We start from the raw sequence: 72089 nt of genomic DNA, 5'->3' as shown, positions 1-72089 counted from the left end.
GTACAAGTACGCAGGTATTGTGAACTTGGGTTTCGTACCTGCAGGTAAGGCTAAGAGAAACTGCGTACCAGAGATAATTTGACTTTAAATGACTTTTCTCTCTTTTTTGAAGTTTGACATGAAGAGCAGAGGCATGAGACTTGCCAAGGAGGATAGTATGACAGTGGATGGAGCCATACTAACTGTAAATAGTCATGGTGACATTTTTTAGTGTAACAGATTGCCCCCTAAAGTGCGAAGCCTGTAATAGATTAGGGTTTTTATGATCTAGGAAGGGTGAAGTACTTTATCATTTCAAGGAGTATCTTGCGGAGGACCCGGTCAGAACCTGCAAATATTCAACAAAAAATACATATATAAGATGATATCATCGCTGAGGTAGGCATTCCCATACTCAGATTGAAAACTTTAACTAATAATCTAACTACTGCTCTGATACAAGAATGATTTTGCAGTACATCACAATCATAGACTTTTATAGACACAGTATGGACGCAGCCATCTGTTTATGATTAGTCTACTGTATAATGAATACAAAACTCCTTGCAGCCTGGATGGTGGAAACTAGATCCAGGCTCTTCATTTCTACTTCCCGAATTGGTACGATTCTATCCATGCGAATAAATGAGTTGACGTCGAGCATGGTAGAAACCACTTGATTACCAGTCAATGATGTAAACTGTTAACAAGTGCCAGAGAGACCACCAGTGATGTCAATGGTTCTCAAAGTACCCAGTACAATCCATGAAATGTGAATGAATGAGTTGATGTCGAACACGTCACAGAATCCTTCGATCGAAAGTCAATGATGTGAACTGTCGTCAAAGGCGAGAAACCTGCCATTGATACATGCAGACTTCAAGGTACTGTCGATTTCTAAGTCATCTTTCTAGATAATGTGCTGATGTCGATAGAAAGCGACTCGTTGCAGGCAAGCCCACAACACGAAACCATTGTTCAAGTTGAAGAAATTTTGCTGTAAGGGCTGACTCAGGGATGGTCAAATGGATGACAAGTATTTTGCATATGAATGGTTCATTTACAGAGACCTCTTGAACACATAACGACACAACAGATGGCTTGGTGACGATTGACCCAAAGTTAATACCCGGTAACGGTTGAAGACTTTCAAAGTGGTTTGGTCAACTTTTTAAGGCAAAGGATTTCCCAACCCAGGTGAATGAAAAGTGTCGTGTTCAAGAGTGGTGTTAAGGTTCTTCTGTAACAAAGGATAACAAATCGGTTCATTCTTCTCTCTTTTCCCCCACCATTTCTGGCAAGTACCTCTTTATTTTTTACAAGCTTGAGGAGGATAACATATGCTTGATTATAAGCTCATCCTTCGGATGAGTCCAACTTATTTTAGATTCGGACCCTAAGAAGGAGTGGTTCGTTCCTGTTTGTAATTGAACAGGTCCTGTACTGTGAAATTTTAACGAGTCCAGTATAGGAGAAACTCGGCGTTTTTCAATTTTAGAGAGTCTGAAAAAACTAAAGAGGACTCCACGGTGAACTTTTTCGTAAATTTGTGTCTCCCAAGCCCGAAAAAGTATAAAATAATACCTGAGAGAACCGCTTGATCTCGCGACCAAGGAGTACTTTCATGATTAGTGTCTCTGACCTGAAAAGTAAAAAGCGATCAAGGACACGTCGTTTTATTTCCGTATCAAGTTTGAAACGACAAAAACCCGACAATCTTTTCCTATTTTTACGGTCAGAAAAGAGCTATAAGGGGACCGTCTTTTAGTTCCATTTTAACGAGTGTAAAAGAAACACTTGGAAATCTTTTCATGTTTTAGGAGTCAGAAAAGAGCTTAAAAGATGACTCTGATGTTTTGGTTCGTGAAAAATGATCATTTTGCTCTAAAGTCCTTTTGTCCTGCACAAAAACGACACATTACTCATACCTGTTTAAGATGGGTAAAAATACATTGAAAAATGTCCTTTCATGGTGAAAAATAAACAAAATTAGCATTCATTCATCCAAAAAACCTATAAAAAGACTTCTTACCATGTCATTTTTACCATTTTACTGCTGAGGTTGAGAAAAGGACTTTTGACAAGAAAACTTCCCGTGGACTTTGCGGAGAATCCGACCATCAGAATCGAGTGCCGTCTCTTTCAGGTATTTCACAACATCCTCCTCTTCAATTTCATCCATTTAGAATTTCATTTCAAGTTTTAGTTTGATTTTTTGGAGGGTTTAGGGTTTTAAAAATGTGTTTCTCGAGGGATGCAGGTGCCCCATGGGCGACCTGCGTACCCCGACTTTTTCGTATATGGGAAAAAGGTTGGGGTACGCAGCCCGCCTTCAGACCAGTTGCATACCACCGCTCTGTCTTCTGAACGCGGGGTGCGTACCCCGTGAAACGCGGTTTTTGAAACCCCAAACCCCAATTTTAACCAATCAAAAATTGTTTAATGAATTCTAACTATTGTTTTTTGGTGTGTAGGTCACTCACCATGCTAGATTGGCATGAAAGAGAACACGAAGATGTTGATTTGGCCGCAATAGGTCATCAACCTTCTATTGATGCGTTAAAGGCATGCGGTCTCTACAAGTACTGGGCCATACCTGGCATGAGGGCCCAGGTGCCATTCTTAGAGTGGCTGGTTGAAAGGTGGAATATTCAGGATCAATGTTTTGACATCGGAGAACACCAGCTTGAGATAGAGTCCTCCGACATATACTTTCTCACTGGCTTGCCTAACAAGGGCGAGCAACTTTCTCTATTCGGGACTAGGCCGGGTGGCCAATCCCTTGCTAGTCTCCGGCTAGAGTGGTGCAACAATCAAAACCAGGAGAAGGGGATAGAAATCAAATATATATCCCGACCTGAACTCATGGTAATTGCCTTTATAGTTACCAGAATTTGCAGCACTGCCGCTTTGCACATGGCCATTGGATCCCAAATGCGGATGGTTATAGATTGCTTCCAAAGCACCATTTTCAACTGGTGCGATGCTGTGTTGGCCAATATGAAGGGCCAACTAACCAGGGCAAAGAGAGGACAACTGAAGACCTTTGGATACGGACCTTTAGTTGTGAGCTTTGCCCTAGAGAGAGTTCCAATGCTGATCCCCCAACATCTTACAGTTCCAGTTGGGGCTCCTCGGGAGCCTAAGTTGACGAGATGGGTTGTGGTAATGGCCCGACATCCTGACGAGGGAGCAGCAGTTGTTCGATTTCCTGATGGTTACTTTCACTGGCTGGAGGGCCAGGTCTTTGCGATTCAGGATTTTCTGTATGCCGGAATGGATTTTCGCAATGATCCGGACATGGTTCTTCCACAGGGAGAACAATGGGACGACATAGGTACTTCATTCTTCACAAGTTTTTAAATTATGTATTTTTTTTTTGTTTTTTATTATATATCGTCTCAAAACTGACAGCACAAATTTTCAAAATGCAGATGTAGGTCCACGGCGTCCGGCCAACCTCCGGGCTTTTGAGAGAAGAGTACCAGCTGTACCAGCACCAGCCCCACAGGATGCAGTCGCAGAGACCTTAGCCGAGCTGGAACAGGATCTAGAGCGTCTGACGGCGGATATACCAGAGACCACTATAGATGACATTCCTATCCGACTTCAGCGCTACGTGGTCGCAGTCCCAGGACCTTTCAGGAGGTTCCTGTGTAGGGTAGCGCGGGCAGTGGTCTCGTATAGAGAGCACCACCAATGATTGGCTAGTCACTTTTGTAGACACATATGACATTTTTGGTTTTTTGTACTTATCATTTTTGCCGATCATAAGGTGTTTTTCAACCTATGATCGAAGACGATGTATATTTTTGACACACTCCTATCTATATATATCATTATTACCGGCTTATTTTGTTAAACATGTGTGATGAAACGTTTATAAATTTACATTTATGATTGTTACAAATGTCTATTTAACATTCGAGATGCCATTGCATTTGCTAATGTATTTAAAGATCTTGGAATATGCTGATATTCAATGTAATCAAATTCACGTTCCAAGAGACGCACCCTCAAAAACAATCTTAATAACACTGGATTTCTAATGGCATAGACTCTATTAAGCTGTAATACAACGAGTTCAGAATCTAACCTCACTATCAAACTCCGAATCCCAAATGAAATAGATTCAGATAATAATTCAATCACTGCACTGTATTCTGCAATGTTGTTTGTTGTTTGACCGAGGCTCACCCCATGCATAGAAACTAACTCGTCAGAGGGCGAATAGATAACCCAAGCTGCGGAAGAGATATTCCGTGTACTACGACAAGCACCATCAGCAAATCCAATGTACGTTTGGAGAGGCGTCGACATCTGCAATATCAAGAGTAAAACCAAGATAAGCCAGAATAATGACAAAAGCACACTCTTTAAACTAAGCACACAGCCTAAACTAAGCAAACATACCAGCTAAAAAGAAAATTAACCTAACTAGAACTAACTAAATCTCCATACCCACCATTTAAGCATAATACCTCTTCAGGTAAAGTCCATTTCTGGGCTTACCCAAAGAGTCCCCATCAAAATCTACCAGCTCATAGGCCCCTTTTGCGAGCTTTCGCTTGACAATGTAGGGCCCATGCCACATGGGAACGAATTTTCCAGCACCTAATTTATCGTTAGCTTGATCATATAATAGCACTAGGTCTCCTTCCGAAAAATTACGAGGGGTCACGTTACGATCATACTGAGCTTTCATCCTTTTTGCGTGAGTCTCGATTGCCAAAGTTGCATCACGTCGTGACTCATCTAATTTAGCTAAGTATAACAGACGCTTCTCTTCTTCAGAAGTAGCTGGGAGTAATTCGATAGCCATTTGAAGTGATGGGATTTCGCATTCAATGGGCAACACTGCTTCCAAACCATAAACGAGCTGGAAAGGAGTGAACACTGTTGATGTTTTTACTGAGGTTCGATACGCCCAAAGTGCTGAGAATAACATGTTATGCCAATTCGACCGATGAATGCCAATGATCCGTCGGATCATGATAACCAGAACTTTGTTGATAGATTCAACCAAACCATTTGCTTGAGGATAATAAGGAGTAGAACTATCATGGCATAAACCAAGCTGGATTGTAAGTTCTGTCATCATAATGTTTCGAAAATGGTGCCCATGGTCAGTGATTATCACTTGTGGGACACCAAACCTAGCAATAATATGATTGAATACAAAAATCGCTGCTATTTTTCCGCTTGCCTCGAATGTAGACATCGCCTCGGCCCATTTAGTAAAATAATCAACCGCAAGGATGATATACGCATGCCCCCCGGCCGAGTGAGGGTTACAAGTAATAAAATCGATACCCCATTTAGCAAAAGGACCAACGACAATTATAGGGTGGAGAGGCGCAGGTGGTGCGCGCATCTTGCGATCAAACACTTGGCAGTTGTGGCATTTTCGGACCGCAATGATACAATCTTTAAACATGGACGGCCAGAAATAGCCAGCATGTAACACCTTCTGAGTTGTGGCATACCCAGACATAGGACCGCCACATGCTCTAGAATGACAGTGATTCAAAACCCTTTCTGCCTCTTCATGAGTTAAGCAACGACGAAAAACCAAGTCCACCCCACGACGATAAAGAGTATCTCCAATAATTCTATATTGTTGGGACTGGAATCGAGTTTTCCGGCGTTCCGAATTTGAAGCTTCGGGCCGAAAGGTTTGGGTTTGGAGATAGACGATTATATCCCCATACCAAGGATCTAAAGTGCTGATAAGAAACAGAGACTCATCCGAAATGGGTTCCTCTGCCACAATTTCCATGTCAGCACGCGGGAAGTCACACATCAAATCCGCAAAAACTAAGGATTTCTTAGACTTGGACTTCTCGAACTCCAAATCGAACTCCTGCAGGATAACAATCCATTTGGAGTACTTGCCCCCTAGCAATTGTTTTGTTAAAATGTAGATCATAGGGTTGTAATCCGAAATCACTGTAGTTTTACGGAGAAGAATGTAATGACGAAAACGCTGGACAGCCTGAACAGCTGCCAGGGCCAATTTCTCCACATGCGAATATTTTAGCTCAGTGGGATTTAACGTCCTACTAAGATAATATATCACATGTTCCGTTCCGAATTCGTCTTCCTAAACTAAGACCATTCCAATTGTGGAGCGGGAGGCGGCGAGATACAAAAAGTAGTCCTGGTTGTAGTTGGGAGGATGCAGCAACGGTGCATGGGTCAACGCGTGCTTAAGTGCATCAAAAGATTTCTGAGCTATCTCATCCCAAGAAAAATGAGCGTTTTGTTTCAACAACCGGGTGAAACCCTTTGTAACCTTGTCGTAGTTAGGAATAAATCAACATAAAAAGTTTGCTTTCCCCTGCAAACTTTGGAGTTGGCGCAAACTCGAAGGAGGAGGCAATTTTATGATAGCTTCGACCTTCGAGGGATCGACGCGGATACCAGCTTTTGAAACGACAAATCCTAGCAATCGTCCCACTTCTATGCAGAAGACACATTTGTGTGGGTTCAACCGAATTCGATAATGTCGACACCTCATAAAAATAGCGCGTAAATGGACAAGGTGATCAGCTCGATGTAAAGAATGAGCAGGCAAATCATCGAGACACGGTTGCAAAATGTGCTTGATGTCGTGAAACGCGTAAGACATTGCCCGTTGGAAAGTGGCTCCGGCATTCTTAAGTCCAAAAGGTAATTTGCAGTAAGCAAATGTCCCCCAAGGACAAATGAAAGCCGTCTTTGGTTGATCGGTAGGTAGAATATTGATTTGGTTGTAACCGGAAAAACCGTCCATAAAGGAAAATATTTCACTGCCGGTACAATCATCAATTATTTGATCGATATAGGGTGTAGGATAGTTGTCTTTTTGACAAGCACGATTTATATCCCTATATTCGATACATATTCTTATTGTTCCTTGTTTCTTGTTAACCAGAACAATATTCGATACCCAATCCGTTAACGGGATCGAATAAATGAAACCTGCTTTCAATAGCTTCTCGACTTCTGCTTTAATCGCAACCGCTTTCCTAGGGTGTATCTGACGCAGACGTTGCCGAACGGGTTTAGCGTCCGGGTAGGTCTTGATTTCATGAACAACAATGAAGGGATCAATTCCTGGCATTTCCTCATAGGACCAGGCAAACACGTCGCAGAATTCTTGAAATAGGACCTTGTATGTTTGAATTTCGTTATCTGTACACGAGGCACCTATATGAATGTTTTCAATAACTCCGGTTTTGACTGAAATGTCGATGGCAATAGTTTGGGAAATATTTCCCAAATTCAACTCTGAATCAGGATGTTTCATGGGATTCTGAGCGTCCTTGACATATTCAGCTGTAAAAATTGATGAAAAATCATTTTCAAAGTCATCACCCTCAGGTAAAAACGAAGATCTATGATGAAGATCTTCCCATGGTAGATCGTCTACACTTAGGATTTCGCGAAGTTGTTCGTCAGATGACACAACTTCGGGAAACGTTATCCGTTCTGAGGTTGATGTGAAAAACGATTCCTCACCGACCACATTCATTTGGTCGAAATGGGTTGAACTGGAGTCGGAAAAAGACTTCACGGCTTCATAAGCAATTTCATATGGACTCAAAGGCATTGCATTACCGAAGGAGTCTATTTCAGATTCAGATGGGACAATCCAAGGATCATCATAAATAATAGCGTCTGAAGTAATCATATGAATGGATGCGAATGAAGGATCTGTGTTGATCGAAGGAAAGGGAAAAGTTCCTAGTAAACCAGAATCTTTAACCAATCCTACACCAACATCCTTGTAAGGGATAGTCGTTTTACCGACATGCTGGATACTCTCTGAAGAGGCTGGGTCGGATGAAAAGTAAGCCAGCTGGTCTATCGTCACGATCTTACCATTATGTGGAAATTTTATAACTCTGAAGACCGATGACACGACTGTTGTCATAGCGTAAGACCAACTGCGACCCAAAAGAAGGTTGTAGTCTAGAGGGGCATCAACCACCTCCACATCCAGACTAACGGTTTTTCCTTCAACCCCTATAGGCAAATCCTGTAGAATGCCAAATGGATGGAACCCAAGGCCATAAAAGGCCTTAAGAATCATCGGGGATTGGTTCAGTGAAGGAGAACCAAGCGATCTCCAACACTGAATCGACATAATACACGTAGAATCTCCTTCATCAATTACAGTCCAATGAATAGGCCTGTTTTTGACTAACACTGGAATCTGGAAAGCCATTTGATGAGGGAGACGCGGTGTACTATTTTCTAGATCAAAGATTATCAGGTTCGGGTCCTGAATATCAACAACTCCTATAGCCGACAAGAGTAATTTTCGTTGTGCTGGGCATGATTGCAGCACTTCCAAAGCCGACATTGCTGAGTGTGAAACAGCTAAATCCTCAACAATGTTATAATTCTGAGCTGCTCTCACATGTGGATTGAAAGCAGACTTTCGAAGTATACCCTTGGCAGGTGGTTCAATTACCAAGTCCGGGTTAGGTTTCTCGATCTGTAGTGGATCGGAACCGGGAGCTGAGGTTGATGGATTAGAATGAGAAGATTCTGCTTCTTTGCCATCAACAGGATTCTTACTACCATAATCTTGTGATCGAGTCGCAATCCGTACATGAGACATCATCAATATGGGTTCTTCACTGGCACTCGAGGAAGAACCTATAATTTTACTCTCCCGCTTCGGAAATGGATCTTTCAAAACAGCAGGAGTTGGGGAACCTTTAACGATTTTCACAACCTTTGCCCGATGAGGGCAATCTCTGGTGAAATGATCTTCTTCACATATTAAACAAGGATAGCGAGGTTTGCGCTTTTCGTCGTTAGATTCCAACTTCTCTTTTTTCTCCTTTGGAGCCTTGTCTGCTTTATCCTTCTTCTTGCCTGTCTTCTTACCACCGTTTTTTGATTTAGCCGTAGATGACCCTACAACATGAATATCAGCAGTAATTTCAGGAGAAGACTCTCCTGTCGGGGAGTCTGGTAAGGTTATTATTGGAGAAGAATTCTTTGAGGATTTCTTCTTATTTTTAGTATTCACCGTACCAATCATGCCATCAGCAGCATGAGACCCCGAAGGAGTAGCAGCGATTTGATTCGACTTAGGAAGATCTGGGATCTTCTCGTGCAACGTACCCAACTGAGTGTAAACCAAGTCAAGGTACTAGGCTTGAGCAATGACTTGCTCCTCAGTAACTACTCCGGCCTTAGCTACATCTTCAGTAATCTTCGGTAATAATGATTTTACAAACCATTCAGCTAAGATTTGGTTTGGGATAAAAACTTTCACTAAACGTCTTCGACGTCTCCATTCATGAATATGATCGGAAATATAAGTGGAGGTCGACTGTTTTAATGAAGTTAATAGCTCCGTGCCGTTATCATATCTGACCGGCAACTGAAAATGAGTTAGGAACGAGGTATCTAACTGGCTAAAATTGTAAAAAGAGGCCCGTGGTAACTCAATGTACCACTTGGCAGCGAGACCAATGAGCGTGCGCTGGAAAAGACGTAAGCGGATCGAATCATCCGAGATAGAATTGGAAGCACACCAGAGGTGGGAAGTCATCACGTGATTGGACGGATCCTCTCCAGACTTACCTTCGAACTTGGGTATATCACTGGGAAACTTATTTGGCATTGGTGGCCAGAACGGAAGATATTGAATTGGATCGTTCGTTAGGCGCGTCAAGTCTGGTAAATCCAAAGTTGCGATAAATGGTAACTGTCGGTTAGGATCTCTAAAACTCTGGGTCACAAGACCAGTCCTAGGAGGAGGATATCCAGGATAACTAGGAACAGGAATCGCATTAGGGATATTATATCCTCCTGGAAAACCAGGATTAACCGGACCGTACTGGGGTTGCTGAGGTTGTTGATAAGTGTACCCAGGATACGGTTGATACTGGTAAACCGGTTGTTGGACAGCAGGACCGAATTGGTACTGTCCCTGGTACTGTTGGTAGGTAAGTTGAGGTTGAGTTGTTACAACAGTACTTAAACCAGGCTGCCCTACAGGCATCTGGACCGTAGTTTCAATCGTGGATCTGGACAACGGTAAAGATGTCTGAGGCGTGGTTGCAGAGACAGTAGAAACCGGAGCTGTCGATACTCCAGAAGTAAGTGCGGTAGATGTTGCGGTAGCTGCAGCAGCCGTTTGAGATGGAGTACTAGGTGAAATTGGCAGCTGAGTAACTACCGAAGTTACAGAAGTTTGAACGCTTGACTGGACAGGTTGCAGTTGCTGGGGTGAACCAGAAACTACAGGTTGTCCAGTTTGAGGTAACAACTATATACTTGGCTGCAACACCTGTTGACCCTGTGATGGATCCCACACTATCATTCCAGGGTATTGACCCATAACAGGTTGAGGATACTGAGATCCATAACCGGATTGAGTATAGGATTGATAACTGAAAGGCATAGTTCCCATACCTTTAACATATGACTAACCTTGAGGTGGTTGATAACCTTGACTCGAGTATTGACCTTGAGGTTGATAACCTTGGGGTAAATACTGATACTGGGGTTGACCTTGACCTTGAGGTTGATACCCTTGAGGTTGATACCCTTGGGGTTGATACCCTTGAGGTAAGTATTGATACTGAGGTTGCCCCTGGGGTACATATTGAGGTTGGGGTTGACCTTGAGGCATGTATTGTACCAAAGGTACATACTAACCTTGAGGTTGCCCCCTAGGCGTTAACTGAGGCTTCCCCCCAGGCGGTAATTGACCACCTTGAGGTTGAGAAATGGGAACTGAACCTGACATCATGTAAATGTCCCCTACACCCAACGGTTTATTACCATTGTTTCCAGCTAATAACCCATGATCAATGAGTTGAGGAGATGCCCCCGCAAAGGTACCAGAAAGTGATTGATACCCGGTGGGAACAGAAGGACCGCCGTGTAAAAAAGATTCAGGAGATTGAGTAAACACGGACGACTGACCAGACATATTTACAGGAGTATAGATACCTCCAGGTGGAAAAGGAGTACGAGGTGGAGAAAAACCTACCCCTGAGTTGTCTAAATAATTGGTTAACGAAAGGTACCAAGTAGTACTTCTAGGAGGGTTGTAAAAGATAGATTCACGCTCCCTTAGATCAATAGTAGGTTCATCTTCAAGGGTAGATACGCCTAATTCTTCCTCTGGAGAAAGTTCTTCAATAGCTATCAAACCAGTAGGAATATTTTCGGTGATGACTCTTTCTACCCTAGGTGAATCTGGTACACTAGAAGTTGGAGTAACAAGTTCAGATATTTCAGGTTCTTCGCCTATATCACTAGTAGATGAAAAACTACCAGCAAGCTCAGAAACTTCAACTGCTTCAGGATTATAACCTGTTTCTAGACTTTGGTAATCTTGATGGACTACCAACGAAGACTCTCCTTCCTCTGGTGAACCTACTCTACTGCCACTAGGAGGAGTTACAAGGACCTTTAAACCTTCGTAATGACTTGGGACCTCTTGAGGAGATTCACCCCGAAGTCTACGGGATTTTCTCAACAATTCGGCCACAGAAACAACCTCAGGAGACTTGCCCCGAAGTCTACGGGACTGTCTCGGTAATTACGCCACAGTTAAAAACTTTTAACTACTGCACACGCAAACAAAGTAAAATCTCAAAGCAAACCACCTAAAGTCTCTAAAGAACCAAACAAATTTGAATCATACACCTAAAGAATCTAGGGCGTCAGACCAAGCACAAACAGTAGCCTTCCAGACTGAAAACGCTAGTTGGAGATGAAACCCAACATCGCCGGATTCAGTACAGAAGTGGCGGGTGGAACAGCTACCCCGGTAACCTACTTAATGAATAGACTGGCACAAGTTCCTCCACTTTAACCGTCTTGAGTGAAGTGAACCCACCGGAAAATCCAAGTGAGTCTAGCCAACGTCTGCTCCAGGTACAGTGGGATCTTCCCTCCACCGTCACCTCGGTAGAATCCTAAAGATAATGGTCACTAAGGTTACCAACCGCAACAAATGCACCTAGGGGAACAGTCTACACTCCGACAGCACGCAAGGGCAGAGTATCAAGCTCAATCCCCTTGCCGGTTCCTTCACAATAATCCAAGGTTTACTGACAAGTGACCCCTGGATCCTCAACAATGGTTAATCTGAGGTTTACCGTTTGTAATACGTGCGTGTCTGGCGTCGTTCCCAACGAGGGAGGATTGATCCCCTCACTGGTTCGGACACGAGCTCGTGCTTCTCCTTTAAGAGGAGCTTTCCCAGAGTACAAATGAAACAATTGGATTTATTCTAACACAAGATAAGCTACTTGTTTGGTTTTGTTGTCTTGGAGAGTTAATTACTCTCCTACTCCAAGACACTAGCCTGATCTAAATTGGTGTTTCAGAGCCCTAGTAAATAAAAGTTACTAAGTTGATTTTACTTTAAGCGTTAATTTTATGGTTTTTCTTAAAGACAAAAGGTAGTGGAGATGAAACTGGTGGTGTGTAGACTCGACTCGCAACCACTACAAAGATGCACCTAAGATGATTTACACTACTTTTCCTTTTCAATGAAGCTCCTAACTAAGAGAGTTGGAAAATGCAAATTTTATAGAAAGCAACTTTCTTAGTAAAGACAATCAAAGAAACAATTCTCTTTATCTTTTCAAAACACACAACTCATGACCACTAATTACTCTACGAAATTTCCTTTTTCTCCCAAAAGTGTACAAATGCTACCAGAGCAAACTTTTTCCAAAAGAATTTTTGTGTTTTTTCTATGTTAATAAAGCATATAAAACTATTTTATCAAATCGAATTTAACAAATCTAAGACAATCAAATCAAACTCACTCAAAAGCAAATTAAAAGGAATTTTACCTAAAAGCAAAAAACAATGAGGACAAAAGCCTACAAGGATGATTCCCAGATGTTTTACTTAGTCAAAATGCAACTAAGGATCAGTTCATGCAGAATCATAAACTAACCAAAAAAAAAAATCGAAATCTTTTTGTTCTTTTTTCTCAAGAATGGAATTCAAGGCTTTAACAAACAAACTTTTCGAGATTTGCAAAGAGAAGACACAAAGGTAGGTCTCTCACTAGGGTGATTTCTATGACAGGCCCGACTCCTAAGAGGACTGATCAAAACCAGGGAGATCCAAAGTTTGACAACCCCTAACGCCAAAGTCACTACAGGACCAGTTAAAAATCAAACCCTAAGGAAAAATCCCTATGAATTCCACCAAAACCCTCGACACTAACGGGACAAGTTCAGGTGAAGATCTTTGACAGTAAACTAATGGATCTAGGCAGTAAAAACAAATTGAAAACAAAATCTAAAGAGTAAAAAAGCAAAAATTGAAATTTTCTCAAAATTGACAGGGGTACGTAGGTCATCTGTTCACACAGGCGCGGGTACGCACTGTGCACAAAGACGCAGTGCGTACAAGTACGCACTGTGTCAAACCCAAAGACTGCGTACTGCTGGCAAGGCTAAGAAAAATAAAAAACTAAATTGACTCTAAGCTAACCCACCCAAATACACAGCTAGACAACCAAAAATCAGAAAACAAGCAATTTTTCTCAGACCAAAATATCAAATCAAAAAGAACTCAAACACATTCATGGAGTCCCCAGTGGAGTCGCCATTTTGTCACGCGGAAAGAGTCGTTAGTGCGGACACAACCGACCTTCCTAGAAAGCCTAAGACTTTCTAATGACAAACAAGACAAATAAGAGCAATCCTTCCCTAAATATGCTTTTACAATATGAGAAATCAAGTGTTTAGATCCTACCTGTAATCCAATGCTGTTGTAGTAGTCCAGCTTCGTTGATCCGGATGAGCTCCTCCTTCCCTTTGAAACCTGCATTCACCAACAATCAAACGATTAAATAGCACCTGAATATCACATAAAATAAAACATATTTAACATATAGACCAAGGAGTATATGAAACAACTCATTAATAAAAAATTGTTGAGAAGAATGGACTAATTTGTATTAAAAGGTAACAAAAGGAACCATTACAACCTGAGCCTTGGTGTTGTGCAAGCTCCTCCCAGGGTCCACAAGAGTTCTCCCTTACTCTGATCAGCTCACCCACCTCCCAATGGAAACAAGTAAAGATGGTAATCTCTCCTCACAAGCTTCTACAAGGAAGTCCTAATTCCAGCAGCATCTACCCTTAGGAATGTTCAGCTTTCAACCTCCCTCCCTTTGGCCCAATGCCTGTATTTATAGTGCTCTAGAGGAAGTTATTCAGGTCCACCATCAATGGGATAAGCCCCTCTTTGGATGGGATAGCTCCCCTATTGATGGGATAAGTTCCTCTTTGGTAGGGATACATGAACCATCTGGAGGCGCTTCATACACGTCAAACATGCTTCTAGAAGACTCTAGAAATGACTACAAGTAACTTTTTTGGAGTGAAACTTGCGCCTTTTGACCTTTACAGGAGTACGCACCCACCCCTTTACATACAGAGCGTACAAGTATGCAGGTATTGTGAACTTGGGTTGCATACCCGCAGGTAAGGCTAAGAGAAACTGCGTACCAGAGATAATTTGACTTTAAATGACTTTTCTCTCTTTTTTTGAAGTTTGACATGAAGAGTAGAGGCATGAGACTTGCCAAGGAGGATAGTATGACAGTGGATGGAGCCATACTAACTGTAAATAGTCATGGTGACATTTTTTAGTGTAACACATATGTATAGGATTCCATAGAGATGCTCAGGTGCCACTTACCGAATGGAGATTGCATTCCTTTCTTTGAAAGTTCATCCACTTTCTCATTTTTTATTACGCCTTATATGTGAGATAGGGAATATATCAGGCTTCCATAGAGATGCAATCCTGCCCAGCCATCTTGTAAGGCTGTCATTTCTAATGTCATGTTTTCCTTTCACGTGTTCTATGATTAATTTAGAGTCACCATATACATTGATAGGACCGATGTCCATGAATGTACAGAAAAGAAGCAGTCCATGCAGGGCCATGGCCTCTGCTTTGTTATTAGTCCCATTGCCACCATTCCAAAACATGAAGTATTGGAGATCACTTGATATACCAATGAAAACACCACAAGCGCAAATGCCATCCTTTGCCACACCGTCAAAGTGGGCCCTTGGGAAGGAAAGTTGCTGAGAGCCAGAGGTTCTCATCTGTTGATTTTTCAATTGGGGAATGTTTTGGAGAATGGAGAAATAATAAGGAATAACCTTGTCCATAATACGCCCAAAACTCTCCTTGTTGTTTTGAAAGATTCTATTGTTTCTCCACTTCCATATGAACCAGAATACAATTAATGGAATGGGTCGCCAGATAGCTTTTTGATAACCCCACCATTCATATGCTTCTGTTATGGATGGGTGTGAAATAGCAGGAAAGCCAAAATAAGATGCCAATTGCATCCACAAGCCCTGAGATTGTGGGCAGTTTAAAAAAATGTGCAGGTTGTCTTCTGTGTTGGCAAGGCAAATTATGCATATGGCTGGCCCCTGCCAGCTCCTTTTCTGCAAATTTGTCCATGTAAGATTTTTATTATGATATACTAGCCACGAAAACATAATGATTTTTAGCGGGCAACTTACCTTCCATAGAGAGTGTGGAAAGGTTTTGCAGGGGGCTTCTCTTCTTAATTCTATCAAGGAGTGATATATGTCTCTTATTGATACAATGGACGTGCCTTTCTTTACCTTCCATTCAATGCTATCTCTGCCCTCTATTTTATAAAATCTTGCATATTTCATATTCCAAACAATTATATTCCATTGGGCAGCCATTTCTCCTTCTAGGCCCAGTCCTCTGTCTGATTTCCATTGTGGTATGGCATCCTTCCATCCTTCTATAACCTGTGCCCAGAAGAAAAAACCTTTTTGGTGGAGGAGCGAGAGCAGCTGTGGAGCGATTGTTGGTTCCATTTCTACGCCCTTGATTGCATCAACACCTATGAGGATGTTGTTTCCAGTTTGTAATTTCCATATAAGGTTTCTGTAGAAAAAAGGAAGAATTTTTTGTAAACTTCTCCAAATCGTCGATCCTTGAGAAGGCCATTTAAAACTGTTCCTGTACCAGTAGTAAATATCTTCATTTCCAAGGTATTTCATTTTAATAGTTTGACTCCATAAGCTATTCCCAAAGACCGCTCGCCACAAAGATTTGCACAGTAAAGCCATGCCAAAGAGACGCAGATTCATGATGCCCCAACCTCCCTTTTTTTTTGGAAGGGAGATGTTTTCCAATTTAGTAAGATGATATTTTCTCTTATCCTTGCATCCTCCCCAGATAAAGGTTGCCATTAAACTGTTCAACTTTTTTATTATAGCTGATGGGATGTAATACAGATGCGCCCAATATACACATATTTGAGCAAGAACCGACTGTGTTAATATCATTCTGCCAGCTAGTGATAAGCATTTAAATTCCCATCCCAATATTCTCTTATAAAATCTGTTTATGATCCATGACCAATCAGAAGTATTGTAACCCGAGGGTTTTAGATGATACCCTAAGTATTTTAACCCCTCTTTAAAGGAAACAGCCTGTATGTTAAATAGTCGTGAGATATATTCCATCTCTTCTGCATTAACCTTACCATATTGAAATGTGGATTTGCCTTTGTTGACATATAAGCCTGTAGCCCTTTGAAATAAATTTATTATCTCATGCATTTTATGCCATGTATATCTACAAAGCATAGCGAACAGAAGAACATCATCCACAAAGAGGTTGTGTGTTAGAAAGTTACCTCTGGAGATGGAAAGAGGGCCAATATTCCCCGCTGCAACCGCTTTTTTGATGTGAAGGCTAAGGGTATCCATGACCAAGATGAATAAAATTGGAGACAGCGAGCACCCCTGGTGGAGACCTCTTTCAGCTTGGAAAAAAGATGTGGGGTATCCATTAATGAGAATCGCGTAGTTGACTCCTTCTACACATGCCATGATCCATTTTGTGCACAGGTCATTTAGCCCGATCTTGATAAGTAGACATCTCAGGTAGCTCCAGTCAAGGCAATCGAAGGCTTTTTAAGATCAATTTTAAGAATGGCAGCACCAACATTTTTTGTTTGCATTGAATGCAAAGCTTCTTGAGCTATGGCCACGACTTCTAAAATGTTTCTGCCACTTAGAAACCCATGTTGTTCTTTAGTGATATGAAATGATAAATTGCCGCAGATTCTCTCTGCTATAATTTTAGAAATGATTTTATAGATGACATTGCATAAGGAAATCGGCCTGTAGTCAGCAAAAGAAAAGGAGTCCTTTCTTTTTGGAATCAGAGCTATGTAGGTGGATGAAATATTTTGATGAATTCTCCCTTGTAATCTAGTTTCTTCCACCATCCCCAAGATGTCTCTTTCCATTATATCAAAGAAGTGGATGAAAATGCCTACGGTCTAGCCATATGGACTGGGACATTTGTCCTTTTTAAATGATTTCATTACAGAGAGTAATTCATCCTCCGTTACAACAACAAATAGTCTTTCATTATCTTCATCATCGAACATATTTGGAAAAGGATCTATGCCCCATAAGATATCATTTATCTCCCTGTTAGGCTCTCGTTTGTATGCTTTTTAAAAATGATTGACAGCCTCTATGGAAATGTCTTCTTGGGAGTACAGATGTTTTCCCTCTTCATTCTTGATTTGCCAAATAGAATTTGAAGCTCATCTTTTACTGGCAAAACGGTGAAAGAACTTGGTGTTTTTACCACCCTCCTTCAGCCAAGTGGCTCGAGTTTTGAGCCACCAGGAGATTTCTTCAATCTTTAATATATTCTATTTCCTTTTTCCAAGCTCCCAAATCCGTGCCCAAGTGCTCCATGGAATGGAATGGGAAGTCATACCATCGGCTATTTCAGTTAGTTCTTTTTCAATCTTCTTCAGTTCTATACAATTTGATTGTTTTTTATGAATTTTCCAATCTTTCACTTTGGATTTAAGATTGCTCATTTTGCCAATCAGGTTTTCTGATGGAGAGGCTTCTATTGTAGAACTGTTAGCCATCCAAAACTCACAGACCATGATGTTAAATGCTTCCTCTTCTAGCCAATACCTATTGAATTTGAATGGATAGCTTTTCCGCGATTTTGGGTTCATCCATTGTAAAGTAATCGACCGATGGTCCGATATAAAAACAGGGAGAGTGTGAGAGCTCGGGAAACCATGTTTCTCGAGTAGTTTTTTGTGCATGATGTATCTATCCAGTATTTTTGCAATATATGCTTCCCTTTAACGACCATTGTCCCAAGTGGGGGACAAAGGTTTCGGGCAAATGTCAACATAGTTGTATTGCAGCATAGCTTCTCTAATTTTCTCTCCAATAGAGTTAGCTTTTTCCCCTTCCCCCAAACTTCATCTGGTCCCAATGTATAATTTAGATCTCCCGCGATGAGGAGTGATTCATTCTCTAAGATACTAGAGGCAATAAAATAGTTCCAAAAGGAGGCTCTGTCCTTGTAGGATGCATAGACATTCAATATATGAAACCTGTCAACACATCCTCTATAATTAAGAGTGATCAAGATTCCCCCAAGGCATCTGAAAGTTTTAGCAAAGATCCACCTCGGATCCCATAGCACCGCTAGTCCTCCAGAGAGTCCCGATGCCTCCGTTGCCACTATATACCATGATGGGAACATTCTTCTGAAGAATGAGATAGTGTCTTGACTGTTATGCATTGTTTCCTTCTCATCGAGAGAGAGCCGAGGGAGTTAGCCGCCGCGATAGTGCATTGAGGACCAGAGCTAGTGAGAAGTGATGGGTACAAACTCTGCGATTAACAATCCTGGGACAAGGAAAATCCAGACTACCATGTATAACTAAGGAAAGTTAAAAACAAGTAGGAAACACAGACTCCCCGCACCAGAGTTATAGTTCATTCTCCATTTCCTCAGTATATGGATTTTTCTAGTTATTCCACATCACATTACATTTTCTAGAACAAACTTTTGTATAACCCTTTGGAATAACTGGCGAAATCCATCAAATGGTGTGCAATTTTTTGGATCTTCCCACATGGAAGACAATTGAGATTTCTTTGCAAAAAACCCATGTCGCAGTATTTAGAATTTCTACTCCATTTGTTCAGAATGTTCATTTAAAACTCGCTGTCTGAATAAATCTGCGTTTTTTTTAAATGCTTCATTTTCCATGACATGAAGTTCATCAATAATGTTATGATCCTTGTTTGAAATCTCAGTCAACAAAGCAGTCTCTACAACTGTACCTACAGCTTCAATAGAAGTATACCGACCCAATTTGAAATGACCAGAAATATTGACAACCTACAGTTGGACAGACTACACATTTGATAAGGAATAAAATATTTTTCTGCAAGTGCAGGTTTATATTAATATGACAACTAGTATTTAAAGAACCAATGTCTTTCAAATATCCTTCATAGGAAAGATACTTATCTCTAGATAAAAAACATTAAGTGAATTCCACAATTAAGAGCATAACTCTTTCCATTTAGGCTTACTTCAGGAGAGAAATCATCCAAGGCAGCAAAATTCTTTCACTTACTCCATAAGCTAGATTTGAAGGCATTTCTTCAAAATCAAAGGATTCTTCCCATACACTGATACCATTGAATTTCTCTGGAATATATTATTGGCTCTTTTCCTTCCATAATTATGGATGTTTTTACTACTAAATGTGATGCTTCCACATTCTTATGATTGTACTAGATTTATGTCTTCAGAATCTACATGATGCCTATAAGCTCTCTTAGCATTGCAAATCAATATATTTTTCTTCAATTAGTAGCTCCTAGAAAACACAAGTGAGAGGAAAGAAACTCTGGTTCCAAGTCCACTTCAAAATAACAAGTAAAAATACCTTGAAAAGGGTTTCATAAGACACGAACAAATTCTCTAAATGATGCACCTTATCACCAAAATGCTAGAAATGATTCCTAATTTTCAAAGGGATAAAAACTCCTCTTTGGATATTGCTTTTCAAGATCTAGATCACTTGTGAAAAATACCTCGTGCAAAATATTTTTGGAATTTTGATAACTGAAATGAAGATTCATTGAATTTATTATTACATTTCTTTTTCCCTTAGAGAAGATGCTCCAAGCATTTGTAAGAGTTTTTTCTACATGCCATGGTGAACCATAGTGTGTAAGACCATCTATGCTACTCATAGAAATAGAAAACTTAGTAGACATATAATTCCCATCAATGAAGACAACAAATTTGAGTGAATAGTTCCATTTGTCCTTCATGATGTCCTAGATGTGTTTTTTATTTCTAAAATTTGGCAACGTCCTTCTTTGATCGTGTACTTCCAACACTCCTAACAAGATAACACTCGTGCATCTTTGCCAACATCCCACCAAGTTGTCTAACTACCCGAGAAGCTTTAGAGATGAAATTTTTTTTCCCTTTTGAACTAGAAATTAATTTTTATGTAATGTTGGTTCTTTGCTGAAGTTTGTCTGAGAGAAGCTTCAAAATTTAGGCCTTGCAAGATTCATCTACAACAATAGGAAAAGAGGAGGATTTGGGAGACCATACATTATAAGATACTTAAATTATAATAAACATATTGATCCTGATAACTATTATAGAGAATGATTATGTCCCATGTTATATTGATGAGAATAGTTTTAAGGAACAATATTCAACTTAGGAAAATGCATATTTATTATTTGAAAAAAATCATAAAATGTAATGAACAAAAATTCACGAACAAAATAATGACAACATAGACTGATATTGATAGCATAGCATCTGAGCTTGAAAATAAAGAGAGTGAATTATTTGAAAGAGATGTACCTACATATGAAGAAATAAACAACAAAAAATGTTATCAAGGATATGATATCATATCAGATTTTCAATATTTGCAAAAGGCTAGAAATGAAAAATCAATCATTGAGAGACCATGCCAACTTGTAAAACAACCACACGTACTAGAAGAAGTAGAATTGTATGAAATCATGAGAATTTTCAACTCATAACAAGAAAAAATAGTGTAATAAATAGCAGTTGAAAAAAAAATCTAAATCAGTCATTGCATGTACTTGTAACAGGTGGTGTGGGCATTGGAAAAACGTTTACTATTATAGCAATATTCCAATCTCTAATTCTCTTGTACAACAACATGTTCAGATATGACCCAACTCAACTAAAAAGAATTGTAAAAAGATATACAGGAAAGGCTACGTTCAATGCAAGTGGTATAACGTTGCATTCTACATTCCATTTACCATTTAACAAATCAGAATATATTTCACTTAAAGGTGAAAAATTAGACACATTGACAAAACATTGTGAACAACTTTGTGTTATGTTGATTAATGAGACGTCTTTGATAGGTTCAACATTATTATATCAAATAGACAAACGTTTATGGGAAAAAAATCATACTCCTTTGGCTTATTTTGGAAATATTGACTTAATATTTTCAGGTGACTTGTTGCAAGCACAATCAATTAAATATTCCCTAATTTTTGAGCAACCAATTTTAGCAAGGGAAAAACCAGTATATGATTTTAGGAAGGAAAAAGTGAAATGTTATGGATTGTGTAACACAATGCATCAAAAAGATAGCGAATTCGTTGAAATCCTTAACAAAATGTGAGTGAATAAAAAATCTAATGAAGACATAAAATATATTAATGATAAGTGTTATAGACTTGCTCCAAGAGATCCACCGTTTCCATACCTATTTTATAGGAACGGGGATGTACAAAAGAATGAAAAAAAAGTTTTGGCACATGTAAATGAAGAGATAATAGCTCTTGATATGACTGCTGAATCGTGACAGTGAGGAAATAGGTTATGTAACATATGAGAAAACAATGAGATTACCGTACGAAATCATTATCAAATGCAATGTTCTTGTTGACCTATATGTAGGGAACTATAATACAGAAGATGGCCTTTTCAATGTCACAGATGGAATATGAAAAAAATATACAAAAAATAGTAAGAATATTGATGTGTTATGGATAGATTTAGTAAATCTAGAAATTGGTAAATTGCAAAGAAATAAGTATCGTGAACTATATGACAAAAACATTTCACCTAACTAGAATCTAATATTATGTGTTCCAAAACCATTGACATGTCATATCAAGAGCTTTAGAATTATAGTGTGGAAACAATTTCCCATACATCTAGATTGTGATAGAAAAATCCATCGATCTCAGGGTTTAACGTTGAACGGACTTTCATTTGATCCAAGTGGCATATCAACACATGGACTATTCTACATAGAATTGTTACATGTTGGAAACATGGAATAATTTTATTTTCTTCAAAAACTAACACAAAATAACTTTTGTGTGAATAAGAAAGTATTATAATAAATGAAAGTTTTTTTTTGTTGTTGTTTTGTTTTTCAAGTTGTCGGTGATCCTCCAGGCTTGACCTATGGCTTGAGAAACCACGACCCAGGGGCATCTAATTTGTCAAAGTCACCAGGGATCGCACCCAGCTCAGGCCACACCAACAATAAGTTGACTGGATTTGTTATCATGTCTCCTCCCCCTAGCACATGCATAAACACCCCCATGAGGTTTGATCTTGGGTCACCTTGCTAATGAGGCTCATCCTCAACTGGTTATGCTAGTGGGACTTCACTAGAAGAAATGAAAGCTTAATAACTCAGAAGTCATGGAAATCATGATACATAGAGAAGTTGATAGAAAGTGCAAGTACTCTAATGATTACAAGTTTGAATATCTGAAGTCTACATGCTCCTATGTATGACATTGTGTGTGATTAATCCATAATGAGTGCTTTATTCTCATTATCTAGGAAATGCATCCAAAATTTTCGCCATCAAATACTAAATTTTTATTATTCAATTTCAACATATCAAATTGTCTTCATGGAGTACTTATTTGCATACAAGAAAACATAGAGATCATGTCAATGAAAAATGTTTGCAATAACAGAATCAAACTTGTTTTGTTAGAAGTATATTTCCAATGCCAAATATGCATTGTAAATGTATATATTGTGCCACCTGTATTTGTTTTAGAAATCACTGTTCAAGCAATAACAATAACAAAGGAATAATTCATGCCTGGTGATTACATTTTTATGCTTGTTAGAGACTTCGATATTGACATCAATTCAAATACCAAACAAAGTAAATGGTTATAAGAGTACATAAGGTGAAACAAATTACAAGAAGTAACAAGGAATTTTATTTCAAGGAATAAGATAATTATTGATCACATTTGGATAAATTTTCCTCTTCAACAATGTCATGTTCATATTTCACATTCATACTAGAGTGATCATGATGTAGTTCATGCTTTGCTACACTTTGTGTGATTCTAACCTTGCATAACTTATACATTTTTATGTTTTGAAGAAGTAAAGTTCACCGACAATTATAAATGCAATACAACATAATTTTGTAAATCTTAGCTATTTCGTATAAGTTGTAATGGTACATTTTTTTTTTCATTCTCATGCAGAGTCCAAAATGGATAACTAATAATTTAACTATTCTAAGGTGATAACAATCATATATTACAGGAATCGTATATAGTATTGAGGTATGAGTATTCTTAAGTCTTTAAGTTTTTTTTGTCTTTTACTTCTTTCAATATTTGATAGTTCAGATTTGTTAATTGTACTACCATAAATTAAGCTAGTTATTGATTACACAATTGCAAAAGATACAAAATATGCATAAGCGTTCTGTAGAATATGCGAAAGTGTTGTTGTCTTTTTTGCATGTTCCTTTCCTCGTACATACTCATTGCTTCACACATTTTCTTCGCATATTTCCATCTCATGTGACATTTTTTCTGTACATTCATGAACTTTTTAAAAATGTGATTAATTTTTGAACTAAAATTTATTTAGGGAAAAAATTACGTGTTTGAGGGAAAAAATGACAAGTTTAATGCATAAGAGAGCAAAGAAATTTGCAATGATTGCCAAACTGCATGCGTCTCTGAGCTTTTTCAAATCCATGTGTTAGGTTATTCATAAATCAAAGTCGACAATGACAGAGTAGTGGGGATCAACCATGCGATCAAATCGCTTTGTAATATGGATAACTGAGCACGAATTTTCTAGTGATAATTATTATTAATAGCCTATAAGTTAATTATCGTTATCACAAAGAATTCATACCAACGTGGAAGCAACATGTGTAATAAATGGACGAGATGGTTTTCGAATTTTGAGATTTATTTGCACTAGTTTCCGTAAATGTTAGCTTTGGTATCTTCAATTTCTATTTATTGAAAAATGTCCTGCATAAGATATTTCACACTTGCAAGAGTAAGCATTGATTTGGGCACTTGCAATACTAACAATTGGTGATTATATACAGAACCAAAAAATTGTGCAGCTAAGCAACATTGACAATGTTATTGATTGAGAAGTGTTTTCAGCTACAAAATGAACATGGCCAGTAAATCAAGTAGAGAAGTTATTTGCACTAATATGATTAACTTACTTGTTTGTATCGATGAGAAATTTGACTAGTTGATTACATATGAGTGTTATGTGAATCTGTTGATGAAAGAGAAGAACATAAAGAAGATTTGAACTAGTGGATTAGTGAATGCTACATATGTGCAAGAAGTTTTTTATTTCAACAAAATTGTTTCTTTGTGCGTATTTTTTTATATTCAAGAATAAGAACAATTGTGCTACCAATTTAAAGGATTCCTCTGGATGTCAACACATTCGTATGGATATTCAAGTTACCATAACCTAATATTCACTTGAAATTGTCCGAAGGAAATAGTTTTCTAGCGTCACAAGTAGGTGAGCCTAATGTTGTTCGATATTTCTTTTCGCCAAGTTTTGAAGTTCCTTGCGATCTTTCTGTCCTAGATATTTCTTTGTTTAAACAACCGTTTAGAGACTTTTTTTCCTTTGTGCCCATGTCATGGGTAGAGAAACAACAAAAAATGTTCCAGTATGCATTCTCTGTATGCTTTATCACACATTAAAAAAAAACAATATTTATATTCAACTAGGTTGATATCATTTCTAATGAATTAGCTTCTCAGTTAGATAATTTATCCAAGACCAATAGGTTCTTCATGATGGCATATCTCATAGTAGCTTTGGTTTCCAACCATGTCTTTCACGGTTTTCCATATAATCCTAAATTCAATGTGAATCAAGAACCAATATAGTTATGTTATCCTATACTATGGAAGCATAATTCTTTTTTAAAATTTTTTCTAATTCAAGATGTCTTTGTAAAACAAGTCAATTACATGATAACTGGAAAAGAGCCTCATCAAATATCTGCACAGGAACATGTTTTCCTATGGGGCAAAGGTATGCATGAAGAAAGAGAAAGTAATATGCTAATTCAAATTTATGGATTTCAAGGTAAGTCATTGTTATTGCCAAATTTTGTTATAGATAGGTATTTTGTTGCTGAAGTTTGTAGGAAATATTGTGACTGATTGATTATACTTGAAAGAAAAAAACAAGAGAATTTGTTTCTTTTCCATTTATTGTTGGATAAATCATAGTGAAGAATGCAACTCATGTTATAGAGTTCACAAAGATTTTATATTATTTTAAATTAAGTAAAGTTGAAGCCATTAAATCCTTTGATAAGGAGGGTCTATTTGGTGCACACTTGGAAACTATTGGGTACAAGAACTTGTTTCCAAAAGTTAGAGAGAATAGCAAGGAAAGTAAAAAAGGATCAATAAAAAATCAAGGGCTAGTCATAGATGTTGAAGAAATCATCGAATAATCAAGTACTAATACGTCTAAAAAGAAAATAACTAAAGAATCAAGTATTTGTACATCTATAGAGAAATTTATACAGTGCACAAACGATACTAATGCAAGTTCATCCTCAAGTGAAAAAAAAGACAAAAGATACTGCAAATATGAAATTGATTCATGATAAGCTATCAGGTAGTGGAAAGGACAATGAGCTTGATTGAAGGATCATTTCAGAAAGAAAGTATATTGGTGAATTATCCAATTCCAGAAGTCCTATGAAAACAGGAGGTGTTGAAGGAGCTATAAATGTAGAAGTTGATAACGTTGTGCTACCTGATTGGGTTAGTTCTTGTTTTGTAGAAGATCAGAAAACAATGTCACAAATTACTAAAGAATTTATTACTTTTGATGACCATTATGTCACATTGCAAAGTGAAAAGTATGACAAGAGCAGTAAAAAAAATGAAGATTGAAAAATTAAAGCTTCGTAACAAGGTTTTTAACCCAAAACAATGCATGTTGATCTATCTGGAGTTGTAATCACATTAGTCATGAAGCTGCATCAAGCTACTGGTGACGTGCTTGCATAGTCTATTAGTCAACTGGAAGCAGAATCCTGAGAGTAAAAACAAGAATAAAGCACCTAGAAAATGCTCTAAATCTAGGTACTTTGTTGATGAATCCATTGGAAATATTGACAACACTATTGGTAGTTTCTACCCCCAACAAATCAAATAGATTTGTTAAACATATCAATCTCCTTAATGTGGTGATAACATGTGCTATTAGTAATATATGTGAAATATTACAAATCGTTGAACACCCAATGGCAAGAAGCTTTTGATTTAGAGCATTTAGTACAAATAACTAAGTCATTTTTTTACTGCATATAATGTGATCTCCAAAGAGACATGTATTTCATGAATAATGACTTGTTTTCTTTTAGCAAGAGACTTGATTTACTTTCTGATGCATAGAAAAAAGGATAGGAACTACTGAATGCTAATCGAATGAAGAAAATCAAAGTTGCATGGTCTCAAAGAATCAGAAGACTGGAGAACATTATTTATGAAGGTGAAAACATAAATAATCAAAGACAAAATGTCTACGTCAAGGATGTATAGATTGTGGAGGATCTAAATGGTCGATGTATCACATGTGAATCTGGATTAATTTTGAGAGAAACATTGATGGTTGAATTAGATAAACTAAAACAGTCAAAGGAAACAACATTCGATAATATAGTTGATTTTAGTACATAGGATTTGAAGGAATGGATAATTACCTTTGTTAATGTTAGTAAACAAAAATCTTCTCTATCTATGCAACTGGAAAGAGAATCTAGGGAAATTGAGAAGGAGATATTCATTCAATGCGTCAAAATGGAAATTATAGCTTCTCCTATGAAAGATTTCACCCAAGAAAATCTAAATAAATTGTTTCAACAAGACAAAACTCATAAAAGCATTTGACAGTTAAATAATCAGGCTATATGCTTTTTCATATTGTGAGTCTTCTTAAATCTTGGAATATTTCTTTTTCTTGTTTACCAGTGATTAAATGTTTAGGTATGTTAGATATTTAATCATCAACTAAGCCAACTCCTGGATATAGTTTCTTTCTTTTCTTTGTTGATGGATTTTTCACTAGAGTCCAATTCATTTACTTTTACGGCTGATAAGTGTTTTAGGAATCAAGCACTATTCTTTGTACCCAACACTTTCGAAGTGGTTTACATAAGGGATTTCATTTTCACATACCTTTGTTTTTCCATATATCTTTGCCTCAAAATTAGATTATCATTTATTACGAGTATTTAATTCATTATGGAACAATTGTTGCTATTTTTCTGAAATGTAGGTGCAAAAAGTTAAAGAAACAAAAAAAGTGAAATGGCCATCATGAATATGCTAGTGAATTTGGATATCAGAAAAGTGTCATTATGGATATAATATCTATGATGAATAGTCATATAGTATTATTGTTACTGCAATTATATTTGTTACTATTTAAAATTGATTACTTTGTGCGAATTTTGACACTGTTTACCAATTTTGTGGACAATTCTGAGATGATGGTTCTTTTGTTGATCAGAATGAAAATGAATATTCAAAAAAAAAAATTGGTTGTCAGAAATCTATTTCATATTTGATGTTTATTTTAATCATAGCTATGGTAATTAGCATTTGAATTTAGATATAATTCTTGTTACTGTAACTGTTTTTGTTATTGTTAATGACTTTCAAACACAAACAATGATCACTATGTTTTAAGCATGAATTTGTCTACCATTTCTGTGAGATGTTTCTAAATGATGTTTTTGAAAAAGTTTCTGAGGATATGATTTGTGTTCTTCATTATTATTAAAGACTTTTCAAGCATAAACACTAATCACTCTGTTCTAATTTTGAATATGTTCACCGATTTAGTGAAGTTCTTTGACATGATGTTGTTTTGAAATTATTTTTGAGGATATGTTTTGTGACGTTACCTGTATACATTGTTTAGTTTTTCATAGACTTAAGCTAATATAGTTAATAATTTATACTTATTTGGTATCTGATGCACACATAAACCAAACTTTTCATGACACAAATTGCTACTTAATTGACTCATTCGTAGTATGGTTCACATATTCGTTTTACCGCATAACACTTCTTCCTCACATGGATTGAAAACATAATTTATTTAATATAATATGAGTTCAATTGAAAAATGTGAAATCACTACTACACTTAGCACAAAAATAAAAATTCGATTTTTTTATAGATGTCGATTATGTGTTGAAGCGAGAAAATAAAAAGTATGGAATACATTGTTTCGTTGCAACGAGTAGAGTACTTATGAAGAATGCAGAATGAGGTGGCCTTTGTATTTCCTAAAATATTACACACATATACACACCTCCACACATTTCTGTTTATTTCATCATACATAAGACATAATCGTCGTTAATTATAGGCAATGCCATTGGGATGACTCCATTAATTAAGAACAATGTCACTAATTAAGGACCAATTTGTAGTATTTTCTCTATTAACTATATAGGATGAACATTAACAAATTTCTTTCGCAACCAATAGGTCTACATATAATGCATCAAAGATGATAAGGCATCTAAGTCACAAATTGACATTTAAGATCTTAAAGGACATTTAACTACTATCGATTTTAATGGAATTCATTAGCAAGTGATCGTCATTAATTTGGTCAGTATTGATTTTCCTGATCTTTAATAACAAAAGTCTATTGTGAAATCAACTAATTTAAATCATATCCATTTTACTTAAATTCCAAATCGAAATAGTCGAATTGATATGATTACATTTCATGATTGATTTGTTTCGCACGCTTCATAAATCAATATCACGATACTATTTTATTATATCCTAAATCACATTCTATTTTTTATTAACTAAATCTCTCCTACTAATAAATACAAGTATTTTTTGCATTTATTCATTGAGCCACCATGTATTCAGGACATTTACTATGTAAATTTTTTTTTCTATCAGCTAATACTATATTAGTGATTTCACATTTGTCAATTGAACTTGTATTATCCAATATTAAGTTAACTATGTTTACTCAATTAAGTAACAATTTATGACTTGGTATGGTTTATATCATTCTACGTTAAGATAAAAACTGCCATTCCAAAACTATTATAACCTTCTTCTACACAAGGAAAGTTTTCATTGTAAGTTCTCCACAATGAAAGTTTTGTTATCAAAAAGCATAAGTTCGAAAATGAAAGTACAAAAGGTTATTATTCTAAAAGGTTTAGACATTAACAATTTTGAAGTTGAATATTGCAACTATAATTAACATTGCAATTGTTCTGATCCAAGAAAATACTTAGTAGTTGAAGAGGTATTTATGGGACGCGTGCTCACCCATCCAAGCTCTGTAAGCTCTCCTCCCCCCCCTTTGTTGACTCTCCCACTCACCCTCCCCTATTGATCTCTAGTTCTCATAATCATGGAACCCATTAGGGGATGAGCCTTCGACTCCTCCATTCCCCACGACCAAGTGGAAACAATTAAGAACTCTGATCTGACACCTAAACCAACAAAACTATAATTAAAAATAGCCTCACAAAATGACAAAACTATTGACTCTATAATGAAGGAAACTCAACAATACTAGGAGTCAACATGCCCTGCGCTTGAACAAAGGAGCACCAGCACCTGTAAAGAAAAATTCAAGAAGATACCCTTCCTACAAATCCCTCCAGAATGGTTGAACAACAACACCGAGTACATGCGACATCAAACTCTGATATGCAAGTTCATTAGAGTCTCACAACCTAAAAGGATGTTCATGCAATGGATAGCCCAGAGGTGGAAACCCAAAGTGAACTATGACGTCAAGCTAGGATCTAAGGGATTTTCACAATGGTCTTCTCCCACCAAGATGACCTCAAAGTTGTCCTAGAAGGATGACCCTACTTCCTAAAATCTCTAAGCCTCTAAATGAGGTAATGGGTGTCGCGCTTCGTACTGGAAAATGAATATTTCTCCTGGGCGCTAGTCTAGGTATGCCTCTATTCCCTACCATTTGAATACTAGGACCACGATACCCTAAGAGACATCAGAAACAGCCTGGGGAAATTTATATGCCTCTTTGACTAAAGCAGCCACAGCTTCTATGCAGCCTACACTAGGATGTGTGTTTACATGGACATTTATGGCTCTCTTCCAGAAGTCATAACCCTAGAATATGAAGATAAATATTGGTTACAAATGGTGGACTATGAGCATGTTCCCTTCAGATGCGAAAAATTCCATCAGCATGGCCATCTGTTCAGGGACTTCCCGCTCAACCATCCCAAACCATCAACCTCCAATGCTAGCCATCCATATGAGGAAGGTTTCACTAAGATCCCCCCCAAAATAAGGCACATGAAGAAGAAGGTTCAACCCCTGCAGACCAAGCGCACTGAGTCAAGCAACAACTTCGAAGTTTTGGAATATCTCCATGAGGACACCACCAACATCTCTGAAGAATCACTGGAGGTTGATATAAGAACATCGCAAGATCCGAACATGACCTCAGAGAAACAGAAAATCCAGGTATCATCAGAAACCCTAATGGAGAATTACGTATCATCCCAGGAAGATGATGCTCCTATGGTCGAAGAAGAAGACCTCACATACCTTGAGGGACTGAACCTCATTACCATGGAAGATGCTTGCTGTAGGAATGACACCAACACAATATTAGAAAAGAAGATCCACCTCCTCGCCACTGCTCTCTAGTAATTGAAATCGAAGATGTAGCTAGGATTTCAGACAATAAGAAACAAATAAGGAAACAAAAACGGCAAGGAATTCAAAAAGTGAGGTAGGAAATCAAATCTTTAAAGACTTGACACACTTAGGTGTAAATTAGTGGAATCAGGGCAGTATAAGCATATTTCAAATATTTACTCCTCCCAACCAACCCTATCTCCATGAAGATCATATCTTGGAACATAAGGGGAATGAAGAACCCCTCAAAGCACAAAATTCTTCATAGGAAGATCCAACAGGATCGGCCTACAATCTTTCTCATCCAAGAAACTAAATGTTCTAGTCAAGAGTTCACTACAATAATTGCCAAGATATGGAGAGATGCCAAAATTATAGAAATGGACATGAATGGTGCTTCTGGTGGCTTAGGCATTGCTTGGAATCCCTCCCTAATAAGTATGGAATCTCTCTCCCTCAACCCAGTTGTCATTACTTCCTCCTTTCATCTACTTGGAACAGACATTCGTGGCTCCATCTCCAATTTTTATGGATGGAAAATCCCACCCAAAAATTTATCCTTTTTTTAGTACCTTTAATTCCTCGAACCCCTTCTAGATACCTTTGAATGCATAATCGGGGGTGATTTCAAATCATATACTCCCTTCAGGATTAGAAGGGGGTTCCTGCCAGCTAGACAATGAATCTGAAATGCTAAACTTCTTCATTGAAGACTCCAGCCTTGTTGATATCAAAACCTCCAATGTTTTGTACACCTGGAACAACAAGAGAGGTGGACATGCCCAAATTTCTTCTCGCATGGATAGATGCCTTGTCTTGGAGGATCTCCTGCTTAATGGTCAAGAAATTTTTGCAACCATCCTCCCTTCCACAGGTTCTGATCATTGACCTATAGCCCTTGCTTGGAGAAACTTTGGAAATCCTCTAAAGAAACACTTCAAGTTCAAACAATTCTAGTTCATGGATCCTAACATTGTCTCCAAAATTTAGACGTGGTGGAAAGGAATAGACAACCATAAGCGATCCAAAATGTAAATATTTAAGAAGAATCTCAAGAAGGTCAAACTCCTAATAAAAAATTGTAACAAAGAACAATTCAACAACATATTTTGGGAAAAAGGGCTCATGGAAAAGGAAATGGCCTCCCTTCAACAAGAAATCATCTTCACTGGTCACTTTGAGTAATCAATCACTCCTGAGAATTCACTACTCCAGAAGATGGAGGAGTGTTACAAACAAGAGGAAATATAATGGAAGCATAAGTCCAGAGTGCAATGGTTTAAATATGGAGAGCGAAATACCTCTTCCTTCCACAAATCAACCATTCAACATAGAGCCAATAATCGAATATCCCTTCTCAGAATAGAATCTGGAACAAAAGTGGAATCTTAGGAGGACATTGAAGAGGATTTGATTAGCTAATTCTCCAACATTCTCAAGGAACCTACAACCTAGCACACAAATTAAATCAACCAAATCACAACCAACATCCACCATCTCATCACAACAGAGCACAATGAAGCCCTCATGCGACCAATATCAAACTCAGAATTATGGGAAGCCTTCTCTCAAATGGAAGATGGAAAGGCCTATGGTCGGGATGGCCTTACAATTTCATTCTTCAAACGATGTTGGCACTTCATAGGGAAGGAAATCCATGATATTGTGGATGATTACATATGCTCCAGATCCATTCTGATAGTATTTAATTCCACATTCCTCACCCTCATTCCAAAATATGAAAATGTAGCATGACCAGGTAAATATAGACCTATAGCTCTGTGTAATGTCATCTATAAAATCATTTTCAAAGTTATAGCCAATAGACTCAAGCCTATCCTCCCCCTCATCATCTCCCTAGAGCAGTTGTTGACTTAGGGTGTCTGACCCAGGTTCGGAGTTAGCTGCGCCAACCAACAAAACCATACACTACTGACCCTTTTGGAAACAACCCACCTAGCGTAGGCTGCAGTCTCACCCGAAGCAGTATGGGGGGATGCAAGAACCAATTTTCTGCATCCAGTGACTAGTGTGATGTCTTCTAGCACCTTAGATCTGCCTTCGTGCAGATCGATTAACTCTTAGGGCACGTTGCTGCAACTCTATTACAACAGCCTTTAGACCTTCACAAAGGTCTATGATCGGTCCTTGCAGACCTCTAACAATCAATATGTCTACTTACGTGCATCAGAGAGCAGTCCTAAATTAGGGTTTGCGTAGATTTAATTAAGTTATCAGTAAACATCAGAAAATTCATCAGAGTCTTTGCGAAAATAATTAAACATACATCGTGTACATCATTAAAACTTATTCAAGAGTATCGCGTAACTTTCAATCAATATTTCATAAAACACATAATTTATCGACATCATATAACATTAATAGAAATATGCAATAATTCTTCGGAAACTATCTTTATTGATCTTTAATTCAAGGTTACAGACTCAAAACCACCCTGCGCACATAGCTGTGGACTCTACCTAGGCCTCTACACACTCAGCTACAGAGCCTTTCCTCTTCCTTCTTACCCACTTCTTCTCGCTATCACTTCCTCTCCATTTTCAATTATTATGCCTTAGAATCTCTAAGAAACACCTATTTATAGCCTTTTTCATACAATACCATGGTCCATGGACCATGGGTGAATCTCAAAACCAACTCAAACTTTACATAAAAGAAGGGGCTAAACCCCTTTGATTCCTTATTCAGCTACGCGCTCTACATCCACAAATCGCGGATACTTTACATTAATTACAAAACTATATAAAAACATGGGTTATCTTCACCCCAAAACTGACCCAGGGGACCCCATCTCAAAAGGCCCTAAACACAAAGATCATGACTTGCCCTCGAGTCACTCTACTTCCGTTGTGATCTTACTACGAAGATCCCCCAGCTCCACCTGGATCACTGCAACTTTGGCAGCACTCTGCATTGCTACCTGCTTGACTTCCTCGACCAATTTTTCTGTGGCTGGTCCTTCTACGGCCAGCCTCATCGTCTGCTATTTCTGCTACAGTCCTTTAAGCTTATCCTGAATGGTAGTCATGACTTGATAAGCCTCCTCCAACCAAGGCTACAACCTGGCCTTTAGAAAGGCCTCCTTCTTCTGTGCTTCCTCCACCTATGCTAGTAATTGCTTTCCTTCCTGTAATTTAGCAAGGTGTTGCACTAGTGCTAGGGAGTGCGTAGTTGCCCTGACTTCATCAAATTGTCATTGCAGCTCTTTGACCTCTGTGTTCAATGTCTACAGGTTCGGATCCTCCTGCAGATTGGTCACAATATCCATATTCTGCTCAAATAATGATCTGATAATCACCTTATGAGTGCCATCAGTTAAGATTTATTAAACAAAAAGGTATTACAGACTCATGTGCTGGTGTGTGTGTTTTGTGTTATTGAAACAATGGATCGATCAGATTGCCAATACACAGACATTTAAATGGAAAGACAACAGAGAAATACAATAAGCAACACAAAGACACAAACAATTTTAATAAGGAGTTCACCCTATTCTCTAGGGCTACGTCTCCGGTCCAACTTCAGTGGTGGCCTTGTTTTATTGTGTCTTTCAACAGAGAAATTACAATGCAAGGACTCAATATGAGTTCTCCTAAAGCAGATTTTGCTTGGCAGGGTGGTTCTTGGATTCCCCAAGCCACTTGGAGTACACAGACTCTTGTTCTTCCTACCAGCTCTATGACCCTCGGTCTACAGTGGAAAGAACCAACTGTGATGCTCAATCCAGATGGATTCCTCTATGGGAAGGCTTGATTTCTCAAGCTCTCTGGTGGTCGATGCTGCCTGTGGTTAGCTTGGCCCTCTGTCTCCTCTACTTGGCTTTACTGCTCTTTGTGCTCAGTCCTCCTCTCAGGGTTCGTTGTTCACTATCTTTCTTGGTTGCTTGGACTCTTCGCACTCTATCTCCTGATCTCTGTTCAACTGTCTCTATTTATGGCTTTAGCCATTCGACCTCCACGCCTGTTCGGTTCCTCTCCCTCCTGCGTTGATTCTCCTTCCATCTGTGTGCTTGGAGTTCCCTATTTGGTGTCAGCATAAACGCTCAAGAAGTAGCCATGTGTCCGCATCGGAACAGTGCCATCCTGTTCGTTGATTCGTTTCTTTCTCCATCGTGGCGGTCAACGAATTCCAAATCCCCTTTAATTGCGGCTTAATTCCTTGCCAATTCCGCTCTGTCTATCGGACGCAATCTCAGCCATCCAATCTGGGCTCCTCCAAATCCAACATCGTATGCACGTCGAGTGCGGTTGACTTTGCTCGATCGATAACATGTGATCACGGCGCTTTTTCTCTCACCTATGCTGCCACGCGTTGATCGCTGAGTGTGATCGCTCTGCTTTCTCCAAAACCGCTTACCGTTCAAGGGCGCCCCAATCAAACTGCCGGTTTCCAGGTTGTGGGTCCCACCTTCGTATGATGGCGTTTTTCATTTCTCTTCCCACGGTCCTCTGGCTCCAACGTGACCGAGTGCTTAAGGCTCTACCATTTCAACCCTGTTTTAGCATCGTAAATCAGCTCCTTTTCCCATTCCGGGGCAACGCGCATTGAAAATTAGCTCCTTTTCCCATTCCAGGGAAACGCGCGTCGAAAATCAGCTCCTTTTCCCATTCCGGGGCTCCTAGGGGCTACATCGACCTCCTGCGTATTCTCCATGGGGCTCGGTCAGCGTGTTTTGACCCAGGTCATCGTCGTTCTGCGCCGGCTACAATGGCCACTAGTTCAGGGTGTTTTCGATTGCTATTTTGGATTCTTCAAGGATTTGTTTCATCCTGATATGGTCATGGTTCTATGACAGTCGTTTATGGATCTGATTTGGATCATGCCCTCCCAACTGAAAAGCTTTTGGACCACCAAAAGTTGCTTTTCTTCAAGCATCGACTAAGTGAGGAAAATGTTGTCTCACTTGTCTAATATCAATCCATTTTGCACTTCTCGGCTTCGAACCTTTAAGCCCAATCCTAAGGTATTCCACCTACCCCCTACGCGTTGTCCTTACCTTCCTGTCCAACACTATATCTTCCTACAACTCATTCAGATATTCAGGTAGTAGGTCATCAACAAAAGGCAATTGACTCTGCTCTTGAGGGTCGTCAATAATTGAGGGTTCAAACAACCTCAAGCAATCTGCATTCACGATTGAGTAGATGTGCATGTAAGCTGGCAGATCAAGGTGAAAATCATTTTCACTAATCTTCTCAAGTATCCTGAAGGGTCCATACCTGATAGGTTTTAGTTTCTTGCCTTCACCTCACATCCTGTCCTTGCTGATATACAGCTAGACTTGGTCTCCAACTTGAAAACTATGCTCCATCCGATGCTTATCATGCCTAGCCTTGTACTTCGCCTGGCTCTTTTCCAGTTGTTCCTGTACTCCCTGGTGGATCTCCTAGATCTGTTCAATTAACCTAGTTGCTTTTTCCACATCACTGTGTCCATCAACCATGGTATCTTTACCAAAGACAAAATCCAAGGGAGACCTTGGTATGAAACCAAAATAGGTCTCAAAAGGAGATCTCTGGGTAGAAGAGTGTTTGGCTTTGTTGTAAGCATGCTGCACATAACACAAGTGTTCATCCCAAAGCTTAGGGTGTTCGCTGCAATATCCTCTCAGTAACTGGATCACTGTCCTGTTAAATACTTCTATCTAGCCATCTATTTGTGGATGAAAAGTTGTGCTTTTATTTAATTTGGTGTCCATTAGTTCCCATAGACTGGACCAAAACTTTCCCACAAATGGGGTGTCTCGATCAGATATAATAGAAGTGGGTAATCCAAAATGAACCCCTACATGTTCAAAGAGTAATTTTGCAGTTTGTTCAGCTGTAATCTGTTTACTACACGGTATGAAAATACACATTTTGTTGAACCTATCCACAACAACATATAGATAATCATGACCTTTCCTAGATTTAGGTAGTCCTCCAACAAAATCCATGGAATTTATTTCCCAAGGGTGAGAAGGAACTGGAAATGGAATGTACAAGCCTAGTTTTCTGTTGCTAGGCTTGCTTTTAGCACACATGGCACACCCCTTTACATATCTAGAAATTGTCTCACTCATTCTTGGCCAATAGCAGAACCTTTGCAGCTGTGCAACTGTTTTACTTACCCCAAAGTGACCTGATATCAGATAAGTATGTGCTTCCCTAATTATCTTTGCTCTCTCTGTTTGTGGAATGCAGAGTTTCCCACAATGATATAAGAGTTGGTCCTTCACATGATAGTCCAATTCTTCTACTCTTTTTCCTTGACTCAAAGTTGCATATACATCTTTAAAGTCAATATCCTGAGCATACTGTTCTATGTAGCTTTCATGTAGCACAGAATTATGCTTAAGTATGGTAGATGCATTTATAATGGGTCTAGATAACATGTCTACAACCTTGTTATGTATGCCCTTTTTATATCTAATGACTAAATGAAACTGTTGTAGAAAACGCATCCATCTGTAATGTCTTGATTGTTGCAACTTAGTTTGGGAGTGTAGATATTCAAGTGGTTGATGGTCAGTATGTATTACTGTTTCTTTGCCCATTAAGTAATGTTTCCACTTTTTCACACTCTGAACTAATGCATACAATTCTTTATCATATGTAGGATAGTTGACTACTGCAGGATTAAAAGTCTCATAATGATAACATATGGGTTTACCGTGCTGTGTCAACACTGCTCCCATGGAATAGTCACTGGCATCAATTTGGATCTCAAATGGTGTTTGTAGATCTGGCAGTGCTAGTACAGGTGCTGTACTAATTTTTTCTTTCAAGGTGTCGAAGGCTTTCTGCTGTTTGCCTCCCCACTGAAACACCTTGTTCAATCCTGTCAAAGCATGTAAGGGAACTACAATTGAGGAAAAATTTGAAATAAACTTCCTCCAATACTGTGCTGCTCCTAAGAAGCTTCTCACTTCTGTAGCAGACTTGGGTTTAGGCCAGTTTATAATGACTGCCACTTTAGAGGGATCTATTTTCAATTCACCTCCCCCTACTATATGACCCAAATAATTTAGAGAGGTTTTGCCAAATTCACATTTGGAGAGTTTAACATGAAGTTTTTCTCTTTTAAAAACATCTAATGTTTGCTTAACATGCTTTAAATGTTCTTCCCATGTTTTACTAAAAATCAAAATGTCATGCAGATACACAATAACAAAATCATCAAGAAAAGGTCTGAGTACATCATTCATTAATCTCTTGAAAGTAGCAGGGGCATTGGTTAAGCCAAAAGGCATAACTAGCCATTCATACAATCCCTGCTTTGTTTTGAAAGCAATCTTCCATGCATCTTGCTCTGCAACTCTTACCTGATGGTATCCACTATGCAAATCCATCTTGGTGAAATAAACAACTTCCTTCAATTGATATAAAAGGTCATCTATGCGAGGAAGGGGATAACGATTCTTGATCGTTATTTTATTCAGCGCTCGGTAATCAATGCACATTCTCCACGAGCCATCATTCTTTCTCACCAAAACGATTGGTGACCCACATGGTGATGTGCTAGGCCTGATGAACCCTTTCTCGAGCAACTCCTGCACATGCTTCTTGATTTCAGCATTCTCTAAAGTAGATAACCTGTACATCCCAATGTTAGGCAAAGGAACATGTTGCTGCAAAATAATATCATGTACTATTCCCTTTTTGGGTGGCAGACCTTGAGGTTCTTGAAACAAGACATCATACTCTGAAACAATATTTTCTATATCAACTTGCTGATCAGAATTACAGCCCTCAAATACATTGGTTTTATTGGTTTTCTTTTCCTTTACAACCATTAGTAAGAATTGTTTGCATGAATTTATCATTCTTTTCATCTGTCCTGAGTTTATGAGTATAATTATTCTTGAGCTTATGAGCTCTTACAAAATATTCGATTCCATCTTTAACAAGTAGATACTTGTTCTCAGCTCTATAGAAAATAGCCTTTCTATCATACAAGTAAGGACTTCCTAAAACAATTCCACATATATCCAAAGGAATTACATCTAACTCAACCTCATCTACAAATGATGACCCAAAAGAAAACTTGAGTTTGCACTGTCTAGTCACTTGTAGTTGTGCTTTATCATTCAACCATCCTAATGGGTATGGCTTCTTATGAGGTGTAGTTGCTATTCCCAATTTTTTGACAATTGCTTCAAAAATCAAATTTAATTGTGAGCCACTATCAAACAAAGTATCAATCGTTTGATTTTTGGAAACAACTCGAATATGAAAAATCTCACGCCTTTTTCTCTCATGTTCTTCATCAATGACAGATTGAGCAGAATTACTAGTAGATGCTTTAGAATTTTTACCTTTTATACCTGTGGCTGCAATGATTGTTTCATTTCCTGAGTCTAACCCCAAATCTTTCTGAATAGCTGCAGTAGTCTTCTTCTTCTTGCCCTCAGACTTCTTAGGTCTCAGCTCTGGATGCAGAATCCAACAATGCTCATCATCATGCCCCTCCTTTTTACAGTGAGTGCATGAGGCTTTTCCTTTCTGTGCAGTGTTAGCCTTCCTTGCTTTCCACTTCTGCTTTCTTTTGTCCTTGCTCTTTCTTATAGTGTGTTGGGATGGTCCCCCAACTTCTGGATTTCCATTCTTTCCTCTAGCTTCTAGATGAGTAGCTTGTACAAATACCTCATCTATAATAGTGGGATTAAACATGAGGATGGTATGCCTCATGTAGCTGCGTAGACCACCAATGTACTTCAAAAGAGTTTCTTGTGAGTCTAATGAAATACCCAACAACAATGCGCTCTTTCTGAACTCTTGAGTATACCCTTGTACACTTTTCCCTTTCAACTTCCGAAGAGTTTGCCAACTCATCATGGCTTGTTGCATGTAGGCCAATGGATAGAGCTACTTTTTGATTGCAGTGACAAAGTCACTCTAGACATATATGGTCTTACCATGATTCCTCATATCAGCTTGGGTTCTGCCTTCCCACCAAACCAAGGCAGTGCCCCCTAGTCAAAGGCTTGCCAGCTGAATCTTGCTCTTGTTTGAGTCTATATTTTGTACTCTGCAATACACATCAATTTGTCTTATCCAGTTGTCCAACTTTTCAGCATTCAACTCTCCATCATATATAGGCAAATCAAATTTAACATATAACTTAATCAAAGATGCTTTCTTATTATGCACAGGGCTACTAGGAGGTGTATGGAAGCTTTCTTCTTTTCCCTTTCCTTTGGAGTGGTCATGGGAATGAGATTCATCTTCTTCTTTATCTTTCTTAGAGCTTGATGAATATTCACCCTTATGCTTTCTAAAGTCCCTATACATTTATTCTACCATAGACTTTATAGCTAGGAAACTTTCTATGAATTGAGAGTCTGGTCCTACAAAACCTTCTTCTGACATTGTCTTTCGAGAATATACTCTCCCAATTTCAGGATTAGTTTCCACCAACTCTCCTCCTAATTTGATCTTTAATCTAATGAGCATTCACAGCTAAACCAACACAAGCTTGTCTAACCTTACAGCCTAAAGCTTTGATACCACTTGATCTGATAATCACCCTATGAGTGCCATCAGTTAAGATTTATTAAACAAAAAGGTATTACAGACTCATGTGCTGGTGTGTGTGTTATGTGTTATTGAAACAACGGATCGATCAGATTGCCAATACACAGACATTTAAATGGAAAGACAGCAGAGAAATACAGTAAGCAACACAAAGACACAAACAATTTTAATAAGAAGTTCACCCTATTCTCCTGGGCTACGTCTCTGGTCCAGCTTCAGTGGTGGCCTTGTTTTATTGTGTATTTCAGCAGAGAAATTACAATGTAAGGACTCAATATGAGTTCTCCTGAAGCATATTTTTCTTGGCATGGTGATTCTTGGATTCCCCAAGCCTCTTGGAGTACACAAACTCTTATTCTTCCTACCAGCCTTGTGACCCTCGGTCTACAGTGGAAAGAGCCAACTTTGATGCTCAATCCGAACAGATTCCTTTCAGAAGGCTTGATTCCTCAAGCTCTTTGGTGCTCGATGCTGCCTATGGTAAACTTGGCCCTATGTCTCCTCTTCTTGGCTTTACTGCTCTCTGTGCTTAGTCCTTCTCTCAAGGTTCATTGTTCATTGTCTTTCTTGGTTGCTTGGACTCTTCGCTCTCTATCTCCTAATCTCTGTTCAACTGTCTCTGTTTATGGCTTTAGCCATTCGACCTCCACACCTGTTCGGTTCCTCTCCTTCCTGCGTCGATTCTCCTTCCACCTGTGTGCTTGGAGTTCCCTGTTAGGCGTCAGCATAAACGCTCGGGAACTAGCCATGTGTCCCCATTGGAATAGCGCCAGCCTGTTCATCGATTCGTTTCTTTCTCCATCGTGGCGGTCAACGGATTCCAAATCCCCTTTAATCGCGTCTTAATTCCTTCCCAATTCTGCTCTATCTATCGGATGCAATCTCAGCCATCCAATCTATTATCACTTAGAACTATAAACATTTGTATATAATCCTTTGTCCAAGTTCAATGTCAAAAGTTGGTGTCAAATTGTTTTTGTTCTATGTTTCTTACTTAGGGTTGGAGCTTTAAAGGTGTTTGATGTAAATTATACTCTAATCCTATTGGTCATCCTCCACCATCATGGTTTCATAAGCCATGTCTTGTCTTATCCATGTCACCGATTCTTTCCGTAATTTCGCAGCGCAGTCTCTTATTGGTCAGTTTCGCAGCGTAATCATTGTTTAGCCATTCCGCAGCGCGTCACCATCAAGCCGTTTCGCAGCGCATTATGACAATTCAAAATTAACCGCGCTGCGAAATCGCAGATTCGTGCGTTTTGCAGCGAATATTTCTCAAAGGGTCAAGTCTGTTGATGAGTCACCACTTCAGTCCTCTCATGTCAGTTTGCGTACCTCCCAAACACTCATTAACCATCACTCCACCAATAGATTTGTAGACATGCACATAAATATTTTTCAAATGGGTTTTACCGTGCATGGATCTTTATGATGATCGTAAATGATGCATAAGTGACCAGCCTGTGTGATGATATATTTGAGTTTGCAAGTGAGGCTGTTTTCAAGTGAGCCTGTTTACAAGCGAGGCCGAGTTAAAAAGAATTGAATCACCATTTTAGTCGAAGCTGTTGGTCATTGTCTGTGCGAAAATTTCAAAAGCAAAATGGAGAGGAAAGAACATAGGTCTGGAAAATGTCAGATAACAGAGCCTGAAGGTTTAGACCTAGCATTAAGAGATGAAGGTGTGAAGAAAGCCTTCAAGGATGCCGGCTGTTGGAATTTCTGTAAGAAGCTGCAAGGTGGCCATGCTCAGGTAACAAAGGATTTTGCTTTAAACTTTACCAGTTTGAATTCTAAAATAGCTATGTTAGAAGTTCAAGTGTCTCCCGAGGCAATAGCTGCTGTAACTGAGATCCCAAGAGGGGGGCAAGAATGGTTCAAGAATTTTAAGTTTGATATGAACCCCTGCAAAGATTTTTAAAAGAGGCATATGTGAATGAAGACCTAACAAAAGCAGTGCCTAGAAACTATGTTAAGGAGCGCTATGCCCTTCTTCTCACTTGTATTCAGAAGTACTTGACCTGTGAGGGAAGATATAATAAGGTCTACTCTTATCACTTTAAGTTGCTGTTACATTTTACTGGTAAAGCATCCATAGATATTCCCTTCTATTTGTTTCGTAGTCTGAGCAAAATGTGTGACAAAGTGCAATTAAGGAAGGACGACTGTGAAACATCTTTATTCCACCATGGTTTGGTTAAATTGTTAGTTTTGGATGGTCTTCAGAAAATTGGTAGAGACTGGAACTCGTTCATTTTCATGGCGGGTTTCCAAAGTAAAACAGGTCTTACTCCACAGCCAGTTAGAGAAAAAGAACAATCAGTTGAAGAACCCACGCTAGCTGAGCTTAAAAGGGAGGCAAAAGATAAAAAGAAAGCCAAGTCACAGTTGAGAAAGTCAGTGAAGCCATTGATCATTAAAGAACAACCTCAGACATCAGCAAAAGAAAAAGCTCAGCATAAGAAAACTGTACCTGGACCAAGTGAATCTGAAACAGTGTCAAGAGTTAGAACAAGGAGCCAGATAAGCAAAGAAAAAGGCAAAGCATTAGCTGTTGAAGAAAGCCCGGTATCTAAGGCAAGCCTGAGTGATTTGTTGGAGGCCATTGAGTTTGAGCAAACTGAACCGGTGGACATTGAACCAGTGCACATTGATTTAACACAGTCATCACCAGAAAGCACCAAGAAGCCTAGAGCTTCAAAAAGACTGAGGTTTGATGAACCAGGTGATGAATTCATCTTCAAACCAAGGAGACCTATTACAAGAAAGCAAATAAAGGAAGCCGAGAAACTGCCTAGAACAGAGGCAGCTGAGGAATTGCCCAGAACAGAGGAGGCAGAGAAAATCAAGCAAAAAGGCACAAATAGAACAGTCATCATTTCCCAAGGAGGTAATGTTATAGCCATAAGGAACCAGTTAGAAGTAGCAAAAGATGAAATTGCTAAGGTGAAGAATGCCACTAGGGAGGTTGCAGTCAGGTATGCAAATTATCGAAAAGCTGTATTGAAAGGAAGCAAAAACCTAGTAAGCCAGGTGGATTCAGTAACTGATGTTTACACATGGACAGTTCCAGCTCTCAAACAGGCCAAATTCATCAGAAAGATAAACATGTGTTTAAGAGCCGAAAACAAAGCTATGAAGAAGAGGATTGAAGACTTAGAAGCTCAGCTAGGTCAGTGGAAGAAGGTTGTAGACTTAAAGACACAGCTAGACCAATTAGCTGATAAATGAAGTGTTGTTCAAAGAAAGGTGTTGTTATAAGTTTTGTCAAATTTTTCTTAGTGTCATTATTTTGAAGACATCTAGATCCTTGCCATATGTAAAGGAGTTTTAGCAATTAAAGGTATAAGCAGTAAATACCTCAGGGCAAATACAAGCTGTTTTAACAAATTCAGCAGTTTCGTAGCGCGCTACGAAACTGCTGTAGGTGGCATTTTTAAAGCAAATAAACAGTTTGGTAATATGTGCGGGAATTTTCAAAAGGGATCACCTAAAGGTTATGTAAAAGATCAAATGAAAACATCTCAGCCATTCTGATCAAGACAGGTGTGCCTTCAAAAAGGTGAAATGTGTTAACCTTAGTGTAAATGTTTCGGTTATAAAGCCACTTTATTGCTGGTCATAGGGTGTTGAATGAATTGCCTACATGGAATTTTGGCTTGCACACCTGTCCATTAACGAAGCCTCCAAATCATCAAGAAACATGATGGTGTTCTATTGTTTTTGAGTTATTAAAGAGACTTAAAGTACATGCTGCTGCATATTCGAAGTAATGGGGGACCAGAACCGAAAAGTAAGGGATATTCTCAGCCAATACGGAGCAGATTAAAGCCTTCAGTATCCAAAGCCAACATGGGCATTAACTGCTCATCTCATGCCATCTCAGCCAAATGGAAAGGAAACCAGGTGTCAAAGCTGCAAGGAGGAATCGTTTTACGAAGAAGATAGAGTTAGAGTTGTAATTAAATTAGAACTCTTTAGAACTTCAGTTAGTGGTTATTGTATTAAATAGTTTGTTGCAAAGCAGATAGGTGTCATTAGTGACAGTCATCGAGCTCCCCTCATGCTGGAGGAGGAAGCTCCAAGTAGTTAGAGTTATGTTTCTATATATAGCTGAATCATCTATGTAATGAGGGTTGGATATTTGGAGAAAACAGAGTATTATTTTGGCTTGTGTAAAAACTCAGTTTCAGTAATACAATTTGCTGCTTGTCTTCTCAGGATTCATACAGTGTTTCAATGCTCAAGATATGTGGTTTTGCTTTATCCTTTATGTTTTTTACAGTTTTATAAATACACAATCACTCAGAATTCACTTTGCTGCTCTGATTTCCTGTGTGTATTTGTAAGCTGGGGTTTCTATGAGATGTGTTTTGAGTATTTAAACATCACATGCCCTGACTTCTATGTATGAGTAGTGTTATAGTTTACTGAAGGATGATTAACTCCATAAGCCCAATGGAAGTCTTTGTAATGTCTGTCCAGCCAGCATGTTTGTTAAATTCACCTTACAAGAGTTAGCCATCTTATCAATATTCAAAATCAATAACCTATTGAGAGAGCCCTCTCAGGCTAGGGAGGCTAATCCTTAGTCAAAAGATTGGTTTGAAACAGTTACACAGAGTCTACCTGATTAGCAGCCCTTCAGTGCTTGATTTTGTGATAACACAATCTAGGCTCGTCCAAATCCAATGTCATACGCATGTCGAGCGCGGTTGACTTGCTCGACCGATAACGCGCGATCACGGTGGTTTTTCTCTCACCTTCGTTGCCACGTGTCGATCGCTGAGTGTGATCGCTCCACTTTCTACAAAACCGTTTACCGTTCAAGGGTGCCCTAATCAAACCATCGGTTTCTAGGTTGTGGGTCCCACCTTTGTACGATGGCACTTTTCGTTTCTCCACCCATGGTCCTTTGGCTCCAACATGACCGAGTGCTTCAGGCTTTACCATTTCAGCCCTGTTTTCCCAGCGATGCACGTTAGTGCTAACGCGCATCGAAAATCAGCTCCTTTTCCCATTTTGGGCCTCCCAGGGGCTACATCGACCTCTTGCGCAGTTTCCATGGGGCTCGGTCAGCATGCTTTGACCGAGGTCCTCATCATTCCATTTCAGCTGCCATGGCCACTGGTTCAGGGTGTTTTCAATTGCTGTTTTGGATTCTTCAAGGATTTCTTTCGTCTCGATATGGTCATGGTTCAATGAAAGTCGTTTATGGATCTGATTTGGATCAAATAATGATGCACAGTCAGTGACTGTGGCATTTAAGGTATCCATGCCTTCCTTTTTTATGGCTCCGCGCTTTTCCTAGACCTCAGCCAGAGTCGTGGGCTACAACTTTAACTACAGCTCTGTAATATTCATGTTGAACTCAAATGCAACTCATCTAAACTCTGCTTTAGCCTCATGCACGCCAGCAACTAATTTTTTATTTATTTATTTTGGCTTCTAGTTGTGCATCCTCTAGGATTTGAAGCTCAAGCACTGTCTTACATGCTCCTGCTACTGCTAACTCCAAACTGTAACTACACTTCTGAAGTGCCTCCTTTTCCTTCAGAGCATGCATCTTTTCAGCGAACATTTTCTCATTGTTAACTTTGTATTCACTAATGAGGTTGAAGGCACGGTGCTCCCTGATTCTCAATTTATCTGCCACCCCCGTATGCAGCACGCAGAGGATCTCGTTGGAGAGCACCACTACATTCAGTCCTATGTTCTTGATTTTACTCAGGATAATGCGATCATCGACAGACTTTGCACTAATGGACCTGTCTGGAAATGGTATAGTTTTGAGGTCTAAGGTCCTTACTAGCACTGTTGCTTGGCTTGTCCTGCTTTCTAGGCTCGCTTTCTCCATGCTCGCTTGTCTGGTGCCCACCTGTATTCTGCTTGCTTGGATCTACAGCTCCTGTTGGACGCTCCCCAACGTCTGCATGTATTGCTGCTCAAACTGTTGCAACACTTCAGTTGTTGTATCCCTAATTTTATTGCCAATCTCATCAAGATCACCTTCTATTAACACCATGGGATCAACTTACGATTTATCTGATTTCTATTTTTTCCGCATTCCACCTTGCTGCTCCTCACCACATCTTTTCAAAATAATGGGGTTCTCTGCCCCTCGTCGCCTCTGCCGCCTTGTCCTGAAAGTTCTTCTTCCTCTACCCTCGGTGAAGGTGACTTGTCACCTTTTTGTGACTTGCATTGTTCTAATTCCACCTGGTAGCGCGTTCTTGCTCCACACGATCCTTTTATGTGGCTTCTTTATTTTTCTGTGCTGCCAGGGTATGTGTAGCCTGCTTAATTGCCTCCTTTATTTTCTGTGCGGTAGAACTTTCCACAACTGTGCTTGGTCAGGCGAATAAGTCTGATGGGGTTCACCAGTCTGCAAGACATTTTGCTACAACCTCCTGCACATCTGTTTCTATCACCAAATAAGGAAATTCATGCCATTTCTACTCTGGATCCTTCCATACCTGGATAGATACCCCGTGGAAGTCAACGTTGAATACCGTGTAGGCTGAAAGTTGCGTGGACAAGGTTGGGGACAACCTTGGACACTGATTAATGGCCATGCAAAGATCCATTTCCATAAGGAATGAAAATATCTTCGTCTATGAAATCCACACGACATCCTTTGTGGACCATAAGGAAGCGAATTTTCTCTTCCTCCGACAATATTTCCTCAAGTGGAAGAAATTGGCTATCCTCCGGCAATTTCCATGTAACTAGCACAATCGAGAGTAACAACCAAGTGTAGTGAAATGGCTTGGTTTCATCCTGAGCCTCGCGGTAGTTCGCTAGGAACTCCTGACAGACTTATCTCACCCAATTGAACTGCACGCATTTCGCGCACTGTGAAGCCAGGGAAACTACAGGCGTTGGAACTTTGTCCACGTGACATTTTCTCATCACCTTCCCTGCTAAAATATAGGCATCCAATTGAACTGTAGGGTCTATTATGGAAATAATTGAATACCATCGCGACTTCTTAAGAAGGTCGTAATCCCTCTTCATCCTTTCTACGAGGTCTTTTTCTCCAGTCTTTCTGCCAAACTCCTTGGTTAGGTTCGTGCCTTTATAAGGCAGGTGTGTGATTCTACGAATGAGAATGTTTGTAATGGGGATAGGCCCTACTAACCATAAACAACCATCATACACAAATTTGAGTAGCTAGCACACACATATCGTATTGATGGGGGTATGATGGTAATGTGGCACCCATAGAAAATTGAGCAACCCTGAGTGATCGACACCATGGACCTATTCCTCTATTTCCAATGCTATAACACCTGATTCTGCATAATATACTCTACAGATATACTTGTCCGTTGCCAAGTGTGGAAACTTAGGGTGGTCTGCGAGGTCCCAATCCTCCATTTTTAACAGCGGGATCTGTGCAAGTTGAGGATCTTCAAAAGGGACCTGCTCAGGTAGCAGGGGTGTGGATATGGTGAACTTCTCAGAATCTGGGTCCTTCACGACCTTTTATTATCCCTTCCATGGAGGGATATATTGAGGTAGCCTTGTTATGGGTTCCTCTCCTTTAGCATCAATATCCTCTGTTCCCTGGACTTCTTCTGCCTCCAGGTTCGCTACTTTCTCCAGCTTCCTATCTTTCTTCTGCTTCTGTGTTTTGGTATGCTTCCTTGGGGATGCATGCACCGGCACTGGCTTCTTCTGCTTGTCCTTCGCATATTGTTTTGATTTGGCTAGTTAGGTTTCTCTGGTAGGGGTAGGCTTCGGCTTAGGCGACCCTGATGTCATAGGCACAGGGGCTGGTGCTTCCATACTTACAACTTCCGGGGTAGTGGTCTCAGTGGCAACATTGCCAGTACTCACAGTTTCAGCAGGACTTGGTGCAAACATTTTGTCAAGGATAAACTTATGGTTTATCTCAGGCAACTCAGAAAATGCGAGGTTCACAACGAAATCCTCCCAGAACACTTAGCTCATAAGAAATAGACAGCGAAATTCACTAACAATTCTGAGAGCCCAAAGTATTCTCTGTTTCACCGAAACATGTAATTTATAGGGGGTTTTGAATTCAAATCTGAACGTTCCCCCCAATTTATGACAATAAATGTTGTTTTGGCGGCAAATCTTCAAATATTTTTGCCTTAAATTCTACCACCCCACTCCTCTTAACTGTCTTCAAGCCGTCAAGTCATGAACAATAACTCCAATAGTCACTTTCATGTTGTGTTGCGCGGTACCTTCCCCCATGGCGTAGCTTCCTGAGTGAAACTTCCTGGATTACATCTCCATCATTGTTCGCGCAACCTGCTTGATGTGTTGTCCTTCAACCCTGGTAGTGTAGTTTATAGTCTTGCGCTCCCTTGCAATTTCCCGGAGCACTAAGATTATCCTACTGTCATATAGTCATTGTGCAAGATCCCCTATATACAATTTCAGCCTGCTCCCATTCACTCTTTTGAGGAAGGGTTCCCCATTCAGCTTCATGTGCTGAACTGCACCTCCATTTGTAATTTCTTTGATAATATATGTCCCTAACCAATGCATCTAGAATTCACCTGGAAATTTAGTAAATTTACTATCATATAACAAGACAAGATCTTTTACCTTGAATGTGTGAATCTTGATATGGCGATCATGCTACGCTTTTTCACGTTTCTTCTATACTTGCTGATGGAATCTTGCCAAAAATCAATCGTCTTCGAGCTCCATCAGCTGCGTGAGGTGTTCCCCCAAGGCCTCGCAATCCACGCTTATATGTCTAAGCTACTATGCATAGACTAGGTACAATGTACTCCATCGACATTATGGCTTCGACCCCATATACTAATCTGAACAACATTTGTCGTGTCAGCTTCTTACAAGTAGTCGTATAAGCCCATAACACTGCAAGTACACACACATCCGAGTCATTCTATTGTGCGTTGCAGATCTTCATCATCGCTTTCTCTAAAATCTTATTAAAGGCTTTAACAGTCCCATTGGCTTGTGGGTGATATGGTGTACTCTTTTGATGGTAGACTTGGAATTCTTCAGTCAATGCATTGATCATTTAGTTCAGAAAGTGCATACCCCTGTCACTCATCAACACTTTCAGGCAGCCAAATCTCGTTAAAACATAAACAAAAATTTTGTTGTCGTAGCCCTTATACAATCCTTAACCGACTGTGCTTCCTCCCATCTGGTGAGATATTCCATCGTGGTGATAATATAGTGCATGCCTGTTTTATTTCCCGGGGACTGAATTGGCCCCACAAAATCAATTGCCCACTTCTCAAATGGTTGAAAAGACACTTGAGGATGTAGTGGCAACTCATCTCTTCGCGATGGTCTACCAGTCCTTTGAAATTCATCACATGCCTTACAATATGCCTTGGAATCCTTGTGCAAAGTAGGCCACCATGGACCTGCGAGAAAAATATTCTGTGCGGTTTCCTTGCCTGCATAATGACCTCCCGTGGCTCCCCCATGAGCTTCAACAAGAATTTTATCCTGCTCAAAGTCTGACACATATCTTCACAATATTTCATATGTACCCATCTTATACAGATGTCCTGCAATGACTGAAAAATTGGCCACACGCACTAATAATTCCTTTTTCTGCTGACTTGTATATCCTTTGGGTGCCATTCCCGTAGTCAAGAAGTGAATAATATCTACAAAACAATCACCCGCGACGCGCACTGCAAAAAGTCATGCATCGGGCAACCCTTCCTCCAGATTATTGGGCTCCTTGCCTGTTTCGATCCACGACAGATGGTCAGGCCCTGCATTTAACCTTCCTAGCTTCCCAATAACTTCAAAGTCATACTCCTGGAATAATAGCAACCATCTATAGATTCCCCCCCCCAAACACAGGCTTATTGACTAGGTATTTCAAGGTAGAATGCTTTCTGTACATTTTGAAATGCCTTCCCAACAAATAATGTCTGAAGTTTTGCAGCGCGTACACCATGGGAAAACCTTCGCGCTTAATCGTTGAATAATTCTTCTCGGCGTTCGATAATTTTCTACTGGTGAAGGCTATAGGATGGTCCATTTCTCCTTCACCAACCTGCGTTAACACTACACCCAACGAAATTCAAGAGGCATCCACATGTACGTGAAACTCCTTTTTCCAATCAAGGAATACCAAGATCGGCACAGTGACCATATGTTCTTTCAATACATCTAAGTTGCGTTGAAATTCTTCGTCCCAATAGAATGTTGCGTCCTTCTTCAACAATTTCTCCATATGCACAGTAATTTGAGCATAAGCTTTGATAAATTTTCCATAATATCCCATATGTTCCAGTGTCACATGCAGTTGCTTGACGTTCCTGGGGGCCTCCAAACTCACTATTATCGCAATCTTTGCAGGGTCCACCATCAATCCTTTCTTACACACCACATGACCCAGCAAGATCGGAAAGAGAACACAGAATATTCATTTCTTCAAATTCAGCGCGATCTGGTATCTGTGAGATGTATCCAACATCAGGCATAGACTTGCTACATGGCGCTTCACTAATCCAAACACCATCCAGTCAGAAAAGTAGACTTCCAGGAACTTATGAATGAACTCCTTGAATGCTACTATGACTACTAGGGAAAATATCACAGGAACATTCTTGAGTTCAAATGGTGTCACAGTGTATTGAAAACAACGCCATTCTGCCGCGAAGGTCATTTTGCTCCTATCCTCTGATGTGATCTTGACCTAACAATACCCAGATAACCCGTAAGTAAAGGAATAGGCCTCCTACCCTCCCACATTATCTAACACTTTGTCTGTAAATGGAATTGGGAATGGTTCGTGGACACAAGCATCATTAAGATTTCGTAGAACTATGCAAATCCTTATTTCACCTTTTTGTTTCTTCTCTTGAACCACCATCGGGCTCACCCAATTAGATTCTTCAACCGGTTCGATGATGCCTGCCTCCAACATCTTATCTAGCTCTTGGCGAACCTTTTCTTTGTATTTAGGATTAAGGCGATATAGCCTCTGTTTAATAGGCTTCATGTCCGACTTCAGCGTGATCTTCATAATGCCTAAATCACCAACGATATCATTCAAATCTGAAAACTTAGTAGGAAAGAGATCATATTATTCACGAAGTAACTCAACAACTTTATCCACGGTAGCATCATCCCAATAATCTCCAATTTTCACGAACTTCGGTTCTACTTTAGTGCCAATGTTTACTTTCTTTGTCTTGAATGACGTAGATATGTTCGGGTTTTCTATTTGTGGGCCTTCGACTTCACGATGCCCTTCATCCTCTAGAATATTATTTCTTCTTGGATCTTCATCGTCATCTTCAATGGTCACAATATAACATTCCAACGCATGGTGTAGCTGGGTGCTCCAATCTAGTTGGGTCCATTCCATAGGTTTTGTCAATGTTCTGAAGATAACTGCCTTAATCTCTTGTAGTGCTTCATCGATGCTTGTGAAGCCATCTTCAAAGCTGAAGGTCAATAAGAACCCTTCCTTCAATGAATCCCACTCTGCGGTGCCATGGTGGAGCTTCATCTCCAGGTACCAGTTCATGGGAATTGTATCCAAAGTATGGAAAAATATGTGTACCCACTCTGGTTGCGGTTTTGTACCCCATGATTTACTCCATTTTGCTAGGTGATTGTGTTGATCATCCCTCCCATTATATTTCTCATTCATCATGGTATTAACACACCTAAAGTGTAACTTCATCATTCTTCGGTAATCTCTCCATCCAGCGAAACTATCCTTATGCGTACCCCACCATCGTGCGGGCGTAGTGCATAGTGCCAACTCTAATGCTTGGAAGCGATGATCCTCAGGGACTTCGCACTCAAATTCATCCAAAAATAGATCTACGTCAATTAAACCATCATAATAGGGTAATTTCCTTACCTCCAATGGAACGCAATGCAACGACTTCATCATCATATTGCATCGCAATGTAGACACTTCATGCAAGAGATTCTAACAATGTTCCAATTCTTCATCTAAATCAGAGGTGCAAGAAATCTCTTGGTCCCATGCAATCCATCCATTTGTCATCGAATTGATCAAGTCCTAATACTACGCAGTTATTTTGTAAATATGATCCAGCTCATCATCACTTTCGTCATAATCGCAAACGGGTTCAGTATAGCACACCCCTTTTGCAGGATCCAGTGGCACTATAACACGCAGTGAATTTCTTTCAAATGACATCGTCCTCTTTTTCAAATTAATTACCCCAATAATGTCAATATCCTAGTCAATCCCAAGAGTGCGGGGTATGGATCATTTTCATCGACGATTTCTATAACCTCAAAATCGGCCATCACGCTCACACCTTATATATCAACTATTACTCCATATAATCATCCCATGGGGATGATTTTCTACTAGTTCACCATCTTGAGCTAAATCAGAGACCATTGAAGCGCAGGTCTCCCCATTCTTTCCCATGTTTGTTTTGGTAGCATGTTCGAACCGGAGCCGAGGTCCAGAATGACCTAGTCCATCTAATACTCTCCTATCTACGCAGTGAGGCTCATCTCGCGCCCTGTTCGTGCCTTATGTTTTCCAATTTTTCTGACCACTCAATGTCCATCAAGGACCTTCTCTTTGCTGGCACATTTATTTATTAACTCCTACAGGCCTTCCATAGCTTTTCTATTGTGCAACAGTTTTATACAGGTCTCCAAAAATGTAGTGAGTAAAGAGGGATAAACCTTTGCAGGCGCGCTGGTTTCTTGCACCTTGTCCTAGATTTTTAAGGTGGAGGCATCAATGAAGCTCCTTTTGGATTCCATAAATGTTTCTTTGGTGCGCTCTCGATCAAAGCCAACTTCTTTCTCTGGCGCTTTTTGGATCCATCCTTCTTCTTCAGACTGTTTACCCTTATTAGTGCCAGTCGTCATTCCACTTCTTAGCACAATGTTGATGCTTTGATCTTCTTCGTGGCACTCAACTCTCATCGTCTGAAGATTTTGCATAGACTCCCGAGGCTTTGTTTTCTTCTCTTGCATCTTAGCTCTTAGCACTGGGAACTCTTCTATAGGATGATCAAACTGTCTGCATAATTGACACGATGGGTGTGTAGGATTCTGACACTCTCATGCATAGTGATGTGGTTGCCCTGGTTGTAGCAGATGATCTGATCACAACCTCTACGAGGCCCTCCTCCTCCTTGGCCCCATCCTCGCCCCTGATAACCTCTATGCACTCCTTCGACACCCTTCTCTGGAGGCTGAGTTTTTTCTTACATCTGGTATGTATGTGTTATTTCCATCATCAGCTCATAGCTCTGACAGTGGCGCTGATCATGGCCCACAGATTTGCAAAAGTTACATAACAACTGTTGGGGTGTCTGAACGAAATTTTGAAGTAAATGACAATTATCCGTCACATGTTGTCAAACAACCTGGCAAATAGCACACCATAGAAGCCCCCATGCTCGGCCCTGCTGGGGCTTCTGGCTTCAGGGGAATTGGTCCCCCTCTTATGATATAATTCACATACACGAGACAATGGTCTTTATCGTGCCCCTGACTCTTGCACTTCAAACACCAAACTTCTGTGCACACTTCTAGTTTAGTCTCCCTGTCTTTCTTCAAACTCTATAATTCTAGGTGTAGGCTCTGTAACTGAGAGTGGATCTATTATACCCCCAAGGTCGCGTCTTGAATATGTGATGCATGCAACCTCATTGCGATTTCCAAGGCTTTTGCCTGGGTTCCCATCTTTTGTTGTGATACAGAAATTCTCAGGTGGGGCAAAAGAAAATCTATAAACCATTCACGACGCTAAATATCTGTGAGTTGCATGTTAGCTTCTCGAATCTGACACTTCAACCTTTGATCTAATTCCCAAGGCAACTCATCGACCTCATCATGATTTCTTTGAATCGAATTACTGACTGTGAGTTAGACTTAGGCTTACTAAACTCCTTATTTAAAGCTGCCTTAGTATCTGCTAGCGATGCAAGAGGACTATTAGAACAATACTTAATATAACAAGTTATCACGTGATCCTCCCAAGCAGTAACCAAATGTGCCTTCTTTATATTTTCATCAATAATCTATTGCATTATCCACACAACATTTGCAACAAACCAGAACTGATCTGTATCTTCACTCCTTATGCCCTTGAAAATCGACATCTTCATCACATTCACCATGTTGAATGTGGTTGGTGGTGGTGGTGGAGGTGTGAGCGAAGGTGTATAGGGTGGAGGTGGAGGTGAAGTGGACGGATGATTTACCCAGGGAATTCCCTAAGTGATTAGCTGAAAAACACTTCATGATGGATTCTGTTCCATCCCTTCGTTGTCACTTAAAGGAGTTCCAATCAATGCACTATACTTCGGTCCTGATCCTTTGCGATTTCTAAAGAATCGTCCACTTCACATAGCTCTAAACATCAAGGTAATGGAATCACTAATTTTTCACATAACAACATTTTAATCTAGGTATTCAATGATCTTAAATACATACCTCGTGGTCCTTTGAAAAATCATTTCTCCTCTTCACTATAGTTAACCGAGGTATCAACTACAAATTCTATAGAAAATCATCCTAGAATTCGATCGAGCCAATGATCGACAGCCTGCGTGATCTTGTCTTTAGAGGTTTCTATCCGTTACACTAATTTTGGAGTCCAAACTATAGGACTACAAGTTTCCACCTTCCTTGATTGTCTATTAATTTGGCTAACCACTCATACAATTCAATGGGGAAAGTACAGAAGAAGATCTCATGTATCTCCATATACAGATACCTGTTCAACCACTCTTCCTTCGATAGGTGCAAATTCATGTTTTCTTTCATCGTGATCTCATGAATCTTCTAATCCAACCACTTTTCAATTTCTTTCTTGGTTGGATTCAAATGGTACGACATCACACATCTCCTTCAAGAAGATCCTGGTCCCGACAACAGAACCATTTGTTGGCATAGGGGGTCTTCACCCAGGTTCGTAGTTAGCTGCACTAACCAAGAAAACCCTACACTACTGGCCCTTTCAACAATAATCCATGTAGCACACGCTATAGTCTCACCCAAAGCAGTATGGGGGAATGCAAGAACCAAGTTTATGCATCCAATGACTAGTGTGATGTTTTCTAGCACCTCAGATCTACCTTCACTCAAATCGATTAACTCTTAGGGCACGTTGTTTCAACTTTGTTACAAAAGCCTTCAGACCTTTGCGAAGGTCTACAATCAGTCCTTTCAGACGTTTATCAATCAATCTTTATACTTATGCACATCAGAGAGCAGTCCTAAATTGTCTTCACACATATTTACTTAAGTTATCAATAAACATCAGAAATTCATTAGAGTCTTTGCGAAAATACTTAAACATGCATCGCATACATCATTAAAACTTGTTCAAGAGAATTTCATAACATTTAATCAATATTTCATAAAACACATCATTTATCGATAACATATAACATTAACATAAATAAACATAAATACGCAAGAATTCTTCGAATATTGTCTTTATTGATCTTCAATTCAAGGTTACAAACTCAAAACCACCCTGCGCACATAGCTGTATGGGTCCACACACTCAACTGCAGACTCTACCTAGGCCTCTGTGCACTCAGATGCAGAGCCTTTCTTCTTCCTTCTTACTCACTTCTTATCGCTATCACTTCCTCTCCATTATCAATTATTATGCCTTAGACTCTTTAAGACGCACCTATTTATAGCCTTTTTCATACAATACCATGGTCTACGGGCCATGGGTGAATCTCAAAACCAACTCAAATTTTACATAAAACAAGGGGCTAAACCCCTTTGACTCCTTATTCATCTACATGCTCCTCATCCACAAATCGTGGAGACTTTACATTAATTATAAAATTGTATCAAAACTTGGGTTATCTTAACCCCAAAATTGACCCAGGGGACCCCATCCCAACAACAATCAAGCTGTGTTGAAGGTAGTAAAACCCTGGATGGCATCATCCTAGCCCACAAAACCATCCACTCTCTAAAAGTCCTCAGAAATCCAGGCATGTTTCTCAAATTGGACCTGTCAAAATCCTGTGACAAATCACGATAGGAATACATCGAAAAAATTCCACATGCCTTTGGATTTGACACTCCTTAGATTAAATGAGTCATATCTCTCACATCCACCCTTTTTTTCTCCATGTTAGTAAATTGATCTCCCTCTGATACCTTCCTTCCCTCCATAGGTATTTACCAAGGTGACCCTCTTTGCCCATTCCTCTTCATCCTCATGGTAGAAGGCCTTGTCCTCACCATCATGTTGGCCATGTCTGAAGGGACTCTAAAAATCCTATCTATCCATGGTAGCCCATTGCTTTCCCATCAACAATTTGTTGATGATACTCTCCTCATGAATCATCCCTTGGTCCAAGAAGCCAAGAAGGTCAGAGGAATATTCAATCTCTTCTCACAGGCCTCTTGTATGGATATCAATTGGGATAAATCCCAAATATTCTTCTTCATCACTCCAACCATTACTCAGTGTAACATCCAACGCATCCTGAGCTTCACCACCACTGCTCTCCCTCCAAGTATCTGGGAGACCCCTTCACTAACTTAACAATTAAGCATTCCTCCTGGTGCGATCTGTTAGACAAGATTTTCTCCAAGCTTAGTTTTTGGACCAACCAATCCCTTAACATATATAATAGGCTCATCCTCCTCAAATCTTTCCTCCAAGCTATGTCCATCTATCATTTTTCGGTTCTTGCCTCTCCAAAATGTGTCCTTAAAAGCATCAGAAACATTTAGTGTTCCTTCTTCTCGGGAGGATCTAATCTTAAGAACAACTGGACCTTAGTCAAATGGGACACCCTCTACCTCCCCAAATTGCATGGGGGCTTGGGGCTCAGACCCAGAGAAGTTAAACATAGTAATGGGAGCCAAGATCTAGTGGAAATGGATCAATCACATGTAGGGATCATGGGCCAAACTATGGCAGGAAAATTATGCCAAAAATACCCCCCAACAAGACTTAGTTTGCTCATCCCTCATTCCATCAGGTTCACTAATATGTAATTTGGCTACTCAAGGCTTCTCTTTGATTCAATCTCACTAATTTTGGGACATACGAGATGGATTGCACAACTAACTTTTGGATGCTCAAGCTCTCAATATGGGACGCATTTTAGTTCAACAATTCTGGTCAAATACAAAATGATAGGGCCATTGCAATTGGGAAACATACATTTTATGTCTAGAGGAGGATAATGAGCTCACCCGATATTTCCTTCATTAGGATCTACTCAAAAGAATAATCTGTAAGAGGGATGGAAAGTACATTCTCAGATGGGGTTACACCAATTCTAGTATTTTCTCAATTAAAGAATCCTATCATCTTCATTCCTCTCCTCTCCCTATCAAGACAAACCCCTTTTGCATGAAACTTTGTATCTTTAAAACATGGCCAAAATTCAAAACATTTTGTGGCTCCTTTCCAAACTTCGTGTCTTGACCTGGGACAATCTCATCAAAAAAGGACTTCAAGGGCCTTCTAGATTCCCCCTATGCCATACACAACCGAAGACACTTGATCGTCCCCTCCTCACTTTTCCATACACTAACTCCCTCTGGAGCAAGTCAGAGCATGATTTTCTCATATCCAAGAAAGATCTTGATTGCATTTCTCACACCCTCACGCAATGGATGGTCTCACCTTTCAACAATGCCATTCACAACTACATTTGGTCCACTGCTCCTCTCTTCTTAGCCCAACAACAGGTCTAGAACGAACGTAATCACAAAATAGTTAATCATACTTCCAGGTCCCATGAAGCACTCTAGCATCTCTTTTAGAAGCACCTGGAGGAATCCATATCCCTCTAGAATTGGTCATCCCAATATTACTAAGCTCCTCCATTAAAAAAATAAATCCTTGCTTGGTGGAACATTAAACCGCCCAATCTCAACCCTCCCACCTCGCCACCCCTTACAAGCCGACCTTTCCTTCTTCTTGGTCCCCCCTCCTCCCCACGACCTTAAGCTCAATTTTGATGTTTCCTCTAAGGGAAACCTAGAGGTGGCTAGTATTGGTGGCATTTTCATGAACCATGCAGGGAAAATTATGCATCTATTCATGGGTTACATTGGTTTCAAGACCAAAAATGCAGTGAAAATGGGAGCTCTAATAGAAGGTCTCCAGATCACATAAATTAATTATCTCTTCCCATTGGTGGTCGAAGGGGACTCACATATCACAATCCAAATTTCCAAAATAATTCTCAATAGATCCAAAACCACCAAGTGATCCTTAGGTTGGTACTTGGAATATCTGGTTCAATGGTTGGCTCTCATCCTCTCTCAGCAAGAATTCATCATTTTCTCCCATGTCAAGTGTAAGGCTAATTCTCTTGCCAATCACATGGCAAACAAGAGAATTGAGTATCATCATCCCAATGAGAATTGGTCCTATTCTTCCCTGACGATCGCAGACTAGCTTCCTCAGTGTCTGTAGTTGGAAGATCATTACCTCCTCTCCTCATCTGGGTGACATAATGACCCTAGGCTCTCACTCCAAAGCATGTAGCCTACAACTCTAACTTGGATCCTCCTCCACACCATGTGTCATTTACTCGCCCTCCTATGAGTCACCTTCCCTCATATGGGATCCATTCATTCCTGCGCCCCACTATTAATCTCCCCATCCTGTTATAGACATTTTTGTGCCTTACAGCTCTAAGCATGAAATTTCCATAAACTAAGGGATCCTAAGTCCCTAAAAGTGTTGTTCCAACCCCTAAAGGAACAAGGTCAACAAATTACAGCTTCTCCCAGAAGTTCTCCACCAGAAACTGCTCAGAATCAGTCAAATCAGGATCATTTCAGCTGCTCCACTAGCTAGCTGCGTTGCATAGCACCCAAGTACACTAGCTAGGTGCGTTGCAACGCACCTAAATGCACTACCAGGGTGCGTTGAGCGGGAAATGACAAATGGCAGTGCCATTCCGCGAGGTGGAAAGACAATGGAAGCTTCCAGAATCTTCTGCAATGACACTTGCCTCACTGAGTTAGACCAAGGATGAGTAAGAGGCTCTCAGTCTCCAAGTGGAAGCAAGAACTGACAGAGAGAAGACACTAGTCAAATGACAAGCTGACTCATCCTCTTTGCATACATCTATATATGGTCCCTCATCCCAGAGATCCAGAGGCTGGAATTTTGTACATTGCAGAGAATTGTTGTTGGTTTTGAGATAGATATCAGAGTATTGGGTGATTTATGCTTTTTTGGAGGTGAAGAGGGGATTCATTTGCTGGGAGTTTGATGCTGGATCAGGAATCATCGGTTGTAACTCCTCCTGGATCTTCTTGTTATATCAATAAAACTATTTGAGTTTCTCCTACATGCTTGTGTATCATTGATGTTTCTTACATTAGTATGTTTAGCTTAAATCTGATCCTAAGCTATTTATGAATATAAATCCATGTCTTTGTGTAGTTTCCTTCTTTTGTGATCTTACAGGAACTTGGTGAAGCTGGGCAAGTAAGGGAGCAGGTAGCTGGAAGCTGTCAGAGAGGAGAGAGATTGGATCAAAGGACTAGCGCAAGACACAGGTTGGTTCATCCTATTCCTCTTCGTTTATAGTTCATAAAGAAGAATACAAAAGTAGTTTTCTCTGTTTGTTGCTAAGGTCACTGTCACACATTAGTGGGATAGATTTGTTCTGAATAGACACTTTTCCCAACAACAAAATGGCGACTCCGCTGGGGATCGTGTCTAATTAGTTTTTTTGTGTTTCTCTTGTTGTTTGTTTCATAAACTTAGAAGTAGCAATCGAACTGCATTTGCCATTTACAAATGCAAAGTAGACATCTGCTACTCCAATCCATTCACTGGATCTGTTTATGATTTGAACAGCTGATTCACAAATGATCTGATTGCCCTTTGTGATAGCTCTTAGACCTCCTTTAAATCAACCCTCTGATTGTGCATTACTGATTGCTTTTACTCGGCCAAAAACCATAGATTAAACTGCAAACCGTGACCCAGAACCTGGATAGAATTCCTGTTTCTGCCCCAGCGCAGGAACTTTGAAGAGCTTCTGCATTTCAGCGCAGTTCCCGAGAGGGCTACCTGCGCTGCAATCCAGTTTCTCTATGTTACAGGTGCGCTGATCAGCCTAGCCCTGTGCAGCTGAGGTTCTTGTGCTTCATTCTTTCCAGTTTTGTCTCTGTTTTTTGCAGCCTGTGATCAGTGTATGTGTTTGTTTAAAAACCCCTTTTCTTTGCCTTAATTTTGCCTCCTTTGTACAAAAAGGCTGTAGATGTTTTTGTGTGTTTGTGGCATCATTTACAGTTTTCCATTGCGAAAGTAGAATAGTCATACTGTCGTCCTTTGATTTAGATCTGTCGTAACTGTCGATTTTTGTCTTAGGAGAAAGTTTATTTGTCGTTGACAGTCGATTATGCTTTTACTTCTGCCTTTGGTTTGAATTTGTGACTTTCTAGTGTCGAAATGAGTATTTATTTCAAAATCATAAAGTGTCGTAATCATCTCTACCTTTTGATTTCGAAAAGAAGCTTGTTTGTGTTTGTCACTTGAAAGCAAATTCAAATTTGTACATCAACTTTCTTTTTAGGCATCAATATTAAGAAAGTGAAAAACAAATACATGCACATGTGCATTTGCATATTGACAGTCTGTTTGGCTTGATTTAGGAAAGTGCATCTACAGTGTGCTCTTTGCTCTTTGTGAAAAGATTGTGTCTTTCTTTTCCCCTTGTAGCTAGGATTTTCATTGCTGAAAAGAGATAAAAGTTTGCTTATCATCTTTAGATTGCATTTTAGGAATTACATCTACATCTCGTGGTGAACCCAAAAGGCAAACTTCATAAGAAAGATCAACTTAAAATAAATTGAATGAATCTAACAACGCATTGGAACTTAACGCACAACATTTAGAGGTCTAGGCTAGAGACATATTCTGGCGTCGTAAAGCCTGGTAACTGTTGTCCTCACTGATGGTTGGGTGATTCCTCCACTGTGAGACGATAAGTGCCAGTACGAACTTGTGCTCCCACGTATCGTCGAGTATATATTGGGAGACCCCTATAGGCTTAAAACCTTTTATTCATAGGAAGCCGTGTCGGCCGCCCTACTGATCGCAATGCACCGAACACAGCATTCGGGAAGATTGACTGCCGTACCGTAAAAAGTATTCTGCAGTTTTGCGATTGGTTTGGTACTCCCTCTACCTAGATCTCCAGAGCAGTGTCTTTCGTTCCTTTTCAGACTCCTTAACGGAAAAGGTCCATCTGAGCACTTGTCACTTCAGGCTCATTAAAAATCGAAGGAGACTAGAGTCATCTTTTGTTTTTTCTCGACTGTTAAAAACTGAAAAAACAAGTTGTGTCAAAAGCGTCTAAAATTCATTTAATTCGGAAACATACTTCCCCTTTTTATTTTAGTTGATCGAGTAATCCGCAATCGTGGAAGAAAGTCAATTGAAACCCCGTCGTTCGCGGAGGCTTACGAGTCAACCGTCTTTGTCTCCGGAATCGAAACCAGTACGGACAAAGTGAACTCGTTTAACCGGTCCCAAATCTCCTATTAAAGTTAGAACAAGTGTTCCAACAACATCAGAGACTCCGGTTACTCCAACATTTCTGGAATCCCTGCCTCTACAGAAGAAGTTCAACAACCACAGAGGGACAGTGATACTGATCCTAGTCTGAGAGTAAACACTTACGTTACCGAACCAGTTCCATCCACAACCGGTTCGGAGAGTCTTACTCTTCAAACATCTGTCGCTGTCGATTCCACACCTTCTTCGGCACCAGAAATATTTTACGGACCTGACGGTCTTCCCCTTCCACCTGGTCTGATTGCAATTGAAGAAATTGTAGAGGATCCTCAAACAAGTACTCCAACACACTTTGGAGTCGGAATCACTCTATATCCTTCTTCATCAGAAGTTAGTCTACCACTAGCGGAAGCTCCTGTAGAATCTCTAGGTAGTCTTTTGGATAGACTACAAATGTCTGAACAACCGTCAACATCTAGGACTGTGGCACCTGACACAACGACAGCAGAACTACCTGCTGTCACTCCGACAATGTTCGTTGGCATACCATCTGTCCCGACTAACTCTCAGCCGCTAGAAGGAGCCCACTCAGGGGCTATTACGACAGTATGGTTTGTTCCTGTTTGTTCCTCCGGAATAATATCCGACAACTCTTATGTTGAGTCTCAACAGATTGATCCATTTGGAGGTCAATTTGGGCAGTCCAGTCCCCAAGAGCAGACAATCCCCTTGAGTTCCGGATTACCACTGTATGGGGGGCAGTATTCCCTTTCATTACCCCCTCCAGGAGGATATCCATAAAGGAGTTCACAACAATATTCAGGTTACACTGGAATTACATCAAATGGTTGGGTACCTATACTACCTCAATAACCAAGAGTTGTGTATTCGATGCAACAATGTGTACCTATGTCGAATATCCCGACTACACCAGCTATTGTGACGGTGTCACAAGTTCAAACGCTGCCTATTGTATGCCAACCTCAGATTTCTTAGGTTGTAATGCAACAGCCCCTTGACCCTGCGACTCAACCACAATCGCCGACTAGTGGGGCGACACAGGTCCAGATGGGTACAATCACCCCTCACCTTGGTCCGACGGTTAGTATAGCGCAACAGCACATGGCTTCACAACCATGGCTAGTAAAATACCAAGAACCACAATTCCAACAAGTATGCCAAGGTTCTGAGCAACAAATCTTTGCGAACAGTGGACAGTCGTACATTCAAAACGGTCAAAATCAACCATTTTACAATGGTCATGTCCACCAACCTTATGAGTCATACCAGCATAAAATGCATTATGCTGGCATGCGAAGACCAACTCCTCAGGCGATTCCATCGTATCCTGGGTATGCTTCACCTAACCTGAATCAACAGTTACCATTCGTGGCAACTTTAGAGTTACCTTATTTAAACCGATTAATAAACGATCCAATTGCTTACGCCCCTTGGTGGCCAATGATTCCACATAAACTTCCATCAGATATTCCTAAATTTAATGGAAATCCGGGTGAAGATCCATCGAATCACGTGATGACATTTCATCTATGGTGTTCATCAAACACCCTAAATGATGATTCGATAAGACTTCGCCTCTTTTAGAGGACGTTAACGGGTCCAGCGGCAAAATGGTACATTGAATTGCCTAGAGCTTCGTTCGACAACTTCAGTACCTTAGCCACAACCTTTTTAACCCATTTTCAATTATCGATAAGGTATGAAACGGGAACAGAACTCCTTACCAACTTCAAACAGACAACGGCCACTCACATATCTGATCATATACATGAGTGGCGACATCGTCGTAGGACGGTAAAAACGTACATCCCCGATCAGCTATTAGCTTAATGGTTTATCAAGTCATTACTACCTTCCATCATGGAAGATGTGGTAAAAGGGGGAGTCGTAACGAAAGAGAAAGTTATAGCTCATGCACAATATCTGGACTTGATCTATACTCAGTCCGGCATGCTCTACGACAAAATATCTGACGCCCCTAGACAGGAATTCTCAATTCCTCCTCCTCCTAAATCAAACAATGACTCTCATGCCGGCGATGGCGTGATTGGCACAACAGACACGAAATCGACAAAGGCCACATCCAAGAAGGCCCGTAAGATTTCAGGTCAAAATGCACAAGACGAACTTCTTGCTTCGGAAGTAAATGCCGTATCGACAGATAAAGGCAAAGAAACCAAACAACCAGGAAGCAAGAAGAAGGGCAAAGGGAAGAAGAAGAAACATGATGAATCATCACCTGAAAAATCTTCTTCAAACCCTCCTGGAAATAGGAAACCAAAAAATCCATGCTTTATATGCGATGAGGATCATTGGACCGTAGATTGTCCACACAGAGCCGAGCTTAAAAAATTCTTTAAGAATTCAAAAACCTCCGCAGTGTTAACTGATCCGTTTCCAAATCCAGGAACAAATCTGGTTGAAAGTGGAAATGCTTCCCCGTCTCAAGTGCTGATGTTGTCGATTTCAAAACAACAGAATGATGCTTTGATTTCGACAAGGAACAAAGATTATGGGAATCCACAGCTGTCGAACAACAAGGATAAATATCAACCAAGTAGTTCGACAACGACTTCGACAGAAGTTGCGCCACCCACCATTCCTGAATTAACGATAAAACCGCCAAAGGGAGTAGTACACAAGTCGACATTTAATCCCCGCACTAGAGCGGCACAGCATTACAACATAGTGGAAGATTTGGCCCAATCGCCATCCACTATGTCGACTCTTGAAGTACTACAAAATTGCCCATCCCAAAGGTAGGCTTTTTTATCAGCCATTGGTGGGATTGACCCAAAGGATTTCAATCTTTTATCCTTCGATCATAAAGGATACGATCCTCAGTTACCAGCTCAACTAGCTTTCCTTATTCAAGTGAAAGCCCTCAACAAAAATGTTCATCGAACAATTATTGATGAGGGGGCATCTACATGAATTATGTCGATGAGTTGCTGGAAAACTTTAGGATCTCCAACCTTGTCGCGATCTTCGACGACATTAAAAGCATTTGATGGATGGACGTATACCCCATATGGTATCCTAAATAACTTGAAAGTTGAACTAGGAGGGAAAACGGTAGAAATAGATGTTGAAGTCATCGACGGGAATCTTGATTACAACATCCTACTAGGAAGGCCATGGATTTATGCCATGGCAGCTGTTGTGTCGACCTATTTCAGAAAGATTGCATTTCCCTTTCAAGGAGGGATTACAATCATCGATTAGCAGAACTTCCCCCCCAATGGTTCTCAAGTTACGGGAAGCATTCCAATGATCCATGGAAGCACCCATTCGCTTCAAAATATCGGAGTAGGCCTACTAAAAGACCCTATATTAATGGGAACTTTCGCACTTCCACCTCTAATCAATATGGGAGAAGTAGCGTCCGTAGGAACCTGCAATATGATATCTTCGACACGAAAGATCTCAGAAGACGATATCGACATGGGTCATGAAATGGTTTTACCCCCAAGCCCAACGGAAATATTGTAGAAATCAATGTTCCTAGCATGGGGGGCAAACCCAAGTCAACGCTCATCAAGCATTTGGATAGATAGGTCTAGAGAATATGGTACTCCTTCAGATCCTTGGTCGCGAGTGCATGTCACCAACGAAGGAATTATCCAATCAATGGTAATCAAAGGATCACCGTGGAATGATTCCCACCATCGTTCCCTTCTTCCGGATTGTGGAGAACATAATCAAAATGACCTTTATCATCCTTCAGTCTTTGATTTCCTATAAAATACTGTAAATACGGTGGATTCTGAGTGAAACTTATCCAACATTGAATAGACTATAGCCATAAATATCTCGACCAAAACAAATGTTGTAGAGAATATTTATGTTGGCAAATGTTGTTCTCATTCAGAACTGGAATTATATAACGCTCTTTTTCACGAATTCAGAGATGTCTTTGCTTGGTCATATAGTCAAATGCCAGGCATTGACTCGAGTATCGTTGAACACGAAATTAATATGTATCCAGATGTCAAACCAGTACGACAACGACTAAGGCAGGTGCACCCCAAGAAAGCTGCTGCCATTAAGGCAGAAGTTGAAAAACTTCTCCATGCTGGTTTCATCTACCCGGTTCCTCTCACCGATTGGGTATCGAATATTGTCCCTGTTATGAAGAAACAAGGGACAATTAGAGTGTGCGTTGATTATAGGGATGTAAATCAAGCTTGTCCAAAAGACAACTACCCTACACCCTTCATTGACCAGATAATTGATGAATGCGCCGGATGCGAAATCTTTTCATTCATGGATGGATTCTCCGGGTATAATCAAATAAATATCCGCCCACAGGACCAGTCAAAGACTGCATTTATTTGTCCGTGGGGCACATTCGCGTATCGAAAATTACCCTTTGGCTTAAAGAACGTAGGGGCGACGTTTCAAAGGGCAATGAATTATGCCTTCCATGACATCAAGAACATCGTTCAACCATACCTCGATGACCTTCTGGCTCATTCGCGAAAGCGGACTGATCATCCGCAGCATTTAAGAGCGATATTTCTACGTTGTCGACACTACAAGATACGACTCAATCCACACAAATGTGTATTTTGCGTCAGTTCTGGTCATTTACTTGGCTTTTTAGTCTCCAAGGATGGGATTCATCTCGACCCCTGTAAGGTTCAGGCAATCATAAATTTACCTCCACCTTCAAATTTGCTTCAGATTCAGAAACTCCAAGGGAAAGCAAAATTTCTGAGGAGGTTCATTCCAAATTATGCAGAACTTGCTAAAGGTTATACATGTCTTTTGAAAAAGGAAGTACCCTTTGTCTGGGATCAGGTTGCGCAAGCTTCCTTTAATGCTTTGAAAGATTCCCTAATGAAAGCATCATTGATGTACGCCCCTGATTATCAAAGAGACCTTAACCTGTATCTGGCTGTAGCAGATACGACCATAGCGATGGTTTTAGTTCAAGAAGTCGATGGAATTGAGCATCCTATATATTATTTAAGTAAAAACTTAAATGATACAGAAAGAAAATATTCTTACGTTGAAAAGCTAGCGCTCGCGGCTGTTCAAGCGATACAGAGATTTCGACACTATGTCCTCTTTCGAAAAACTACCATTCTCTCAGATTGCAACCCCATGACTTATATATTGTAATGACAGTTGCTGGGGGGAAAATATTCAAAATGGATAGCAATCCTTCAAGAGTTTGATCTGGAATTTGTAAAATCCAAATCAAAGAAAGCTCTAGTTTTCGCAGAATTATTATGCGATCTCCCATCATCGTCCAACGATGAAACATCCGAAGAGTCAATCGTGGACGAAAGTTTTTTTCTGATATCTTCAAGCAATGAGTGGTATGGAGATATAATCATTTATCTCCAAACCCAAAAATATCGGCCAAACACCTCCCACTCTGAACAAAAACGTATTCGATACCAAGCAAAATACTACATGATCGTCGGTGATACACTTTACTGTCGTGGTATCGATACAGTTCTGAGAAGGTGCCTCACCCATGAGGAGGCCGAAAAAGCCCTGAATGAGTGTCATTCAGGCGCCTGTGGGGGGCATCAATCTGGATATGCTACAACACAAAAAATCTTACGAGCAGGATACTTCTGGCCAACAATGTTCAAAGATTGCATAACCGCAGTTAGAAGTTGCCATGCTTGTCAAATTTTTGATAGAAAAACCAGAAGACCACCCGCACCTCTACAGCCAATAGTTTTTGTTGGGCCATTCGCCAAATGGGGCATCGATTTCATGACATGTAACCCCAACTCGATCGGGGGGCATGGGTATATCATAGTCGCAGTTGACTATTTTACCAAATGGGCCGAGGCGATGCCTACATTAGATAATACAGGTGAAATAGCTGCCCTATTCTTTTTCAATCATGTATTCGCCAGATTTGGCATGCCACAGGCCATAGTCACAGATCATGGATCGCATTTTCGCAATCACATGATGGTCGAATTAGCTGCCAAACTAGGGTTGTCTCACGACAGCTCTACTCCATATTATCCGCAAGCCAACGGACAAGTTGAAGCAATCAACAAGGTCCTGAAACGCATGCTACAAAGGATGATTGGAGTTCACAAGAGAAGATGGCACCTAATCCTGTACTCAGCTTTGTGGGCCTACCAAACATCGGTAAGGAATGCAACCGGATTCACACCCTTCCAACTGGTGTATGGCCTGGAAGCAGTCTTACCAATCCAGTGTGAAATCTCGTCTCTCAAACTCGCAATTGATCTCCTCCCCGGAAATTCAGAAGAAGAGGCTCGTTTCTTGGAATTAATCCAATTGGATGAAACCCATCGTGACACCGCTTTGGCTAACGAAGCCCATAAGAAACGAGTCAAGGCGCAATTCAACAAAAATGTCAAACCCCGTGTCTTCTCAGAAGGTGACTTGGTCTTGCTTTACGACCAAGAATCCGATAAATTGGGAGCTGGTAAATTTAAGTCTTTATGGATGGGCCCTTATATTGTTAAACGAGTGTTAGCGAAAGGAGCCTACGAGTTAATGGATTATGACTGAATTCCACTGGCGCAACCTCGTAATGGGTTGTACCTCAAGCGTTACTATGCCTAGTAGTAACCTGTATGCTTTTGTTATGTTTTTGTGCTAAAGTGTTTATTTTGGTCAAGTAATCCACTTTTTACATTTGTTGCAGATGTCAAACCTATTGGAGTCATGTGTTGGATATGCCGATGGGGCGAGTCATAGTTCGCGGAACCTGCCCTCCGCAGCCTGGGCCATTTTTTATCCAAGCGGTGAGTTAGTAAGTTTCATAGGGGTATGTATTGGTCGATCAACAAATAACATCGTTGAGTATAGCGCGTTGATAGAACTACTCTCTGATGCCATCACTCATGGTATACACCGACTAATTGTCAGGCTAGACTCACAACTCGTAATACTACAACTCACTGGTATCTATTCTGTCCGAAATCCAGCTATTTATCGCATGTTCCTAAGGGTTAAGATTTTGGAAAGACAATTTGATCTTATTCAATATCAACATATTTCCAGAAACTTAAACACATTAACTGACTCATTAGCAAACTATGTGTTAGATAGACATTTGCAACATTTATAAAAAGAAGCACGTCATCAATGTTTCACATGTGGATCATGTAACTCAACCAAAATAAAACTCCGAAAATCAAAAATATATATAACTGTTTATGGTTTACACGCAATGTTCTGTAACCAAGACAAAATCGGTCAAATGACCCAAAAACTCAAAAATCTAGGGGGCACCCTAGTCTAATGATGCTCGTGATAACAAGTCACAGCCTATGCGATCATGCGTAGGAGACGAGTCCATCGTCTAGGCACACCAGTAGTATGCCATTGTAACCACAAGGGTAGCTCATCATTCCTCACATCCGGAATACCGAGAGTGAGGCCCTCAACCTGCTCCTGCAAAGCTGTGAGAGTCTCGGCCACATCAAGGTCACGAAGAACAGCTCTTCCGACGGCCTCCCCTGCTGGGGCGGCAGCTGGTACTCTCAGGCGAACTATTGGACGAACAGGACCAACATATGCATGTACACATGAGTTTGATTAAAGTCTTGATAGAATAAAGCACAAGAACATTACAAGAAAAAACGATAAACAACAATATGGTCAAAAATTTTACCTATGGCGCCCCACTGTTCGCCATCCGGAAGTACTAAATCTGGATCACCCCGGAAGTCCATGCCAGCATATGGATACTCGGAATAAACCATCTCTTGACGATCAACCACCTGAAGAAGGTATCAGAAAATGAAATCTAAGACTGGTTAGCATGCCTAGACATATGGTTAACCCATCTCTGCATACGTGGTTCAGTAGGAGAAGGTAAATCGAGTGCAATGTACTGCGGCTGCATCAGTGGTATCTTCTCCAAGGCAAAGGCAGTTAAAATAGAACCGAATCCAAAGTTCTTCAACCTCCCATTCTTTATCTTGGTCAACTGTTCTTTCATCACAAGAAGTACTGCGTCACACCAGTTGAACACCTTCAGTTGGAGGCATTCCAAGGCATGCTGCATATAGGATCTGTTGGCTACGTGAAGAGACGCACTACCAGCCATCCTACCAAAAGTAAACAGGATAGTCCTAAGAGACCTGTCAGTGACATCACGGATGATGATCTTGCCGTCTTTACTCGACTGAGATCCTTCTCTACAGTACCGATGGACATAATCTCTCACAGAATCGCCTCCTCGAGCCGAACCTGACAAAGAGATGAGGGAACCCCGCCTCGACAAGCCAGTCAAGAAATACATGTCTACTGCAGTCAAGGGGATAGATTTTCCCCCAATCTGAAAGACCTGATTGATAGGATCCCAAGCATCGAGCAAATACTGCAGTAAGTTAATCTGTTGTCTCATGCTAGAAATGCGGAAGAACTTCAGCAAGCCACAATTCCGCAGCTCGTTAACTGTAACTGGATCATGTAGGGCAATCATGTCCTCTTCTTCATGATCACGTTCTCACCATGTAAGAGTCATCTTACTCCAAAGACCTCTGAAAAACAAACAAGAGAGGAGTTAGATCCTGATTTTGGTGAGAAACAGGCAAAAATTCCATTAAAAATTGTGCATCAAATTCCCTTTCTGCGCCCAACGCACCTGCAACAGTGTTCTAGGTGCGTTGAATGTCAAACTGCCTTCATACAGGCCAACATTCAGCGCAGGTTTCGATACACTGAGGGTGCGTTGATGACAGAACGAGTTCCTCAAACCCCAGGGGCTCAGAAAAGCAGGGAATCAGGGTCAAAAAGCAAAATGGAAACCATAAAATGAAAGAGCTCAGGTTTAGCTCCTACCTGGTCCAGACGGCGCCGAGAATCGTCCACAGAATCTCCCGAAATCAACTGATGAAAATCGAGGGGGAAAAGCACCTCCAAAGCTCCAACACACCAAGTTCAAATGAAATGGTAAAATGAGAGGTAAAAAACATTTTTTCATTACTTTTACGTAGTTCAAAGTAAAGTATTAGCATTTTAAACTCATTTTCAAGAAAATATTGTTCATTTCTGACTATTTTGATGAAACAGTTGAAAATACAGTACGATCTTTGAAAGAACAAAGCTATTTATGGTAAAATCAAAACAAGACCATTCAATCGAGCAGTTTTAGCACATAGTTCAAGCTCGTTAAAAAATAAACATAAGACATGAGAAAATGTTTCCACCCGCGTTTAAGCTCGTTAAAAAATGAACTATTCCCCAGTAAATAACCACCGTGAATGTAGCTTATCAGCCATTAAAGCCTTGGTCGTGTTTGCACCGTCACCTCCACTTTTCGATTGGCCGATCATTCACCTCCATTTGATTGTTTACCCATTTTGAGGAATAGCTGCGAAGAGTGATTTCACTAGCCATCCTTGTGACACTGCCGTGATTGGAAAATTCCAAACCTTACCTGGAATCAGCTGCTACCCATTTTATCACTCGTTCCTCAAAAGATGAGTCTTCTTTAAGCTCTTTTCATCTGACTCGTAAAATATGAAAAGATTGCCGAGTTTTGGCCTTCCATCTCGTTAAAGCGACGGGAAGTGCTATCCCTCCTCTAGATTTTCATCTTTTTGGACCTGAGGGATTATTGCACAAAAAGATCGAGCGCTTGTTTTGTTCAACTCGTTAAAACTATCGAAAATTCATCCCTTCTGTATTGTTTTATACTTTTTCAGGCTTAAGGGATTAGATGACGAAAAAGGAATTTTGGAGTTACCTTTACGTACCTTTTCAGACTCTCTAAAAATGAAAAGGAATGAGTTATCTTTGTCGTTAAACTCGTTAGAAATATTAATAGCGACAAACTTGTATTTAGACGAGAACGAGTTCCACTATCGCTAGGCTCGTTAAAACATAGCGATGGCTTTGCCCGAAGGGCAAATTATAGAACAAGCATATGTTATCCTCCTCAAGCTTGACAAAAATAAAGAGGTACTGGTCAGCAATGACTGCGGAAAAATTGGGAAGAAAACTCAAAGAATCTTTATTGGTAGCAAGTCGCTCTTGAACATGACACTTCCACTCTGTGTCCGAGTCGGGTTGGGTTGTTTCATTCACCGGTCACATCACCATGGTCACGCCATACCATCCACATTTGGGGTAAATGCTACCAATCCATCACATAAGTGTCGCCGACATGTTCAAGAGAAGTCATCCAGAGAAGTCACCCGTGTCCCATCCACTACCATACATTATACT

This window comes from Pinus tabuliformis, chromosome 9 (genome assembly GCF_031772625.1).
Source record: "Pinus tabuliformis cultivar Carrire ecotype Pingquan chromosome 9, CPIR1, whole genome shotgun sequence".
NCBI classification, from domain to species: domain Eukaryota; kingdom Viridiplantae; phylum Streptophyta; class Pinopsida; order Pinales; family Pinaceae; genus Pinus; species Pinus tabuliformis.
The sequence above is the reverse complement of the archived record's forward strand: the minus strand, read 5'-3'. Positions refer to the sequence as shown.